Source organism: Prosopis cineraria, unplaced genomic scaffold, assembly GCF_029017545.1.
Source record: "Prosopis cineraria cultivar Desert tree isolate PC_DT_omini unplaced genomic scaffold, ASM2901754v1 PC11, whole genome shotgun sequence".
Lineage (NCBI taxonomy): Eukaryota > Viridiplantae > Streptophyta > Magnoliopsida > Fabales > Fabaceae > Prosopis > Prosopis cineraria.
In genome coordinates this window covers 42,742,094-42,814,182 of record NW_026555342.1, presented here as the reverse complement: position 1 = coordinate 42,814,182, position 72,089 = coordinate 42,742,094, and the positions used below count along the sequence as shown (strand labels likewise).

Here is a 72,089-nt window from a genome sequence, read left to right as displayed (position 1 = left end):
GAACAATTAATACCCAAACTAAGTATATACCCATAAGAGTTAATGAAATTTCAAAAAAAATCATATCCAATCACAATTCAGCATTCCACTAAAATGCAATCTCCTAATAAACTTTTTGTCAAAATTCTAAAACTACATTACCTCCAATATTCCACAATAAGACTTCTTTTCCTTCTCATTATATATATATATATATATATATTAACATTCACATCCCTCATCACATAGTTCATCAACACCCATTTATTTCCATGATTTCAAATTGCCCGTACAAACATCATGCCTAAATTTCCTTTGCAATCTTCATTATAAGTTTATAGAGTAATAACACTCAAATTGAACATACTAATTGCAATGACAATGAGATTTAAAAAATATAACCCAAATAAAGTTTTCTCATCATTATGTCAAACACCTTCCAGACACTAATTTTTAAGCCCAAACCATACTTCTTACTCTTTGATTTCATTTCCAAAAGATTTCCAATATAAACATTTAAATCAATCAACCTCCTAAATCCCATATCCTCCAACATTAAAATTTTATCTTGAATCAACTTCTCACCCTTATTCAAAATTCACAATAGCAGAACAATTAAAGCTTCATTACTTCAGTCCTAAGATACGCGCACGCACACACAGAGAAATGATAAGAGAAAAGTAGGCTCAAAACCTCTTTACCTCTGTTCACACTGGCAGGCACAGGGAGGAAGGAACGAAGGTAGATATAGGGAGAAAAATGACAGCCATCAAAACAGACCTCCATGAGAACTAGAGAAAGAAAGGCTCACTGTGGGACTTCACATCAGCAGCAGATGGAGCTATCACACCTATCGACAGTGATGATCTGGCAGGTTGATTGATTCGTGATGCGAAATAGGGGAGATAATAAAGAACTCTAGTGTTCCCAAGTAGCAGAACAATAGAGGAAGGAAAGGAAGGCTTTTTGTTCATAGTAGCTGACGTCAACCAGTGGGGGAATGGAGGAGGTAAATCAGAGGAACTGAGGGTGTACTAGCTGGTTTTGGAGCTTTCAAAGAAAACAAAAAAAAGGGAATGGAAGAAACTGATCGTGCTTTTATCTTTGTCTCTCTATTTTGGTTTTTTAATTATTAAGGGGTAATCTTGTAATTTCACCCAAACACTGGAACACAATTAAATAAAACTTCTCTCTTGCACAAGACAGATTCGAACTGGAGAACTGAAGAGTTAATTGATAGCACAACTACCATTAGATCAATAATTCTTCTTGTCTAAATATTTCCAACATTAATACAAATACAATTAAAATTCATTATTATATATTTTAAATTTTACTTAAAATTCCTGGGTATTACAATAGTAGTGAATCATGTAAAGGGAAAGACATTGGACCGATGTAGTAGTGCTACAGCTGTGTGCTCTTGGAGTTTGTATAATGAAGCTGTTTATCTATATATTTTAAATGAAAAGTTGTCATAGAAAACATATGCATGTGTTTTGTTGTGAAAAGTGATGATTTTGAGAATCTTAGCCCTATGTGTGTAAAAATATGATGTGTGGTAAAATATTTGATAACCGGCTAAGATTTGATTGTGAACGTGTTAGAAACTACCACACGCCTAAAGTTTGTATTAGAAACTGTCTTATGACAACAATTTTAGGTGTGTGCGCTGTGGCATATGTACTTGTATGCCGTAACGCGCGTCACAAAGCAAGCGACTGTAGTCTCTATACCATATGCTGCAGTGCATGTGGCACAAATCATGGCACATTGTGCCAAATATCACATTGTTTTCCTAATTCACACATGTTTTCTTGGTCTTTAATGCACATAAACTTATAGCTTCTACTGTGCATAATGTTTTATGATTCTAGTGATTTATAAAATGATTTATGGAAATTTTATAAGGATCCCAAGGCTTTCAATATTTTAAAAGTAAACGCTTTTGATTTGATTATAATTGATTATAGTAGAGCATATGGTAATGTTGATAAATGGCATTACAATATGGGCAAACAAGCTATGGACCAGCTCATAGGCTAGCTCACATGAGCTAGCATTTTCTGGGTTAGGCCAGCTCGCTTGTTAAAATGAGCTGAAAAATCTAACCTAACCCATTTTTTAGTAGGTTGACCAGCTTATGGGCTAGACCACATAAATGTACTAGAATCCTTTTTTTTTCTTAGGACAATTTAAAATTTATAGAATATAAATATATTCATTTAGTCTACACCCTATGGCAAATTAGCAACTAATGAATTTATACATAAATAAAATAAACATAGAATTCAATCAATTAAATTTTAGTCCACACTCCATAACAAATTAGCAATTAACAAGTATCCAAAATTTCAAGTATTGTCATCCCAATTTAAATTGTTCAACAATCAACACTACTTGAGTCCAAAGTCAACTTAAATAAAACAACAAATTTACAATCCAACTTTCAAATGAACACAATGCTAAAAATAACTCATGTTAACTTAATGATGACATTAGAAGCTTAGTTTGCTGTATGATTATCTTCATCCAATATAATTAATTGAACTTCATCATCATCTTCATCAGCAACAGCTTTACCTACCATAAACATAAATCAACACCATATATTTTAAATTGAGCATGTTAATAGAAATTAAAGTTAATAAAAATATATCATTTTGGAATAAATTAGCATCATAATTCTATCCAAGCAGCCAATTTTTTCTACAAATAAGAGCTCAAAAATTCTTTAAAAGGAGGGATGACTAATACTTTGTAAGAATGCATGAGTCAACGTTGAAGGTTGATTCATTAGCTATTATAATGATTGGAATGATCAAGCATTATATGCAATTTTTGAAAGGATTGAAAATCTATGTTACTTATTCTTCTAATAATTTAAAACATTTATTTCTATGAATACATTAAGATCAAGAGTTGGTTCTTCCAAAAAATAATCTAATTCATACTTCCTAATAGAAGAAGCACCATGAATCTTTACTTTAAGAAAATCTTGTATCAAATTACAATGAGTGCTAATAAATTTCCAATCAAAATAATGTACCAAGAATAGATATTGTTGAACAAAATGTTTTGATGATAACAAACCAAAAGAAAGGTATGTGTTACATTGCGTAGGTTGAATGTCAAGAATCAAGCAACAAAATAACAAAAAGGAAGAGTGAGCACAAATGAGCCTTAAGTAAAATCATCATAAATATGCCACACTCAAGGATAAGCAAGCATGAAAAAAAAAAAGAATAATGAAGAATTAAGGGTGAACATGAAGATTATAGGTTGTAATCTTTTTGTTTTTCTAGATAAATTTTGTGAAAAAATAAATTGAGAGCATAAACTTAAATTGAAGTAAGAATGCATCATGTAGAAAGTCATTGGCTTATAAGTCCTTAAGATTAAAATATTTCATTCACACTTGGACAATAAATGCCCACGCTTGATTGACACACATATGCATGCATTAATGTTTCACATTGCTTCATTCACTCTTGGATAATAAATGTCCATACTTGACTGCCATACATATGTTTGCACCTATGCTTCATAATACATCATTCACGCTTCGATTATGAGTGTCCTATGTGTGATTGATTATATCTTTATGGATATAGAACATAGAGAATTTCAACCTTGCTTATTTAAGTGAAGACATAGCACTATGTGCTGATTCATGCTTAGACATCTTTGTGTCCAGGCTTCAGTAGCAAGGTAGTATAGGAAAATGTCTTGGTTGAGCTTTTATGATATGATTCAAGCTTGGATGTTATTTTTACCATGCTTGATTGATCCTAAGTGTTAGCTTGAGATATCTTTAAGAAGCAATCCATGCTTGAATGGATGAACCACTTATAATCTTCAAGCCTAACTTAGAATGAGCCTTGGCATTGAAGAAGCTATTCAAGCTTGGTTTAGAGATTACCCAAGTGTGATTCTCATCATAGAGAGGTAAGGTGTCTCTATACATGCATCCATGCTTGGTACTTAAATTACCCAAACTTGATCGGATTCACAGAGCAACTTGGTGCTTTAAAATACATCATGCATGTTTAGTACCCTTTATAATCCGCGCTTGAATAATTAAAGTGATAGGTAAGCCAAAGTAAAGAATAGCTCACCATGCATGGATCGTGCTTGTCTACACTTGAATGAGTGTTCTGGCAGCATTTAATGCATATTATAGGAAAAGTGCTTTCTCTATCTTAGATCCCTTTATCATGTTTCCAATGGCTATAATCTACTTCTAAAGGGTTCCAATGATTTGAAAAACATTACTTTATATATAAGACCTCATTTAAGTGAGTTGGTAACAATATTAAATGAACACTTAGTGTCTTGCATTGATTTCTGACTATTATTCTATGAAAGAACTCTCAATCTATTTATAGATATTCATTGTTCTTTATCTACTCTTTTCAGAGAGTTGGAGTTATGAAAAATTGCTTTATTTTATTATTGAAAATCTTAGAAAGTATTTTCTAAATGTGAATTGTAATAGCTTGCTTATATAAGTATGCTATTGAAATTAAAGATAGTTGTGTCTTGGGGTTGTGCTTTAGTGGCAAGTACGCATTAAAGCTTGTGTTTATAGTGAAAAATTTCAAGTATGACCTTGAAGTCTGGAGGTAGGCTTAACTAGGATAAAACCATTTGTGTCTACTTCTCTTCCCATTTAAAAAAAAAACTCATTTCTTACTTCCAAGTTTGTGCTTAAATTCTTCTATCCTTTGCTTTATCTTTTAGTTAGGAAAAAATTTTTAAAAATTTTTAAGAACATCTAATTCACCCCCTTTTTGGGTGCTAGCTTGATTCTACATATATATAAATTGAAAAAACTTACATCACAAGCTTGAGATAATGCCCTTTTCTCATCCTTCCTTTTCTCTATAGTGTTATGTAACCAATAGATGATTGATGAGTTAATGTTGATGTCCCCAAACCTAGAGATGATTAAGGAGTTAGAGAAGATGATACACCACTCATTTCTTTACATTGAAAAAAATATAAATCAACTTGTGCTTGATAATTTCAATCTTTGCATGACCATATAGAGGATCGATTAAAGGATAATAATGTTCAATCACTTCAAACTTCATTCATGGATCAAGAACAATCCTAAGTGCAAGAATCATACTATGATCACTCTAATACTTATGAATCATTTTGTTGCCATTTCTAGAAGTATAGGGTCATTACATATCATGTGTTTATAAATAAGATTTCAATTCTTGCTATTTGAATGAATAGATATTTGAGATTGGATAAGATGTCCCTGAGATTAAGTTGGTAATCACATCAAAGGGCTCTAATAAAAATAATCATCCTCATCTCTGATTGTTTAACATATTTAATGCTCTCATAGATCTTCTGTGTTGTATGAGTTGCCACCTTCAAACTCTCCTAAACTATTAAATTTACAATATGGATAAAACATCTCACATGAAAAATTCTCCATTGTAGACCAACCTACTTTGCCTACTTAATCTCTCTCAATATTTCTAGCATGTTGTCATTTGTTGAAGCATTTTTCAATGTAATAGAAAACACTTATTTAATCAATTTTTTACTCTATTAAGCATTCATATACTTTTCTTACCAATTCCACCTTAGAGTATGGTGGCTCTATCTTACGAAAAGAGAGTATTTTGTTATTAAGCCTCCACTTGTCAGTAACAAATTGAGTAGTTAAACATATGTATCCTTGTGAAGTTTAATAGTCTAACAATAAGATGTTAAATATATTCTACCAAGACTCTTTAACATTGTTTGCTTTAAAATTCTTTTTTGATTAACATATAATTTTCTAACATCTAACACATCAATTTTTCTAGAAAAAAGGGTGGCATTAAGATTTTAATATTGTTGTATTTTCCTTACTCATTTGTATTAACATAGGAATAAGGAAGGTCATGCTCAATCATAGTCATAGAAAGCATCTCCCTTAAAACTCCAAGATCAATTTTTCTAGAAATAAGCTTTCCTCCATAATTTAACATCATTACACTAACATCATGATATTTTTTGAGGGGTTGAAAAGTTTGAATATAATGCCCTCATCAACATTATCATATGCTTCACTACTTATATTACTAATCAATTCAAAATCATTTACTTTGAAAACTTTAAGATCCCAAAAAAATATTTTCAAAAATCATTTCACAAATTACTCAAATTATAAAACATTACACACAGCGGAAGCAATAGGTGTAAGTGTATCAAAGACTAAGAAAACATGTGCACTATAATCAAATTAAGTCAAAATTAAGGGCAGTGCGTCGTAGCTTTAATAAGTTCATTATACCAAATCCTTACAAAGGCTTTAATAAGAGATCTCAACCCAGCCAATATCTTTTTCCTTTGAACTACTAGTGCTAGAACTTGAAAAATATAATTAATCACTAGTGAGATAAAAATCTCAGTAATCAATATAGTTCATTTAATATCTATTACCACACAAATAACCACGTCAAAGTAACAAAAACCATAGTATAGCATATATATGTATTATATTATAGCTTAAATCATCACTTTCACATATAAATTGTTTTTCACACATTTTTACACGTTTGCATGATCATCTATCCATTGATATTTTAAAGCTCCCTGACATAAAACTATAAGCTCTATTGGATTTTTTGACCCAAGCATACTTTTAGTGGTAGAAACACTCGGTCAAAGGTAATCTAACCCACTTATGGACTATAGTTTCCCTCTTCACATACTACAAAAATTTACAGTAAAATGCACATGTTTTCTATGGCAACTTATATACATATTTACCATTACTTATATGCAAATTCATTACACCAATTCTTACAAGGCTTTATTGAGAAAATCACAATTCTCAACTTGAATCTTTCCCTTGAGCACTACAACTGCCAGAACCTAAAAAATATAAATAACCACGAGTGAGATCAAAATCTCAGTAACCAATATAGCTATAAATGTTCACTAACACAGATAACCACATGAAAGTAACCAAAAATCATTTCAATAGTTTATATAGTCTGAATAACATATTTTTTTCTTTCTATCACAAATCATTTCATGCAATTAGGATAATATTATCTATCTATCGATCCTCTAAAGCTCCTTAACATGAAACTATAGGCTCTATTAGATCAATCACTCTGAGCATACTTTTAGTGGTAGAAACACCTGAAAAAAGGTAATTTATCCCACCTACGGACTATGATTTTCCTCAAGTCACACACTTGTAAAGAGGCATCGTTGACTCTTAATCGTACCCTAATAAGAACTAAGGAGTTGCCAAATTACCCAGATGTCCTATAATAACAGTCCCAACATAATGTTGTATCGAATTGCCTATAGTACTAGCCTATAATATGTTGCACTAGATGTTCCATGGTGCTAGCTTGACCATATAGATTTATTCACTCATATCTCCATACACACATATCCACACATGCCCTTAGATGAACTCTCATCCTTATGATTATGCTTTTTCATATAAGTTTCACTGCTCTTTCACATTTTCATACCATACACTTTTATACATAACAATAACATACATATATATATAATCATTCAAAGCTAGAAATATTTAAACTTTCTTGTTATAAATCAATTTCATGCTAAACTTATTTTTATAGTAAACTCATTTATAAAACCTCTTAAAATAATAATACATTTATTTGTGCACAGTTATATGAGCTAACAAACATAACAAACTATATAATTACCTCAACTCTTATATTCAATAGAAAGGGTTACCCATGTTCCATACCTTACTCAAGTTTCTTTCACTATTTGACTCATAGTATGCAAGAATATACATCATTTAGGCACCCAAACTTAGTTACTCTTTTGACTGAAAATGCCAATTACAGTAATTTAACACCTATCATTTCCCTTATTAGCATTCACTCACACACATTATGACTAATTATTACTCATGACAAATATCAACTTCCTCATAATCAAATTTTCTCTCACTTTTCTCTCTCTAGATTAGGTCAAATTGTGCCTATAGCTTCAAAGCTTTATCATTCAGACTTGAACTGGTCATAAAGTACTAGTTTAGTTCTAGGGAACCTTTCTATTACTATAGAATAAGAAATCATCTCCTTAAAACTTTTAAATTTAATTTTTCAATAGTTAAAACTAAGAAAAAATAAGGTAGAATTAGAGGTTAAGGCAGTATAAGGCTTACCTGATAAGTAATAGATCAGAAACATCATCCTTTCTTTGAAACTTATTGCCTTAGTAGACTTGCCCTTCTTCTCTATACTCAGATCTCTCTTTTCTTTGTCTCTCCTTCTATTTCACAAGTTGGCACATGAACTTATTAACCAAAATTTTGCACCATGCACTGTGACACACCCATCCTCAACCACAGCGTGTGGCATATTGAGGGAATTCCTTACCTGCTTATACACTCTGCTTCGGGATGCTATTCTTCCACTCACATATGTTCATATGACACCCCAATAAGTTAATATAACACTTTACTATCCAAATTCCTTATCCCATATTAAATTACTAATTCACTTCCTTAATTAGTATTAATGTAGGAGTTAGAAATTTAGGATGTTACATTTCTTATCCTAGCCTTGACACCTAATAAAATGCCTCTAAGATGCAAGAATATACACGAGGTTGAGATAGAAGAGATGAGATGTTGGATACAAGAGTTGGAAGCTACAGTGAAAATGCAGCAAACTCTATTAGACAATAACAGAGAAAACCCTAAAGGAGATTCGAGAAGCAGTAGTTCATCATCTATTGACAATCGCCGTCGTCCTCGACGATAACAATTCCATCCTAGTAACGTCAAGGTAAACATTCATGAATTTAAGGGAAGACTCTAGCCAAATGAGTTCATAGATTTGAATATAAGGCGATTCCATATGCACAAAAAGTCAAGACTGTTGCCCTTAAACTCAAGAAACATGCCTCTATTTAGTGGAAAAATCTCAAAAGAAAGCAAGAATGTAAGGAAAAGTGCAAGATTAAGACCTAGAAGAAAATCATATGCTAGCCCACAAGGAAATTTCTACCAATCCATTACCACCGAGTAACTTTCTCCAGTTATAAAATCTTTAATAGAGGTCCTTGTTTGTACAAGAATATACCCAAAGAATTTGAACAACTCATGATAAAGTGAAATATTCAAGAGAAGGAGGAGCAAACAATAGCCTAATACCTTGTAAGCTTATACAGTAACATCAGCCATCTAGTCTAGCTTCAACAGTTTAGACCTTGGAGGATGTAATCCATTTAGTAATGCATGTTGAGAAGCAGACGCTTAAAAGATCTTCTTTCCAGCCCTCTTCCTCTAGGGGTTATTCATATGCTCGCAAGGTAGAATTTTAATAGACCAACCCTTTAAGCAATCCGCAATGTAATGTTATGTGCAAACTACTACTCAATACAGTCAAGGAATTTATCTCTAAAGCAATCAAATGCTTTAAATGCCAAGGATTCTACCACATTATTGTGGATTATCCTACCCAGAGGGTTATCACCATTAAGGAAGGGCAAGTGTATAAAGCTCCTGAAGAAGATGAGGAGGAGACTGAGTCATATAGAACTGATCCAATATATGATAAAGAGGTCACGCCTACAAATCAAGAAGAAGCATTAGTGATTAGATGAAGTCTACATATAATTATAATTAAGGAAGAACCTTGGCTATGACACAACATTTTTTACACTCGTTGCACGGCCTAAGGAAAAGTTTGTAATGTCAACATTGATAGTGGGAGTTACGAAAGCATAATGTTTGACTACATGGTGGAGAGATTGAAGTTGCCAACACAATACCATTCGTATCCTTACAAGCTTTACTAGCTTAATAAGGGAAATAAGGTAAAAGTTTCTAAATAATTCCTTATGACTTTTGCTATTGGAAACATGTATTGTGATGAAGTTTTGTGTGATATTATTCTCTTGGATGCATGCCACATTTTTTTGAGGAGACCATGGCAATATGATCAACATGATATGCATAACGAGCATGAAAAAACCTATTCTTTCATGAAGGATAATGTCAAGTTCACATTAGTGCCTCTATCGCCTAATGAGATTAGCCAATCTTTGAAGGAATCTAAGCCATTAGTGTCTTTGATGACTAAGGAGGAATCTAAGGTGAAGAAGTTTAAAGCCTAAATGATGAGTTTTATTTTAGTGCTTGAGGTGAATAATGAGTTTTCCAATCCACAAGGAGTTATTCCTTTACTGTCTAAATTTCCAGATGTGATATCTAGTGAGATACTACTAGGATTGCTACCCATGTGAGACATATAACATGCCATTGACTTTGTTCTAAGAGAAATCATTCCTAACAAGCCTATTGAAGAAAAGTGATTAAAGTCCAATGACAAGTTGAAGAGCTATTGAAGAAAGGGTTGGTTAGAGAAAGTATCAGCCCTTTGTGCTGTATCTGTTCTTCTAGTACCTAAGAAGGATAGGGGTTAGAGAATGTGCACTGATTGCCAAGCTGTCAATAAGGTTACTATCAAGTATCAATTTTGGATACCCCAGCTCAATGATATATTAGATGAGTTACTTAGTGCCACTACCTTTTTAAAAATTGACCTTTATAGTAGATACCACCAAATTAGAATTCAGCCAGAAGATGAGTGAAAGATTGTTTTCAAGACTAGAGATGGCTTATATGAGTGGAATATGATGCCTTTTAGGTTAACAAATGCCCCTAGCACATTTATGTGCCTAATGAATTAGGTATTGAGATCCTTCATTGACAAATTTATTATTGTGTACTATGACAACATTCTTATTTATAGCAAGAGTCCAGAAGAATACTTAGATCACTTACGACAAGTTTTGTAAACCTTGCAAGAACAAAAGCTTGATGCCAACCTCAAGAAATGCACCTTCCTTACCAGTAAAGTTGTGTTTTGGATTACATCATTATTGCAGAGGGTGTTCAAGTTGATCCAAGCAAAGTCAAAGCCACTAATAGCTGGCCAATTCCCAGATCTATTCAATAGGTTTGAAGCTTTCATGGATTAGCTTCTTTCTATAGGAGGTTTATCCGTAATTTTAGCTCTATTGTTGCACCATTTATAAATTGCACTAAAGAGATAATTTTCAATAGATAGAGTAAGCTCAAAAAAGTTGTAAGGAGTTAAGAAGAAGTTGATTGAAGCTTCAGTCTTAGCTCTTCTCAATTTTGACCAAGTATTAGAAGTTAGCTATAATACTTCTAATACCAGCATTGGTACTGTCTTAAGCCAGAAGGGACAATCCATTGCTTTTTTCAGTGAGAAGCTCAACAATGCTAAGCTCAGGTATTATAACCTCCTTTCATATTCACGCAACATAAAAGAAGACTATAGTGTTATGACTGCCCCGCATCAATCACAATAATTAAAATTATTTTCAAAAGCTTCAATCGAAGACTTAGTTTGTAAAATCAATCAATTTACAATACAATCAGAGAAAAATACAGTGAAAATAAATCACACACTGCTCAAATACATAATGGACATAACCTACTAGCATTTCTATCCCAATTGCATGCATTTCAACACAAAATAAAAACTAAAAGTTGAGTTGTGCACTATGGTGTACAGTCCGTGAGCCGCGGCATATGGCACAGAGCCACACGCCCGCCCTTTTTGTGCCGTGCGCCGTAACATGTGTCACCATGCGTCGCAGTGCTCCTTTTCGAATTTTTGCTGTTATTTTGACAGCAAAATGATGAACTTCTAGCGTGCACTATTTTTACATACGACATCCGATCAAAGTAATTCAAGCGCCTACATGAAACTTAGCTTGTATACTAACTATAAGATAGGTTTGGACACAATCTAATGGTCCAATCAAAATTTAGACACCCAGATGCAAAAAGTCACTTTTTTTGAAAACTTTGCGCACCCAAGCACTCAAATCAATCCCTTTCTCTCATTAGACTATACTAGGCCTTGAACCAAGTCCAAAAACACCTGATTGACCACAATTAATCATAATCATACTTATATATCAAAATTTGACCTTTTTATAGTCAATTTTCACAATTCACTAACTTCACATATTTTGTCATTTCTTGGCATAACTTAGCCTACTTGGCTATTTCTCAACCCATACATATACAATCATACTCACAATACAATCTTAGCCCCTAAATTACTCATTTCATTATAATTTGTCCATTGGCTTAAGATTCGCCAATACAACTAACTATATCAACACAAACATACTTAAATCATAGCCCTTTTGTCTCAAACAACACATATACACATAATTGGGCTTGATTTCACAAAATCTCAATTCAATACATGCATGCAACCCTATGGCAACTCATATATACTTATATATACAATCTTTCAGTTTAGTTCATTACATAAACTTAGAGTTCACGACTTCACAACTCAAGCCAGTCCAGACTCTCTTCCCTTACTCTGATCACTTCCTAATCTTGTAAACATGTAACCATAGGGGTGAGATAAAAATCTTTGTAACAGAATAACTCACTCCTATTAGCTATCACATGCAACAATATATAAGTAAACATAGTATACCATTAAAAACCTCATAAAATAGTATTTATATCACATATCTCATTTCATTTTTAACTTTTCATCAATCACAAAGGATTCCATATTATATCAAGATATTTCATCATATTGCATAATATACTAGTATGATCTCTACCAATTGATCCTTCAAATCACTCCAACACAAAATCATAGGCTTATCTTAGACTAATATATACTCTCATTAGTCTTAAGCTCAACTGTAGTGGTAGAATCACTTTGCCAAAGATGTTCTAATGCACAATACAGATTATGGTTTTCCCCAATACACACAATTGGGCGACGTTGACTCTAAAACCGTATCACAAGGACACTAAGGAGTCTCTCATCTCCAACTCCATACATCAATAGGCACTAAGGAGATCTTCTCTAACACCACACCTTTCAAGGCACTAAAGAGAATTATTTCTAATACTGCACCTTACCGGGTACTAAGGAAACCTTATCACATGGTCTTTATCATCTCCTACACTTGGGTAAACTCCCACCCCTATGATCATGCTTTCCCAAACTATTTAAGGATCCCATTTACCATTTTACACTTTCTTACGTAATATATACAAATAATATTTTACATTACAAAATGCACATTTTCATGCTTATTTCAATCAAAAGTCATTTCACACATAACAATCGTTCAATGCTATAAAACATACTTAGTTCAAAACCATTTCATGCATTACATAGTATACTACGTAAATCACATAATACAATAAATAGTCAAATAAAGAAAGTTATTCGATTACCTCAACCCTTCTGTTACTAGAAAGGTTACCTATTGATAGAACACATTTGTTACCCACTTTGATTTGTCAATTAGGACCCTTTTATTAATTATTTATCACCTTCAAGCGCACACATTGCATTAGATTTGAAATTTTGTCTAAGTTTTTAGGTTCAATGCACTAAGGGTATTTTGGTCCAAAAATTAAAATTTTAAGAAAATGTACAAGAAAAATTGACAAAGTTCATTTTATGTCCGTTGATGAGTGGTGAAATTATATTTCTAAAATTTATTTTAGTTTTTGAGTAATTAAATTAAAAGTCAATACTTTCTAAACGTCTTAGTTTGACCTAGTTTTACGTTCGCTTTTGTGTAGAAATTTTTATACAATTTTGTGTAGCCTGAAAGTTGGTTATTTTAATTAATTCTCCCTCCTAGTTATGAATTTAATTCTGGATATTAATTATATTTTATCATATCACATGCTATTTAATTAAATTATGTGATTTATGTGACATAGGTTGCATGTGACTTGTGCATCAATTGGGCAATTGAGGTCAACACTTCTTAAGGTCAATGGCTGATCATTTGCACGTAAATTATGATTATTTTGAGGGATTAAATTAGTTTAAATGATGTGGATAATACATGAAAAATTAGGCACACATTGAAATCATCTACAAACCAATAGGAGGGTGCCACCTTGCAAGTGTGACAAGGCTCCCATTTTTTTATTTTCTTTTCCCATTTTTTAATTGAATATTTAGCTGATTGGAAACTCTTAGGAGCACATCCATTCAGCCCCAATTTAAATTCAACACTCATCTCATTCATCTTCCACATTTTCTCTCTCTTGTTCATAGTGTTCTTCATTTTCTCTCTTTTATTCTTCATTTTCCAGCACCCTAACCTCCATTTTTAGCCACCAAACCTCCATAAAAATCATACCATTCTTCTTCTCTCTTCATTTTTGTTCTATCCCTTCCTATTTTACAAGATTCTAAGCTCATTTTCTTCATCCCAAGTTCCATGAATTTTGATCAACAAGCTTCCAACTTAGGGTTCTTAAAGATGATGAAGATTGGCTAATTTCTTTAGTGGAATCATAGAGAGATGAAGATGGAGGATGAATCTTGAGCTTCAAATTGGCTAAGTTCTTTTGTTTCCTATCTTCTTCTCTTTTTACTAGATGGTTAAATTCCTTAATCTAGGGTTTAATCATCTTAGCTTGTAAATTCTAATTTGAATTTAATGTTGATGTAAAGAGAGAGGATTGTTTAATTTAATTTCTTCTCTGGGCAACCATGACTGAATTTTTCCACTCTTTGTTTGGCACATAATCTTGTGTTTTTCAATTAGAAAATTACTTGTGTTAATATTGCATAATCTTGTGGTGTTAATTCTTGTGTTGTTGAGTAGCTTGAGATAATCTTGTGGTTTCTCAATTTATATGTTTGACCATGGCTGTTGAGGGAGGATTTTGAGTGAATCACTTGGCTAATTTCTTCACCAATTGGTTAATTGAAATGGAGACTTTAATCTAATACCTAGGGAGGTTAGCTAATTAGGTTAATTGGCTTGGAATAATTTTCTTAAGTCATGACAGCTTTAGTCAAGAGCAAAGGGAAGATAAACTTAGCTTAATCATAAGAAAATAATGAGTCCACAATCAACTAATCTCTAGGGTTCTACTCTTGTAAAAAGGGAAGTGCATTTCACTCACTTTATTTAGCATTTTAATCATTAGGTAATTAGTTTAGATAATTAGATAACTAAATTTCTACAACTTTGGGTGATTTATTCTACTAGATAACTTTTAATTAGACTAAGATCATTCCTTGGGAGATGACCTAGGGTTGACTCTATATTGTATTACGGTTAGCTTTAGTTTAATTTTAAGGATAAGTGACTAATTCCCTATCACCCGTGAATTTCAACTATCACACAAGCTTATCTCAAGCTTCCTTCCTCTACTTACGCATCCAATATGCCAATCTGAACACATTTGGCACATTTAAGTCATTTGATCCATTTTGACTAAAAAATCATTTTTACTACTTAAGGCTATAATCATCCATAAACTTTTTTTCATTTATCCATTATAAGTCCAGGACTACCCAATTACTACTTTACATCACCTCAACTGGTCTTATTTCACTTAAATCAGATTTTTACCCTAACTTTCTCTCTCTAACAACTAAAATTAAGCCTACTCAGCTTTAAATTAGTCACAAAACTCTAATTTAACTTCTAAGAACCTTTTTATTACTATTAGACAAGAATCAAATCTCTCAAATTCTACCAATTCAATTTTCCTATAACTCATTTTTAGATAAATTTATGTAGCATGGAAGGTAAGAGTTATATATGGCTTACCTAGCAAGTTATCGATCCGAATCACCTTCCATTGCTCCAAAATAACTTGTCTTAGCTCTTTAGCCCTTCTCCTTTCTCTATCTCATGTGTTTCTCAATTTTACTCCTCTAAAATTTCTGAATTTTCATAACTTATGAAGGCAATTTCTGGTCCATGCACCGTGACGCATGCAGCATAAGCCGCGGCATATTGCATAATGAGATTTATTCTCACCACGCACACATGCTTCGACCTAAAATACACTCCTATCACCTATGTCTATTCATACAAAACACAAACAAGTCAAAAAACCAATTAATCATCCGAATCTCTAATCCCACACTAACTTTCACTTCAGCCTCGATTAACCTCTAAACTTAGGATTAAGAAATTTAGGATATTACAAGTATTCTACCTATAACAAAGAATTTTATGCTCTTCTTTTAGCTCTCCAACATTGGAGTCACTATCTCTTGAATGAAGAGTTCATGCTCTTTTCTAATCATAAGGCCCTTAAGTATTTGAATTCTCAGTAGAAGACTAGCTATAAGCATGCTCGTTGGAGTGAATTTTTATAGTCTTATCTATTCCTTATTAAGCATAAGGCTAGATCTTTAAACTTTATAGCTGATGCACTTAGCTATCAACATGTGTTGCTCACAATAATACAGGCTAAAGTTATTGGATTTGAACTTGTCAAAAAGCTGTATCAAGATGATCCTAATTTTTGAGGACTGTAGGAAGCAACTATAGATCAATCTTTCCACCAATTTTACAGACATGATGGCTTTCTATTATGAGATAAAACCCTATGCATTCTATAAGGATCCTTGAGAGAAGCCATAATTTAGTAAGCTCATGACGGAGGATTGGCTGGTCATTTTGATAGAGACATAATAGTTAATCTAGTTAAAAAGAATTTCTATTAGCCAAGGCTTGAATGAGATGTTAATCAGCATATATAGAGATGTAAAATATGTCATTTGGCTAAGACTAAAAGCCAAAACATGAGATTACACATGCCACTGCTAGTTTCAAAAGCACCGTGGGAAGATGTGAGCATGGTAGTCGTGGATTGATTCTCAAAGATAGCCCATTTCATTCTATGCCAAAAGACTAATGATGTTGTTCAAGTAGCAGATTTGTATTTTAAAGAGATTGTTCATCTTCATGGAATTCCCTAGACTATTACTTTTGATTGTGATGTGAAGTTTCTCAGCCAATTTTAGAAGATATTATGGAAGAAGATGGAAACTAAGTTTCAATTTAGCAGTCCTAGTCATCCCTAGATGGATGGTCAAACTAAAGCTATAAATAAGGTTCTTTGCAATCTTCTTTACAGTTTCGTGGGGAAGAATTTAAAGCAATGGGACTTCATTCTTGCTTAATTTGAATTTGCCTACAATAACTCTATCAACTAAGCAACTTGTTTATAGCACTTATCCCTTTAGTCCACTAAACTTGACCGTTTCATTGATAAGCATCAATATAGTTCTGATACTGACCAAAGGACTAAGGAAATCAAGAAGTTGCATGAATAAGTTTGTACACAAATATAGAAGCGGACTTGAGATACAAGACTCAACGTGACAAGTATTAAAAATATCAAAATTTTAATATGGGAGACTTAGTTTAGATATATCTGTGAAAGGAACGATTTCCTAAATAACCAAACGCTAAGTTATCCCTAAGAGCTGATAGTCCATACAAGATTATGGAAAAGATCAATAATAATGTTTATAAGGTGGAATTACCTTATACTTACGGAGTGTCTACTACCTTCAATGTTGCCGATCTATCCCTTTATATTGACGATGATACTGAATTTGACTCGAGGGTGAGTTTCATTTAACTTGGGGAAGATGAAATGAAATAACACCGACATGATAATGCTAGCCACATTATGCCACTAACATTCATCCATTTTACAAGCATTAATCCCTTTTATTCATTTCAATTGTAACCCCTTCCTATTTCAATAGTATAAATAAGGTGCTTTACACTATGTAAAGAGCAGCAATTCTTTAAAGAATAAATGAGAGTTTCTTTCATTCGATTATGAACCATACATTAACCATCAACAACCCCATTTTAAACTTCTATTAGCTCATATAATTCCCTTTTAGTCTAAATAATACTATTAAACTCTCCTATTAGCTTAGGCTAGGTTACTTAGTATGAGTGTTAAGCTTAAACCTATCACTCTCATTAGCTTAAACTAATTATTAAAAATATTATTAACCATCCTTAAACCCCATTAAGATCACAAGAAGGAGTAAACTATCGTTAAATATTTGAATTCCCCTTCCCAAACCTAAAGACAATAAAGAAAATGCACAAGGGTGGAAGAAAAGAAGAAGAAGCTTACTTAAGGGTTTAGCAACCCTAAATAGTCTCCAAACATCCCCAAGGATATAAAACCTAACAAAGGCCTTGGCATTCTCTCTTGAAAACCTTATTTCCTCTTCTATTTTTCTATAACCCAAGTGCCTCTATAAAGTTTAAATTCACACAACGTTTGCCATGACGCATGGCAGATGATGCAAAATGGGAACTCTAACTTAAACCTATTAATTTAGGCTCAAAGTAACCTAATGGCTCCCTTAGCTCCATTTTAAATTCCCTAAAGGGTACAATGAACCCAATGGTCTTCCCATTACTATTATTAACTCCCAATAATCTTAGTTAATTAATTAGTCCCCTAAGTTATTATTAATTAATCCTTATATTAAATATTGGGATGTTACAAATATTTTTCATGCTTAATTATGGAACAAGAGAAAAGAAGAATTGGAAAGGTGTTTATGCAGATGATTCTATGCTTCTTTTAATACACCAATTCAAATTTCTTATTAGTAAGTGAAGTTTTAGGTACATATTGCTGCCTCTTTGGATAAGAAATCAACCTACAAAAATTCTCCCTTATGGTAAGTCCAAACTGCCTTTAAATTTAATTGATAACTAGAGCTTTTTCCTTAGGATACCCATGGTAAAGTCCTTAGGAAAATATCTTGGTACATATGTTGACTCTTTGAAGGATAAATATATGATTTACAAAAGCTTATTAGATACTATCTACAAGAGACTTGTCAACTGAAAAATCTCTTTGCTTTCACAAACCTTTAGACTTGAATTGATAAAGTCAATACTATATGCCTTTAATATTTTCTAACTCTTCTATGTTAAGATTCCCAAACCAATATGTTTAAAGCTTGATGTAAAATGTACTAATTTTTTTTTGGGAGAATTTTTGATAGGAAAAAAGGATGCACCTTGCTAATTAGACTAAGCTTTTCTATGCTATTAAAGAAAGTGGCTTTCGCTATAGGTAGAGTTAGGAAATGAGTGGGCTCACACCCATAAGCTTGACTTCCCATTTTTTTGCCCATTTCTTTAGGCTAGCCCTTATTCAAAGGATTCAAGGCCCAACCCATAAGCCTTGTTTTGAAAAAAAATAAAAATTCAAAATAAAATTAAACATTTTAAATTAATTAAAATATTCTAAAATTCAAAATAAAACAAATCAAGATCACCATAATCTTCTAGAAAATAAACACCACACATTTAGAACACAAAAGTCTAAATTAACTAGAATATTCATTAATCTAAATCTAAATCCTCCTCATCCTTATTGTCATCTATAAATAAAATATTAGAACCATCAAAAGTAGGTCTACTTGTTGAAGGTGAAGGAGGTACAATGTCAATATTCTCCTCAACTACTTCTACCTCACCTATGATAAATATTAATTAAATTATGTCATGATCATATATGTATATATATATATATATATTGATGTGTGTGTGTGTATCACAAGATGAAATATAAAAATTATCATCTAATAGTGGCATAAAACCATGCAACCAATTATAAGTACAAATCAAAGATTGTACATAGGTAGAACAATACTTTGCTAGATTATGAAAGCCTATGCTAAAAGCTAATTTATTAGCTACTATAGTGATTTAAATACTTAAAATATCACATGCTATCTTTAAAAGATTGGAAAATAGCTGTTGATTAGTGTTCCATCGGTGCAACATATCTAACTCTAGAAACTGATAACCATCAAGGGAAGCTTTTTCTAAATAATGATTTAATTTAGATTTTCCAACAAAAGAAACGTCCCTACTCTTAAAATTAAGAAATTCCTACATTTAAAAAAGAAAACTCAAAGTATCAAACAAGGGGTTATAAACCAACAAGAATGAGATCATGTTCATTGAAAAAATAAGAACTTATACTATAAAGTTGAGTCCAAGACATAGTTGGTTACTTCATCTTCTTTGCCATCCTTCCATTTGTGCTTGAGCTTGGTTGACTTTGTGTGGGAGTTAAACTTGATGTAATATTAATGGAAGATCCATTAAGATCTTTGTATTGATCAAAGATATAATAAAACTTTTACTTGGAATTATCAACTTTCATGTAGTGATTTATAGGATCAATCAATAAGTAAAAATAGTTGATTGCTTCAAGTTTTTCTTGTGGATCAAAAACACTTCTAATTGAAAGGATCACATTATAGTTACCCCAATACTCGTCAAATTTCTCCTTCATTCTAGTCACCATGCTAGAAATCACAGGATCAAGATTGGCAATGGCATCTGTAACACTTGCCCCGAGTGTTATCCAAAAATCACACAATTCAAATAAAATAAGTGTGGTTAAGGAGTTAATTCTAAAATCAACTTAAGAAACAAACCATTTAAATCACTAAGCAAATACATGATTGCAAAGTAAACATTTAAAACCTTTTTTAAATAAAAAAAATTTATAAGTTTTACCTATAGCGCACGGAAGCAAGCTAGGCGAAAGCGAGGTAAAAAGATGCTGTCATGACAGCCCTCACGGGCCAACTTTCGGGAGGCACCGTTTTGTCATCCGATGGCCGATCGAAGAAATTTTAAAGCTCACAAGTCACATTCAAAGGGTACTATAAGTGTACTAAATTTTAAAAAGATCCAACGGTCGAATTAAAAATTAGATATTTTAAAAATTTGATCATTTTTGCTGTCATGACAACTAAAAGCTGTCATGACAACACCTCCGGACTAACTTTTAGGGTGCACCATTTCATCATCTAACCTCCGATCAAAGAAAATTGAATAGTACTACTTAGCATACCAAATTTTGGAAAGATCCAATGGATGGATTGAATTTCGTGCATGTTGCAACATCATCAATGTTGCTGTCATGACAGCTCCTCCGGACTAAATTCCGGAGTATGCCGTTTCTTCGTCCGGTATCCAATCGATGTGATCCTAAAGCCCCCACGAAGCTTATAAAAGGTTTTACTTGTGACCCAAATTTTAGAGAAATCCAATGGTTGAATTAAGATTTGGACACCCAAATGCAAAAGTACAGTTTTTTTTGGTAAAAACCATTTTCAAAATTGTCCAAATCTCATCCTAATGACCACAAACTTGTGGGAACACTTTGTACATGTCAAATAAGACTAAAAACATCTAATAGAATATTTAAATGATAGAATAATCCTTTATACCAGAATTTGACCAGCCGGGTGCCATTTTTCAAAATGGACCTTAAACCCCCAAAATGCACAAATTACACAAAAGTGGCCAAAAACTATTCCAAATATCATATACATATATGAATATACACACTAAACATTTTCACTTGGCTCATAGATCTCTGTGGGGCCCACGCACCTACTCTTTCTATCCAAGGTGTATGTTTGTCCATAGCACACCATTTGCAAGACAACCACTTTGCATTTACTTATGGAATCACATATATACTAAAATAAATATTTGCTTGCAGTGAAAACTTAGTCTACTAAATAAATCCATCAAAATCACATACCATAGCCAAGTTTCCTAGCCACAAGTCTACAAGTAAACAAAATTCATACACAAGCCATACAATCCATACATTCTCACACACATATATATCACATCCTATTAGCACCTTAATCCTAAATACATTACAATAAATTTTCTCAAAAGAAAGAGGTTGTAGTTCTTTACAATTCACAAACAACCCTTAGCTCTGCTCCTTTCCTCGTCCTCCATTGGTTTCTTCGCTTGGACCTGAAAATATTAAAAAGAAAGGGGTGAGACAACCACAGTTTCAGTAATAGAGAAATATACATTAATTATTACAAAGTAAGCCATAATCAAATAAACAAATAATAAATTCAACATAGTATATAATTTAGCCATTTAAAATGCATGAATGCATGACATAGGCCGGTATGGCCTTTCATGACCAATAGAATGCCCCCTAACACTCTTTAACTCGCAGGTAAACCTTATACCCACTTGTACCTCCACAGGCATAAAACATAATCTAAGGCATGATTTAATTCACCAAACCACCTATGCCCCTTCGATGTGAATCCTGAGCAATCAAAGCTAACTCCCTCCCAGAGCCAGCCCAACTTACTCTCCATATGAGGGCTATCTTGGCCTAGGCACTCAATCTCACACTTCATATGTCGGATTCCCTCCCCCACTAAGAGGTGTCAAACACTTAATACACTAACCACTTTAATGCACTGAGCCCACAATACATAAGGCAACACTGAGTACTAACAATATACCATAGAATATCAAAAGTCCGCACCTTCTCATTGGTAAACTCCCACCAAGATTATGCCTTTTATTCGTGTCTACTTTTCCCAAGTATTGACTACTTCAACACTCTAAGGTAGTATAACATTTATAAATCTCCCTTAAATGGTTCCTTAGCCTATCTAAGGTACCTTACTTAGTTACACTTCTTTAAGTGCAACTTCTATTCCTTATGATTATAATACATTCAAACAAATCTCTATAAAAACATTATTGTTAAACAATTAGAAAATATATTTGCACTATAATCAAAGTAGTACCCCATAACCCCTTATAAAGCACATTTAATCTTTTAAAACATGTAATGTATGATAGCTAGTAATATTTATTCAAAAATAGCTAAAATAAAATAATAAGAAATATAAATTTCCCTGTTACCTCAACCCTTTGGTAACAAAAGGGTTTCCTCTTATACAAAATAGGACTTAGCTTGTTCCTTAACTTCTCAATAAGTTTCACCAACAATTCCTACAACATATAAGTGATCCATATCACTTATCATGACAAATAGCATTAATGAAGACTATAACTCATACCACACAACTTGGGCCAATGAGTCATAATCCATCTTAATGATCCATATATTAAACCAACCATTCACATAGTATCACTTAACCACCAAAACCATTTATTAGCCATCACTAGGCTAATTTCTAATTTATATAATTTTTTATCAATTAAAAACCTTCACTTAGTATCACCAACTTTCACTATTAGCCCTTATAATGAAAACCAAACCTTAATTTAAATCTTATTAGGCTCAAATAACAATAATAACTAAATCAATAAGCTTAAACTATTAAGGAGCAAAACCTAATCTCTCAGGGTTTAATTTGTGCCCAAAACACCTCTTTTCATCCAATTATTCATTCAAAATATTATATCACTATATAGAAACTCAAAACATCCTCCCTAGGATCTAAAGAACAAAAGCTTACAAGAATAAAGCCTTTGAGATCAAAATCTAAAAATTTTCTCTTCCAAAAATTTAAGAAAATCAACGGTCGCAAAGCCTTAGGGAGTTTACCTATTGTGTAGCCGAGCTCGCAACGGTCGCAAAGCCTCTTAGATCCAAGCCTAACTCTCTCTCTTTCTCTTCTCTTCTTCCTCTCTCCCTCTTGTGCGTTTCCTTTCCTTGTTTCAATTCAGTTTTTGCGTTCTTTTGCTCTTTAAAATGCTGATATAAGACTTTGAAAAAATTACAAGAAATGGCCCAACATTTTTTATTATAGTACAAAAGCCCAGGTCAACTTTGGTAATTTTTTTCATACTTAAAAATCAAATAAAACTAAACTTTTGCTGAGAAAAATTCAAACTCTAGACCTCTATCAAATTATTCTAAATTTTAATTTAATTATAGATATTTTATTTTATTTTTGTTAAAATAAATCCGAGTCTTAAAATTTTTGGAATGTTACAGCATCATTTTACAAAATCTTAATTCTTCTTATTTGCCTAAGATACATATTTGAGGTTAGATATGATGTGTCAGAAATCAAAATTGTATTCATTGCAAATGGTTAGAAGAAAGTTCACATTTCCTTTGCTCTCCTCCACTCTTCATTTGATAAGTAATGCTTAAAACTGATATCATGATAAGATATGCAAATAAGACCTCTTTTATATCTAATTCCACTTTCAAGCATATCATAGGTGAAATTTCATCCAATAAACACATCTAATCACAATCTTATTGAGGTATCAATACCACTAACTTCCTCAACATATTGCCTAAAAATCTTCATCCTAGACTCAAACATCTTAACATACTTAATACTGTCTTGAATTTTATTTATTGCAACATTTTTCACCTTCAAACTTTCTTAAACTATCAAGTGCAAGATATGTGAAAGAATTCCCTATCAAAGAGCAAGTTATTTTACAAAATCAACCTCTCTTTCAAGATCTCAACCATAAAATCATTTGCAAATGCATTGTCTAAAGTAACTATAAAAATTCTATTTTCAATCCCTTAATCACACAAGCTCTCAAAAACTTTCCTAGCTAATTCATGTCCATAATGTGAATGCTTCACCTTACCAAAAAAAAGTATTTTACTATTAAGTTTCCAATTCTCATCTATAAAATGTGCTATCAAGCATGTGTAACCTTTAAATGTTACAACAATCTAGTAATTAAAGTTTAAACATACTCTACTAGAATTCTTTAATAAAATCACCTTCAACTTGTCTTTTTGTAGCTTATAAAACCTCCAAATACCTAACACAACAATTTTTCTACTTATAATCTTAAGATGGGGATTACATTCCTTAAGAAATGGCCTAAAAATAGAAAATTCAATAAAGGAATATGGTAAATCATGTTCAATAATCAACATCCCTAATAACTCCTATATACATGGATTATTGATTTATCTAGATCTAACATTGCCTTCATTATCCAACATCATCAACCCTATATTATGAAACTTTAGAAGAGCTACACACTATTTACATGAAGTGCCATGATTTCCACCTCATGCTAATAAAGTGTCACAACCATTATGCTTTGGCTTTGTTACCTCCTCTTCATTAACCACTTTAGAAAAAGACTTCCAAACATCTGGAGGTACAACTTTTAGCTTTCTTAGGTGGTTTTAGGCTAGATGTAGTAAACTAGGAAGAAGTTGATTCTCTTTTACTATCCTTATCAACTGTCTTCTTATTAGTTTCATTGGTCTTGGCATTAGATGATGACATACTATAAACAAAGGATGAATTACAAAATCAAAATCTAGAATAAAATAAATAGCAATAACCAAGAAAATAATGCCTTCAAATAGAAGTAAAACATAAATAAGTCTTACAACAAATTGCATATATTATATAGATCAAATTCAAAGACAATATATTTTCAGATGTAAATTCAAGGACATCAATTCAAGAGGGGTTTTCTATTTTAATATGACTAGTAAAATATAATATAGATCAAATTTAAATCAAAACAAAGGATAGAGAACTAGAGGTACCTAAAGGCTGAAGTAGAGAATTGAATTGTGAGCTGATAGAATCAGGTAGTGAGCACCTAAAGCAACTTGCCATTATTACTTGCTGGCACCTAAAGGAGTCCATTATTGACAAATAGAAGAGTTCATTGATAAACGATCATTGAGATCAAGCTGGCTGAGAAGTGAGCACCATAAGGGAGGAGAGCCTAAGAATCTAAAATCATGTGAGGGGTGAGAGCATTGAGTCCCTTGTAGAGATTAGAGATCAAGATTTAAGATTATGAGGTCATGAGGGAGGAGAGACTGAGTCACTGAGATTGTGAGGCTGAGAGCAAGAGGATGGAGAGGCAGACATCTTATTGAGAGAGAGGGGAGGTCAAGATAAAGAGGAAAAATGAGAAGAGCAAGTTTTCAGAGTTGTACCTTAAGGTTTCTTTTCCTCATAGCCCACACAATGCATTTCGAAATCAAGGAGGGAAAAAAAGAGGAAACTAAGGTTGGAGGGCCACCTGGGCCTGAGCCCTTCTCTTAAGGCCAAACTTCGAATCTCGATTTTCCATAAAAAAAAAGAAAATTTTTCAGGCTTGAACCCTTCTAAAAATGGGTTTAAACGGGCAGCTCTTTAGGCTAGCCCTTATTCATGTCTCTAGTCTTAGGTACATATCCTTAGTTTAGGCTCTTTTAGCTTGTGCCTAATTAATGCCCAAGAAGGACCAATCTTAGCTTCTGCCTTGAGAATCAATTACATTAAGCTAGACTCACCTCTTACTATCAAAATCCCCCACAATTCCTCCTAGCCTTGGAAAAATATTCTCGGCTATGTAGAAATAGTTTCTAGTCAACTCAAATGGAGAATTGGTACAAGCTTCAGTATCCCTATCAATAGCCTTTTTGGATTTTGCCTAAACATCATCAAAATCCCAACCTGAACAATTTGAAGGTCCGTGACATTATATCACCATATAGAAATCCTTACCCCATTGTTGTTTGGAATACCAACCTCTCTAAATCCCTTTTAAGAACCAACATCTCACGCTCCTTTTAAGCCATACCTATCTCCTTCACAGGTACTAGTGATAAATTCGTTTGGTCTGGTCATCCCTCTGGCTGTTACAATGTCAAAATAGGGTTTCTTAACCTTCATCACGTTAACCTATTGATTTTTGTTGGAAAGCTCTATGGAAACTTAAAATCCCCTAAAAACCATTTTGCTCACTTGGAAAATCCTAAGTAGAGCAATCCCCCCCAATATATCTTATCTTCCCATCACTTACTCACCGATCAACTTTCTGTATATGGTTGTGATTAGTTGGAAACCCTGGATCACTTATTTCTCTCATGTCATTATACCAGAGCTATTTGGTTTGACTTCCTACCCATTCATCCCGCCGCTTTTGACATGCACAATCCCTGCCCACTAAATGGTCTCAAACACCTAATAAATCATCTCCTTCAAGATCAACACAAAGAACTCCTAATCAACATCATTTTCTTGCTACATAAAATTTTGGACCTCAGAAAATCAACCATCCAGAATGGGAAAGTTATAGACCTTGTCTCAGTCATCAAAGACCTCAATCATAAGATCTATTTCTCTATGGTAATTTGTAAACAAGGAACTGGTTTCAAAAACTTGCTTGGAGACTCAATATGTCATCAAGAAGTCCATCCGTACCACTTCCCTGAGTAGTACTCCATGGGTGATTAGCTCCTCATCTACATATGTAATCTCCATTCAGCTCACAGCCCATCCTAGTCTCTATATGCTTTCATGGCCAAATCCTTCATTGCCTATCTTGGAAGAAATCAAAATATTACACGCAAGGCACTTCAATATTCAGAATGGATTGCCTCAAAAGAATCCTTACCTGGATCTGTCAATTTGCCAATTCACGTGCTCTTCCGGAATCATCCCTTTGTATCGCATGTAGTTAGAAGAAGCTATTCAACTTTGACTAGGAAGCAGCTAATATTCTTGTTGTTGATTGAGGAAGCTACTTTCCTATTTTCAATAGGTTTATTTTCATATTTCTAATTTACCGCCTACAAAATCCCTCACCTAGCAATTTTTGGTCTGGTTTTGCTGGAGTCATTTTTCTTGTTTCGGTAGTGTGAGTTATCAAGTGAGTCATGTCAAAATTGATCTTACTCTAAATGAGTTAGCACTTCAACTCGCCTTTTTTGGTAGATTAAGTTAGCACTCAACTCATCACTATCACTTCCAAAACACCAATTTAGCTGGCTTGTTTGAATGCTCTTCTAAATTTTTTTTAGCTCAGGTAAAATCTACAAGTTACGATGCTATGAAATTCATGATTTTTAATTTATGTTTGAGTACTTTTTTCTGCACAATATAATAATGTGAAATAAAATATGAAAAAAATATAAAAATGTATCATTTTATGTACTACTTGTTTTATTAAATTTTTTTAAATGTCACTAGTAATATGAATAATTCAATTGACGTTTTTAACGTTATAACAAAAAGTTATAAGGAGACCGGAAAGGATACCCAACGAAATTATCAAACAAAATCAATATATTTTTCCTTGTTGATAGAGTATAATAGTACTGTTAGGCGATTATTATTGTAATTGACCTTACTTAATGGATAATGCTTCTTGTTTTTGTTGATAATTTGGATAATTATGATAGTGACGTAAAAATGAATGATAGCTATATTAAAGACATTATTTATTTGAAAGAATGACTTGAAATAATTATATAAAAGTAAATGGAGATTGAATTAAAAAGAAAATTTTGGCCCATTAAATGTGTTAAATATACTTGTGCCAATGAAATAATGCCATATACGATGCTTGAGTTCTAATTAAAGGTAATTTGATGATTAACTTTATCAGCAACTTCATGAGAAATTTGAAACCATTTTGGGTCCACACGTCTTTGAAGACCGTTTTGAACCATCAACAGATAAGCATAGATCTCTTTTTTGCAGTGTTATTTCATATTCTTGTATTGTAAGACACCTTTATGATTGCATGGAGTCTGAAAAAGATAAGTTTCGTTTTTTATGATACTTTACATAAATTTATATATTGTGATAGTGACATTATTTATAATTTATCATTATATATTGAAGATATATAATGATGGTGACATTATTTATTTTGTGAGACGTGTTTATGATATTTATTTTTTATATTATTTATGAAGATGCTTATTGTAGAAAAGTTATGTAACAATATGTATGATCAACTAAAATTGATGATCAAAAAATTGTTAGGAACGAGCAAATATTTGAAAATTCAAATCAACTCAACTTTTTTGACGAGTGAAATCCTCGCAAAAGCAGTTTGAGTTAGACTGAGTAACAAAACTACCTATATAACTGCTGAATCGATGTAAACTGATAAATATATATTTAAAACTCAACATGTTTAGTAAAAGATGGCGTGTAATATAGAGTATTCAATTTTCTGTCGTCCAAATTCTCTCTTGTAAATTTTGAGTATTTCCATGCATCAATTTACTTCAACTGTTACTATATATAATAAATCAGTTCTAATTATCTCACTAAAATTAAGGAGAGTAGTTAAATTATTAATATTATCTAAAAAAATAAATATTTTAGTTTACCTTTATTAAATTATGCATCATCTTTAAAATCTCACATATTTCTTGTATACAACCTTTTATTTTATTTTTAGAAAATTAGAAAAGATGAAATTGAAGTAAAAATCATTAATATTTATCTTTTTATACATAGTGATGATTTATAAATGACATTTGCGTAATTAAACAATATGAAGGCCCTAGCTAACATGACATCCACTTTCATCCATTATTTTTAAATAGGCACTTTTTTTATCATGAGATATTGATTCAAAAGATAAACGTTTATAGGAAATAAATGGATTGAAGAGGACCTACATATATTATTGTTTATAATAATGCATATATACTAGATTATACTTAATTATAAAAAAGATGCTGTAACTTACCTCAAGACCATGTGCTATTTCTTTAACAATTTATTTTACTTATCATCATGAGCATCTTTAATTTGAAATTAAAATGCATTTTCGTGAAAAACACAAAATCAAGTCAAAAGAGTTTCTCTCATTTAGGGCCCAGTTCGATTCAAATTTATCATGTCATAATGATTTGTTAAGAGGAAAAAAAAAATCAAGAAGCACTTGGTTACATGGTCATTATCATTCAATGTCATTTGATTAATTATATTTTGACAAGTATTTCAAACATATAGCAGTTTCATTCATTGCTAGCTGGAAAAGGTTTAGCCAGCCAGAACTACTTTGTTCTTATTTTAATTTTGTTCAAATCCAAATAAATTTTAGCATGTAAATATTTTTACTCTTTTTTTTTCAAAATAAACTAAATTCAACTGATTTGTAGAGTGTGTTTGGATATCAGTTGGAGAATTTTGTGACAATTGATTTATAAAATTGATTTTGAATATAATTAAAAAGTAGAATTGAAAAGAGCATTAAAGGCCCTTAGGTGATGTATATTAAGGTTATGAGTTCTAATATGTCTTTTTCTAATGTTCTTTTTGATATCTCAATTTCCAAAATTTTTGGATCATGGATTTTTACATAAACTAAAAGACATTTCAATATTTTGAAGTTCAAAAATGGTAAAGTTTTGTACATTTTTATAATTTTTTTAAAGAAAAATATCATACCCACATCCTTTTACTTTTGAAAAATTATAAAAAAATATAAAATTTCACGGTTCAGACTTCAAGATATCAAATGTCTATTATTTTATGTAAAAGTTAATAAAAAAAATAAAAAAATAAAATTAAAAAGTTAAAACATTATAAAGAGTATTAAAAAAAAGGCACATTAGAGATCCATGACCCTATAAACTTTATTTTATAAATCATAATTTTGGGTTCATAATTGTTTTGGATATAGCAATTAAGTATTTGATATTTTTAACAACTAAAATTATGATTGAGTTTATAATTAATTTTAACATAAAAGTGTCTGGATATATTTTTTATAAAACCATAATTTTAACTTGTGGAGTATATCCATGATTTTTTAAAAAAGAAAATTTGAGGCTCACTTTCTCTCATTGTGGTCCCTAATATGAGATGAAATCTCTTGATTGAGACACTGATTCGTTGTATCATACTAGAAACATAAAAACTAAAAGTTAATGAACTCTTCAATCCCCACAAATTTAGTTTGATCCTGTCAATAAAATCTACAACAACAATAATGACGACGATGATGGCTTTTTGTAGTGGCCAACGTATCAAAGTACTTAAGTCAGTCATGTTTATAATTTTTTTTGTTTTGAGAAATTATTTCAGATGAAAAAAATGTTTGTTAACAAATTTACTCTCTCAGCACTTTCATTGGCTAAATTTACACTTGAGAAAATTAATTTTTTAATCGCATGGCTTAAAGTCTAAATTTAGCAAATAGGTAAGCCATGGATTGACAAATAAGAATGAGCTAAACTATGAATGCCTAGAAGTACAAAACTAAAAAAAATTATTTATACAAAAGGAAGGTTATGATGGACATATTTGGCTGTAGCTTTTGAGAAACAAAAAATTCTTTTAAAAATATTTCAAAAGCCTAAAATATTTGGAATTTTTTTTATTTCAGGAATTTAATTTGCATTTTTTATGAAAGTGTATTTACCAAAAGCTGGTTTGTGTTTATTTTTAAAAGTTACTTTTGGTTTTTGAATAAAATTTATCAAACTGTCTTTTGTTTTTGCCACATTAAACTGTCATTTTACAAAATGTATCCAAACAAAAAACTTGTTACAATTATTTTTCAAAAAAATCATTACAATAACTAATTTTTGTCTTTAATAAATTGAAAATCAAACACACAGTTCAAGAATCTAGATGAATCCATTGTCACCCGCCACATGCACAATATGGTACCATCCTCTCTATTAACATTTTAAACAAAGCTGTCTTAATACGTCTTAGGCCTTGCTTGATAATATGGAATTGTGATTAGAGAAGTGGCAGTGGAACTAAAAATAAGTTGTTTGGTACAATTGATCTTACTTCTCCAAAAATCTGGTTCCATCAAAATTTGTGGAACTCACTTCCATCTTCATAACCATTAAACCCACTTCCTTCTCCTCACTTTTTTCATAAAAAACAACTCACTTCTATGTACATGCCAAACATGTATTAAAACTTCTTTTCCACTTCACTTCCTCTTTCAATTCCACCTCCATCAAAAAGATTTCCATATTACCAAACTGGTCATTAATTCTTGTTAATTGGCATCCATTGTTCATCTTTTCGGCCTCAGTATCAAAATTACTGATGCAGAATATAGTTCTTTGAAAGACAAACGAATTACATATACCAGAAACAAAGCTCACAAAGGCAAAGCTATATGAACCAAACCGAGAATTGTTTCTATGACTTATAAGAAATACAAGTCATTATGGAAGCTTATAATAATTACAATTCTCAGTTTAGACTTCGAAGTAAATTAAATCTCCACATGACAAACTTTTTTACCCTCTTATTATATATGTTTACAAAACCAAACTGCTCACTATATATATATATATGTATATATATATTTCTTTTTTCCCCCTGTATGATCCTCTATACTCAATTTACGCTCACAAGAAAATGAAATTAAACATATAGATGAGGGTATGAATTAACTGCTCTGATGATTCATGCCTTTAATCTCTGGAATTTTCAGCTCGCGAGTGTTTTGTAACGTCTGAAAACGATGATGAAGATCACGGAGGAGGGCCATGGCCTGGTAGGTCAGGCCATTGATTTGCACTCAGAGAAGACGATCCAGCATGAGCGTTATTATGATTACTATTATCATCATCATCATTATGATTATTGCGAGCAATCGCAGAATTGTCTCCAATGGAAGTTGTGCTCACAGTACTCCACAAAGAGTTCTGAGACCACTCATGAAGAGAAGCATAACTGCTATTGTTACCTATCACACTCTTTTGAACCAGTCCTTGATGATGATAATGATCATGATCAGATGCATACAGAGATTCTACCTCCGTGCTTCTGTTTGCCGATTGGAATACCGGCGAGGCCAGAGACGACGAAGCATTGAACCCGGGAGGAAGAAAACCCAGATTAGCAGGAGCAAGATTCAGAGACGACGGACTGAATAATGGTTGAGGTAATGGGTTTTGAGAATGAATCGCGGCCAGAGATGATAGATACCCACCGCCTTGATAGTAGGGATTCATTGAAGGAACCGCCACCGCTGCCGAAGAAGAACGACCGAGGAGAACGCGCGAAGACAACGTTGTCGGATTGGGTTGCATAGAGACCATCTCTTGCAGCCGAGGTTGCAGCTGTGACCGGCCCAGCTGTAAGGTGGCTGACGACGACGACGATGACGACGAAGAACCTTTGTTCCGCTTTCCCTTCCTGCAACCACCTCCGATGGGTATGTTTCGCAAGGATCCACCATGAGTCCAGTACCTTTTACACGTTTTGCAGAAGTAACGAGGCTGCGAGAGGCTATAATTGTTGTAGTAACAGAACTTGGTGTTCACAGAGTCACAGCGAGGGCATCTCTGTGGCGGCGGAGGCTGCGGCTGCGGCTGCGGCTGCGGTGGCTGCTGAAGCTGAGGCTGGTCATTCACGTCTCCACCACGACCTTCTTGACCATTCATCTCTCGATCTCTAACTGTATACCTTATGGGGTTTGTTTATGAACTGTGAATATATGAGTCTTCTTGTGATTGGATTTGGATATATATACACAGAAACGTAAGGTCGGTGATATATGGATATGGAAATGAAGGTGTTAAGAGAAGTGTGAGACTTGTGAGCGTTTCAGATTTCAAAGGGTAATCTATAAGCTCTCTCAGCAACGTGGCTGAAATATGTACTAGAGAGAATCTAATAAACTGACAAAAACAAAAACCACGGCGAGATCATGCATGTTTTAGCAAAAACCACCAAAATATGGTAATCATGACTGATGATGATGACTTTTATGAATATATGTATCTGCAGAGAAATCTGAATCTGAATGAATTCAATAATATCTGTGTAATTAAATATCAATGGATTCTTACAATATCTCACTCCATAATATAAAGTTCAAAGATTATATGATCAAATGAGGAAGGTGTATATGTGGGTTCTGCAACGTGGACGGGTCTGAAAGGGGATGAACTAAATCTGGGTGGAGCAAGAAATGACTGAGAATGGATTCAAAAAGTTCGCAGTTTTCTAATTTTGATTGAAGAGGGAGAATTAATAATCATCCGCACACAACCTGGGAATGAAACTTGTTCTGATGATTCTGTGTGTCGATCCAGAAATGCAATAAGATCCAACGAAACAGAAAGAAGGGAAGTAAACTGAAAAGAGTGTCGAGGAAGGGCCAGTTGCAACAGCGGAAGACGGTGGCGCCAGAGGAGGCAGAAAAGGCCGGTGGTTGGGTGGGTGGCCGGAGTCAATGAAACCGTGGCTATGTCAGAACTGAGAAGTTCTATTCACTTTCTTTCTTTTTCTTCTCTTTTTGATCCTTTTGCTCTCTCTCTCTCTCATCGTTCATTCCACTCCACTTACATTAATTTTTTCTGAAAAATGAAATCAGCAGAAAATTATTATCATTATTATTATTACTATTATTATTATTATTGTTAATTTTTTTATCATCCTGACATCATTGCGTGTTTCTTTTTCCCTCGCGGAATTGAATCCTAGTTCCCACGTAGACCATGATGACCGCACTTGTTTCCCCCTGATTTTCCTTTTTTTCACATTTGACCAGCATTTTCTTCATGAGACCCGAAATTTTCACCTTGAATCAAGGGAGAATGACAATAAATTCCATGGAAATGGATATTGATAAATAAGTACCCCAAGATGCTATAACTAATTAAAGTTCTTGAAGACTTATATTACATTTCTTTTTATGAAATTATGATCCTAAGTAAAATAATAAAATGTATAATTGTTAATATCTAAATTAAAGTTATTAATAAAGAGATAAAGTTATTCATATAAGACAGTACTTGTTTGTTTAAATATACAGTAACAATTATGTTTTTTATATTAACAATTTTAATTTAAATAACAGTTAGCCATAACTTTAGTTTAGTCATACAATAACAAATACACTTTTTATATCAATAACTTTACCTTTGTTATTAACAATTTTAGTTTATTTTAAATTATCAACAATTTTGGTTTTAACAACTATGCTTTATAGTATTTTAACAATTATGCTTTACATTATTTTGTAAAGGGTTATAAATGTAAATTTTTCAAAACAATTTACGACATATAAGTTCATAGATACTTTGGAGTAATTACTCCATTTCATTTTATTATTTTGTCGGTTGCCTATTTCAAGAGGACTTATTTATCATTTTTTCTTAATCAATGACGGTTAGGACTTAAATGTCAGATGAAATTTTTTTAAAAAATGGTTTAAAATATTAATTCAATAATTATAAATTTAAGAGTTTTAACTGTAGATAATGTATTTAAATTTTAAATGAAACTCTCATATTGTAAATGAGATTTCTGATTGTAATAATTAAAATCAATATTTGCAATTATTTTATTAAAAAAATTTGTCATAAACACAGCTATCATTAATTTAAATTTTTGAAACTTAACTATCATTGATCCCTTTCTTTTCTGGACATTCCTTTACTATCATTAGTATATTGTATTCATCGATAAAAATTTTGTTTGATACATAAAAAAAGAATTTTTTAATAAAAAATGAGAAAAACAATTAAAAGAAAATGAGATAAACGTATTATTTTCACTTTTTTTTCAAAATACTTTTCTACCTACTAAAATTTTATAATAAAATTTATGTTGCTATGGCAAGAATTTTACCACGTGCCTCGTTCAGCGTTTAAGTTATCTTTCCAGAAAGAAGATAGCTCTTAGTATATTTTAAATTGTAGGATAATGTACTTTTGGCTATACAATTTTATATAAAATTTTAGTTTAATTTTTTAATTTTATAAAGTATCTTCAGTCATTAATCTTAACACCATTAGTTTTAAATAATTTTTTCCCAATCCTATTGAATAAGGGTAGGAGGATTACTAGCTCTGCTGGCTTAATTATTATTAGTTCATAAAAGCTTGATAGAGACTAATTTTACTGGAATCCCTTTAGCTCAAGTAGAAGTTGGGTAGAAGTGCCCAGCTCATGGTTGGCGATGAAGCTCAATGTAGATGGCTTTGTATAAGGCCATCTTAGACATGCCGAGTGTGGAGGGTTATTTCATAATGAAGAAGGGATAGGGGTGGATGGCTACAGGTTATATGTGCAATTTGGGACACCGTTCTCCATTAGAGGCTGAATTGTGAAGCATTTATCATGGGTTCAAAGTTACAAAAGCTAAGATATGAATTTCAAGAATCTTATCGTGGAGAGTGACTCGACAACTATTTGTCAACTTCTTCAATCCTTTTTTGACTCAGGACAAACAAATTATACTAGCAACTTTGGCATGGTGTCAAGTTTAATTTCTTAATTCTAATGTTGATGTTGTGGTTAGGCATACCCTCAGAGAAGGTAATAGATGTGTAGATTGGCCTGTGAAGAAGATTGTGGATTACCTTGACAATTGCCTTACTCTTGAAATACCTTTGAAGGAGCTTGTTCCTTTGTTGCATCGAGATTCCATGAAGGTATTAGTTTGTCGTTTTTTGTCTTAGTGTTCCAGTTGTGTGAGCTTTACCCATTTTCCTATCAAAATGTCAATCATTATTATTTAAAAAAAAACTTAGTATAACAACATTTGACAATGTATATTTCAATATTTGAAAGTTCAATAATTTTTTTTATTCATGAAACTAAAGGTGTTATGGTTATAAGATTAAAAAGACACTTTATAAAATTAAATTATTAAAAAAATATCATGTAAAGTTAACTAAAGAATTAAATTTGGGGTATTCACGAGATAGAATAAGAATAGAATAGTGCTATTCTGTGTCCCACATGTCGAAAAATGAATGAGGCTAACTAGGATATCCCAATAAAGCAGATAAAAATAAAAGAGAGACATGAATAATAACATTTAGTAAATCACATAAATTTCTAAATCCAACAAAAAAATAACATGAGTACATAAATTCGATCCTCAAGTTACAGCAACTATAACTTAAAGTGAAAAAAACACAAATACGATAACTAAAATTTAAAGTTGAGCTCACTACAATCACAAATAACCTTTAGATTGCAAGAAATTATTATAAGAACAACTGAATCACAGAGTTATATAATTTAAGTGAACATGTGGTTACGTAAATAGAAAATAAAATAAATAAGAAAAATGTATACTTTGATCCTAACTAAACAAATAAAGTATTAAATATGAAGAAAAAAACAAAAAATAGAATAATATATTTGAGATGGAACTAGATATCTTAATGGTGATCCTATATCCTGTCCAGAACATGTTTTTATCTCGTTGTGAAAACTTTTTTTTTTTTTGTAGGCCTGTCAAGATAGACCCATCCCAATCATCGGATGACCAAGATTGGAATAACTATGAACACCCTTAGATTACATATGCACTTTAACTTAAATTCTATAATTTTTTATTTTAAATTTATTTAAATCAAATTTAAAATATATTTATTAAAATTATGTATGTATGTATGTATGTATGTATGTGTATGTATGTATGTATATGTATATGTATATGTATATGTATATGTATACAACCGGCATTATTCATGGTTTATAAATAATTGAACTTTTCTATCTAATTTATTATTTACTGGCTCAACACAGAGCGGGTCAACTGCATTGGATATATGCTTTTCTTTATTATATTATTATTTTTCCTTCTAATTCATTTATAAATTTTATCCAATTTACAATTACATTTTGAACGTTTCTTATAATTTTATTAAAATTCATGAATAGAACTTTCTTAACAAACAATTAATTGTCTGTCATAATGCATGAAAAAAAATATTTTTTATTTAAAATTTATGATTAATTATTAAAGTCCAAATAAATTTTATTTTAGTCTATGTTATTGTTTTATCTTTAATTTATTTTAATTTATAAGTTAATTTTATTTTTTATTTATACTTTTATCATTTTTATTGAAATATATAATAAATCTTCAAATTATGGTAATTTATAATAAATTAATATGAACAAAATTCGACAAATAATCATGAAATTTTAACAACGAATGAAAAATTTATACACTTTAAGCATCTAGTTCAAAAGAGCTAGCTAAACCATAATGGTCAAATAAAAATTGAACATATGTAATTAAAGAAATAAAAAATATGGTATTTTCTTTGTTAATATCTTGGGGTAAATACATTTTCATCAACACCATCAACTTTTAACTATAACCACATCACCTGGTATATTGACACTGACAATTGGAAGTAGAGGATATTGAGGAGAGGACAGGAAAGGAGAGAAATGATTTGAAAAAATGTACTACATCTTAGAAAAAAAATGATAGTAATATAGAAAATTTATATGCTTGTTAATAGACCAAAGAAGATGGATTCCGTATTTAGTTTTCAGTTTACAGTTAATAAATGTTCATTTGGAGGATTTAACTATTTCTTGAATTTGGCAAAAATATATTCTAAATATGGTTTAAATGTACTTTTAAAGGTTACCCAAACAAACTTAAAGTCATTGTTTTTTTTTTGTTATTAAGAATATATTATATGCTAATAGTTAAGGTTAATTCTTTTCTAAGCATAGACATCACATAAGCAAGCTATTGCCCCTCTTTATCACTAATTTCTAAGCATTGCCCCTCTTTATAAGATTTTTTTTTAATATGTGTGTGTAGTTATGAATCGAATTCTTAACACATACTAATGACGCTCAAACCGCTACCTTGTTACAAAAGCAGCTTGATTTAACTTATTAACTTGTTTTGGATCATTTTGAACCAAATGGTTTTGACAAAACTAGAATTAAATCGGAACTCTGAATTATTGGACCATTTTGAACCATTTTTACTGTTATTTTAGTAATAAAATTTGTTATTTATTTTAAAAATATTAATGTCCACTTTCTTCTGAGTAGTTACAACAAAATTTTTGGTGCATGATTTGTTTGTTGATATTATATAAATTGAACTGTAGAGAAAATTGAAAACTCATTTGCTTTAAGGGGACAAATAAGGTAATTAAATAGAAAATATAATTGTGAAAAAATTGAAGAAATTAAAACTTAATATGAGATGGCTTTCATGCCCAAAAAATATGTTATGGTTAAAACTTTAAACTAGGAATAATATTGTCAGTATTTTTAAAGTTTTATTTATATATACACTTACAAATATATATTATTTTTTATTTAACCATTATGTCATGAGAAGATTTAACTAATTAAACAATTGATGACTTTTATGATTTATCATGTGGTTCAGTTTTTAAAACATTACTTAAATCACTACTAAAAAAAAAATTGACTTTCAGTGGCAACTGTCAATATGTCATAGTGAGAGTTTGTATCATTGATTAATTTGCAATGACAATAAAAATTACTATTAAAAATATACAATTGGTGGTGATAAATGTTATACTTTATGTGGTGACTTTAGATAGTCATTGTTAATTATCAAACTTTTAGCAGAAATTTTTTTATCAGAATTGTTGCTGAGATTTTTTTAAATTATTGAATTATTGAAAGATCTGACTATTTGCCATGTGCCAAACCTTGTTGATAGATGGGATCATTGGTTTTGACAAGCAAGTAAGCGAAAAGAGAAGCACCGAGATATAACACGACAAAATAATATCCATATTCTATCAAAACAAAAATATCCATATTAATTCCACGATCATCATAAAATGAGCTACAACTCATGATAGATTCAAATAGTAGTAATCCAAACATCACAAGAAACAAAATAGGGAAGTACACAAAAGAACTAGCTGGCGCCAAGCAATCAAATGGAAAGGGAAAAGCGCACAATAAAGGAATAGGGATACAAATAGAAGAGGAAAAGTGCAATGAGAAATATTTTTGGAAAAAGAAAAGTAGGAAAATGCTCAACATACAATTAAGGAAATAAACTCATAAAGGAAAATTACAACACAATCACAATGATTAAGAAAACATAAAACAGGAAAGTTTTTTTATTGCTCAAAAATTTGTTTTTCTGTTTCTTTCTACTTTATTTTTCTTGCTTGCCCTTTTTCCTTCTTCTTGTTTTTTAATTCATCTTCATTTTTTTAAAAAAATTGATTATTAAAAGTTAAGAAATCACATAAAAATCAAATATGGAAAATATGAATATTTTGACAGCAAAAATATGATTCATGTCGTAGCTGGAAAAATCAATTTTTTTAATTGAAAGACAAATAATATTTTTTATTATTTATGAGTATTCTCTCATTAAAAACAATCTTATTTAAAGTATGATTGAATTCTAGATGTGGGCATTTTCCAAGCGAATGAGAACCTTGCTTCACTCCCATAAGAATAGCCTATTGAGAGCTTATTGAGAGAGAACTAAAATGGCAAAAAATCCAAGAAAAAACTAAAATGGCAACGCAATGATTAAGAAAAACTTAAATAGGAAAGCTGATAATTGCTCAACAATTTTTCTGATCCCTTTTGTTTCTTTCTACTTTCTTTTTCCAGCTACTTTTTTCTTACACTCAATTTTTTTAAAAAAAGGTTGCTCCCTTTGTTTTTCCTTGTTATTTTTTTAACTTGACCATCAAAAGGTCACCAAATCACACGAAAACGCAAAAACATTTTCACCAAAAAATAAAAGAAAACAATAACATGATAAAACCAAACATGGAGAATATAAATATTTTACCACATCTAAAATATAATGCATGTCACTCTAGATGGAAAACTTGGAATTAGAGTCATTCTAAAATGAGGCTATAGTTAAAATTTTGAACCACAAGAATAACCATTACCTATCCGAAAACTCAAACGAAAAAGCAAAAAAAGAAAAAAAAAATTATATTTAACTCTAATTGACACACAATAAAATGAGACCAAATTAATTAACAAGATAAAATGAGACCAAATTAATTAACAAGCCTTTGCCCATAGTTAATTAAACAACAATATAATTCTATAGATCGTGTATGCAAGCCCCGTCAACGTGAAATGTATCTAAATAACACTTTTTGTACTAGTGATTGTAACAAGTGAGCTTGGCTATTTGTAAAATCATGAATAGTTATATTTTGCTTTGGTGAACAAATGGCATCGAGCAAGAATGTAAAGAATATTACATTCTTTTAGTGCAATGTTTAGGTGTAATTCAAAAGAACAAATGACAAGTCCATGATGTAATGATATATTGAAGTATATGTGCGCTAGCTACCATATAATTAATTAAAGCCTTGGACCAGATCAACATCTTTCAAATATGTGCACTACTACCTCCAAGGCTATTTAAGTATATAATTTATTTAATTTGTTAAAAATAGATTTGGAGATAGTTTTTTTTTTTTAATACAACACGACCAATTCAACTTAGTCTTGGATTAAAGCTGATTGGTTCTTAGGCAAGTCGATTTATATATAAGATATTCCGAAGCTTGTACATGGTCTCCTTTACAAACCTAATCAAAGCAAAACCTTGTACCTAATTAGTAAATGGTGTTTGAAACACCTTAGATAATCGTTACCACTAAGAACTCCAAATATTCTAGGTGAAAATAGTTATGTGATGAATATGTAATTAAATACTCCCTCTAATCCTAAATGTAGCAGTTATTAGTTGAAGTGCTTGTTTTGATATTAAATATAAGACCCCAGTATACTTTATTTCACAAATTTATTCATTTCTTCAAACTATCATCATCAATTACACATATTAAAGTTGGTGGTCTTTATCAATAGAATAGTTTTTGATGTAAATAATTAAAGATGGTATTTTAGGAAAATTAACATACATTTTGTTTTACAAAAAATTAACTAACTTAATTAATTTTTTTTAATCTCTGTGAATTAGTTGCTTTGCTGGAAACTATGGTTCAATCATAGCCTGAATGTATAGTTTCTTAAAATCTTAAAGTGACTATCCATGTTGAGTTGATAATTAGGTATTTAGTATTTTTTTCCATAATTTGATATTTAGTATGGTACTTTAATCTGTCGCTTTTTATCATCGTTAAAATATTAATATCAACAATATCAATATATGTTTAGAATAATATGTATGGCATGTTGCTCTATTTATTAAGTCACCAATAGATAAAACTCAAATTTACAATTTCATGGATTGCTAAAAAAATAATTTTTTTTAATTACTTGTAAGCATGGGTCCGACAAAAAGAGACACATTTCCAACAACCAACGAGCAATTGGGTTTGGGCTAATTTGATTGGGATTGCTTTGGAAAATGATCCTTTGTTGAGGATATTTTGGACATTTAATTGAAGATGGTGGCCATATCAGTATTCATTTACCTAATGATGACGGGGTCGAATCCGAACCACAAAACAAAAACTGAGTACTAAGTCTGATATTGGCAATTTGGCATTGAAGGAAGGAGGGAAAGAGCACGTGCCCAAGTCACGTGATGACGTTGCAGGGCCAGAGTCGTTAGAGGTTGCAACTGCTCCCACAAGCTCATCGCTTTCGCGGACGCGTGGGACCCAGCAAAGGTGTGCCTGGCACGTATCATGCTTCATACGTTATTATTATTATTATTATTATTTTGGCATTTTTTGGTTTAACCACATTCAAACTTAACAGGATGTACGCCCAAGTAACTGGGCTAGGCCCATTTGAATATATCCAATGTCAATGGGATCGCCTTCGCAATTGAACTCGTTCGACGTCAATAAATCAATTTTTTGTGTGTCTGTGTTAAAGTACATATTTAATGTTACATAAAATTTTATTTTAATTTTTTAACTTTATCAAATGTTTTTTTAATTTTATAATCCTAATATCGTTAGTTATCTTAACAAATTTTTATATTAAATTTTTAAATATTAATAATATATTTTTAAATGTTGATATATTAAGTTTAATATTTTTAAAATAATAATGATTGGCACACAAAAAAAATTATTTGAAACTAACAGTGTTAGGATTAAAAAAATTAAAATAATATTTTATAAAAATTAAATGATTAAATTAAAATAAAAATCTTATATAAAATTAAAAGATTAAAAATATATATATATATATATATATATATAAAAGTAAGAATCAATTTCAATAGCATGACTCAAATACCATACAATCGTATGGCTAAATGCTGCAAGATGCTGTGACTCCATCCGTAATGATAAAGACAATTGAATAATTTTTTTTTTGGTCAAATATCATGATTATCATTCCAGTATACTGCTGCGTTATGTTTGACAACATTTGCTGAAACAGACAAGTTTACTCTAACTCCCTAGAAATTGTCACACTTATTTAACATGAGTTTACTGGCAATCATCCACTTGCTTAAATCTCTAAAAAGAAAAAATTAGAAAATTAGATCATGTGTTTAAACTTTAAAGAAGCCGCTGATTGACTAATGCGCTAGACTTTCAAATGTTAATTTAATGTTAAGATTTTTGACGTTTCACCACTTAGGTACAAAAACTTTTTGTATTCTAACATGATTTAGTTTATAATTCTCTTGCACGGTTTTCTCCATAGTCTTTTATTAAAAAGTTATTAAAATTATAAGTAATTTAACTAATAAAGATTAGTTCAATTAATAAAAATTAAATTATAACATATAAATTGTCAATCTTGTTATCTAAAATATTATCCAGATATCTTTTATTATTATTGTATATATATTTCAATTATTATTAGGAGATATTATTTGATATTATTATATAGTTATTAGTTATTATTGTATTTTCTATTCTTTGTGTGTATAATGTAACCTTCATCTCAATAATGAATACTACATTTTTCAATCATTCTCTAGTTTCTCTTCTTGTCTCTAATAGCTTTCATGGTACTAGAGCCATATAATATTTTTTTCCCACAATAAGTCAGGTTTTGAAGAGCGTTTAGCTTTCTTTTGCAGCAGTGTTATCATCTTTCATCACAAGTTCATATCTATCTTAAATTTATTTTCGCATATCCACAGGCAGCTTTAGTAAATCAACATTTTCAAATGCGTTAACTGTTGGATCATGCTGAAATTTGGTCAGCAAGTAAAGAACATCCAACACATCATTGTGAATGGTTAGATCGTTGACTAGTTTTCTAGTGTGAGCACTATGCCATTCGCACTACAATCTTTGGTTTAGATATTTTTAATCCTTCATTCTCTTTCATGAACCTTTTTTTTCCTTTAAAAAAATAAAAAATTCAAATATTACTCAATTTGTATTAGTTACTTTGAATGGTTGCAATTACCGTCTTTGGTTGGAAATATGTGATCTTGCTCAGCCTACTTCAGGATCCTCTCCGATTGAACTTGAAACTTTGTTGGGCACATTCATCTCCGGTTCCTCTAGCCCATCTGCTGCCCTTATCTACTATCACCAATAAATTCACTTAGTATTTTGACTCTGCTTGCTACAATCATATGACAGGTCAAGAAAATTTCTCCTCCTCTATGACACCTAACTCTACTGGCTATCCTATACACACTGCTGGTAATTCTCAAATGCCTATTACTCATATTGGTAGTGTCTCCTTGCCTTCCCTATCCATTCATGATACATATTTTGTTCCTACCATTAACTTTAACCTTCTTTCTATTGAACAACTTGTTGATATGAGTTATAACATGTTATTTAATAAACGTGGTTGTGCTGCGATGTATTTTCAAACAGGACAGGTTGTCAGGACCGAGCGCAAAGTTGGTCGCATGTTTGAGCTCACTTCAATGCACCTACCTGAGATCATTGTTCTCACATTGTGTGCTGCTTGTAGCTCTCAAATCTAAATTGCATTGTCCATGCAGAGACTTTGTTATTAAACAATTCATAAGTATTTGTGTAATTTGGACCGATGAGTGTCAAGACCCCATCTTACCAAAAACTGAGCCATTTAGCCAAAAAAGTAGAAAAAGAAAACTGTTGAGTCAGATGCACCGTCGCCGACATGGAAAATGTGAAATATTGATTTCTTGCATTCAATTCCTAAACCCAAATTTATTAATGGAAAATGAATTCGAAAACCCTTTATTGATAGCAATAGTAATTATGATGGCAGTTAGAAAATCAAAATTCTTGATTGGAATTATTTTTTTAACTGCGTTTTTCAATATTCATATTGAATTTTGATTCTTTTAATAGACATATTTAATGTTTTTCATACTGAACTTTGACCTGATTTAAGTTCGAGTAATATAAAATAAAATATGAAAACTGAAAAGAATTAACTGACAAAATTTTAATTCCTATTTAAAATTTTAAAATTTACTGCCCTCAACTTTAACTCTAGTTAATGTTTAAGAGAGTTCAAATAACTTTTTTTTAAGTTCGAATATCATGTTCCCTTAGTTGATGTGTACAAGTGTGCCTATGGGCTATGGGCTTGAAAAAAAAAAAACACAAAAGACATAAAACGAACAAGGCATGCATAACTAGAAATCCATTTTTTTTTTAAAAAAAGAGTTGGGCACTTGTATGGGGATTTAAAAAAAAACCCAAACAAGATGGACTCTCATGTATACAGTCGTAATCCTTTTCTTTTTTAATGATTCATATTGAATATCATTAATAAAAAACAAACAAAAAATTGTAAATTTGATTTTTTTTTTGAAAATCAAGAGAATGAAAATATTATAAAGGGAACATATTTGACTTGTATAAAAATTAAAATTATGAAAGTTTAAGAAAAACAAAATAAAATATGAAATAAATATAATTTATTGTGAAAAAATATAGAATAAAAAAGACTAGATAAATAAAAATATTTTTTAAAATCAACCATAAAATGATAAAATGTCCCCTCCACAGTTCAACTTCGATGTTAAAAGATGATTAAAAACAAAGGAAAAAGAAAACAAAAGTATTTTCGCTCAGAAAACTGAAAAGAAGAGTAAAGAATAGCATGTTGCTATAGATGCGTTTAGTCTTGCTGCTCAAGTGATGAGCAATCCGAATCATTCAGGCAAAAATAAAAAAAACATTTATATTTTTAATATTTTTAATTTAAACAGTCTAAATTTACCAGTTTTATTTTTATATTTTATTTGATATTTATTAAAATAAAAAATAAAATTTTAATAAAGATGACAATATAAATTTAATTTAAATGACCCAATTTGATATTAATTTTTTAAAATTTTTTATAAATTAAAATACTATAAATCCCGTCTATCAAAAGTAAATTTAAATAATCTAAATAATCAATTTATAAAATATTTTAAAAAAATTAATATTAAATTAAATCATTCAGATCAAATAAAATAGTTTGTTAAAATTTTATAATTTTTTATAATAAATATAAAAAAAAAATCTATAAATCTAGACCATCACTACCAAAATCGAACCCGCTATAGATGGGCCACCCTGAATCTGAGAATCGGATGTTAAGCATTTTTCTCCCCAAACTTCTGATCCTAAATTTATTTACTTCTGTCTTCTGCTACACCAAATTCTATTGGTTAAATTTATTTTTAATTACTTTAAAAACATATACTTGCAGGAGTGCAGGATTTGCATAATGCTCCTGACAGACAGGATTTTGTGGGCCCAAAATACCCATTACAGTGGAGACAAATTGATGACACCATTACCAAACTTGTTATTTGCAGAAATTAAGAAACATGAGGACGAAGTATCCTTCTTCCCCTAATAACCCTTCCTCTCATCATTTCCCTTCCGAGCCTGTCTCCTCAGTTCCACAACATCCTCATCTATGGCCTTCCCGTTCTTCAACCCACTGCCTTTATCGTCCTCGTCGTCGCTGCTAGTCTCATCCTTTCCGACCACCGTCTCCTTAATCTTCTGCGTCGTGTCCTTCGCCGCCCCCCATGCTCCCTGCACTGTCTCTTTCGCCTTCTCTCCGACGTACTTCATAGCGTCCGCCGTCTTCTCCGTCGCCGACTGCGCCATGTCCGCAGTTTTCTCCGCCGCCCCGGAGGCGTTCTCCTTTGCTCTTTCTTTCATGTACCCGGCGGTGTCCGCCGCCTTGTGAGCCCCTTCCTTCGTCTTTTCGGCTACAGTATCAGCCGCGTCCTTTGCTGTGTCCTTTGCGTCATAAGCGTACTCTTTTGTTTTCTCTGAAGCTTTGCTCGTTCCTTCTCTGGCTCTATCGGCCATGGATTTTGCAGCATCCTTGGCATCTTCTTTAGTTTCATGAGCGTATTGCTTGGTTTTCTCTGCCATGTCCTTCGTCTTCTCCTTCGCGTCGTGTGCGTACTCTTTACCTTTCTCTTTCGCTTCTTCTGCTCCATCTCTTACCCTATCGACCGCGTCTCTGTCGTCTTCTTCACGTCTTGCATTCGCTGGATTGTAAGACCAAACTCTTGCATCTGATCCTTCTGCTGTATTTCTGTACTGAAAATCAAAACCAAAACCAGTATACAGAAAAAAAAAATCAATACATTGAACTGTTTTCGATCGACATGAATGATGAAATGAAGAATGTTTACGTTTGAGTAGTTATTCGAAGAAGAAGAGGCAAAGACGATTCTTGAGGGTTTGTGGGATCTGAGAGAGATTGCGAGAGGGAAGGACTTTGAGAAACGAAAGAGGACGGTTCTTGTGATAAACATGGCTGCCATATTTTCTGGAGTTGTCTGATTTCTGTGTTTTTCTGATCTTCTTTCACCGATCAATCTAGAGAATATGTGAAGACTTTGTAGATTGAATCGTTTTATCACCACCACTCTTCCATACAGCATGTTAGAGGGAAGGTGGCACACTGTGTTGCTGACACGATGTGCACTGTTCGCCACGTGTACTGAAAAGGTGCCACGTTTTTCGCCTGTTTTTCTGGAACATTTATGGTTAGCGAGGTGAGGGCGCTTGTTTAGGTTTAAAAAAAGTAATTTTTTAAATGCTTTAAAGATTTTGTAAAAGTGATTTATCGAGCGGAAAATTTTTATCCAGTTTTCAAAATTATTTTACGAGACTAATCTTCTATAAAATAAGTTTCTTTTCATTAAATTCTTTTACAATTTTTTTCAATATACTTATTTCTTTATAGTGTTTTAATTTAAATTTAGTTCTTCGCTAGTGAATTACTATAAATAATAATAACAATTTTTTTTTTTTGAGTGGGCAAGCCAAATGCTTACGGGCTTGGATTGAACCTGCCTGTGCCACACATGGCAGCCTAACTGCAACTAAGACACATGGGCTTTGAAATATTTTCTCTATATCTGCTCAAAAAATTATACTAATATAAAAGTGTCATTTATAGTTTCGATGAGCCCCTTTTCAAGCTTGTTACATATGTCCTCTTAAAGCCCAATTTCGTTGCCTTCTTTTTGAAGTCCTATTATGAAGGCCATTCAAGCCCAATTGTTCTGTTGGTGCTTTTTTCGAAATCAATGGCTCCTCAAAGCCTGGTTCTATTCGCTTCTTTTGAAACGCTTCTTAGGCGAGTCCCTTTAGAGGCCAGTCCCACAGGTCAATTTTCAAAATCATGTTCTTCACGCCTCTTAAAAGCTAATTTTGCCAGATAATTTTTTACACAGGTCCTTTAAAGCTCAATTTTGCTAGCTTTTTTCAAAGCCATTTTTTTTTCCTTCTAAATTATTTTCTCAAAAAAAAAATCACTGTTATAAATTTTAAAAAAATACATACTCAATACAAAAAGCCATTTCATTTGAAAATAATAAAAATATTTTCTTTTAAAAATGCCAACCAAATTACATGCATTTTTATTCTCCAGCTACGTGGATTTTAATATTCCTATCAAGGATACATATGCTTCAAGTTTTCTCATCTCAGGTCTCTATCTTGTGAATAAATAAAATTTTTCTTTTAATTTTCTCTTTGAACATTATTTTATATTTTAACGCTAAAACCTATCATCTTAAAAATTTTATAAATTTTTAACTAAAAATATAATGTAATAATGAACATAAAAAGTATAGCTTGAATTAGAAAAGTAAAGCATGTGTCAACTAATATCTAATGTTCCTTGTGGTCCTGTTTATAAAGTAAAGAGAGAATTTTTTTTTTGACCTTATTTAAAAGACATGCCATTGAGTTTTTATCATAAGTTTCTCTTTTTACCCTTCATTGAATGTTTGTGAAAAAAAATATATTATTCAATGGGGCAAAATTAGAAATTTATTAAATTTTAACATATAGTTAATTTTTTTGGCCAACAGAACACTAAGTTCCACACGTAACCAAAGCAAGAAGAATACAAATCTGACAAAACAAAGCAAACAGAATAGCCAAGACTACAACAAACAATGATTTTTTTGACATTTTCTTTCGGGGAAAAATTTGGAGAGAATATCTCTTGAAAGAAATTCTCACGTGAACTTTCTCTTGAACAATATTATAATGAGAAATTTCTAGAGAAAACCAAGAGAACTTATAGAGAATTTGACCACGTTATGGTGGGAAATGTTTTCCTCAAATAATTTCGTGAGAAAATATTGACAAAAATAAACAATTAGAAAACAAAAAAAATTAAATAATTTTATACAATATTTCTCTTGAAATTTATTGAGAGAAATTAAGAAAAATATTTTTTTAAATATTTATGAGAGGCACGTCATGTGTTTTTCTTTAACAAATTTTTGAGAGAAAGTTCTCTCGACGAATCATGAGAGACTATCTCCAAAAATTTTGAGAAAATGATGTATTTTTCTCAACTTTTTTGTAAACTTAGTTAAAAAAATAAAAAATAAAAATATTGTTAAGCATGAAATTGAACCATGATTTCTTATTATTTTATGGTATTAATAATAAATGATATTTTATAAAAAGGAGAATGATATATAGGTCTTAAGAGGATTAATTAATTTAAATTATATTTTAAATGCTCGACTTTAGGAATTTGCAAGTTCATTTCTCAATTTTTCGACTTTGTTATGATAAATTTATAACTTATTTTTTTAATTTTGATATGGTTGAAGAAGAAATAAATTTACTTTCTCAATTAAAATTTGCAATAAAGTTACAAATTCATATAATGAAATTGTATAATTGAGAGTCGAACTTGTAAATTTTTAAATTTTGGTGCTTAGGACTAATTTGAATTAAAAGGGACCTCTCTGTTATTCTCCCTTTAAAAAGTTTATGAGAAATTAGTATATTAATTATAATTATTTTTATATATGTAATTTTTTGAGCAAAATTTTTTGTATATGTAATTAATTTATATAAATATATGGTTAAATGAGCAAATTGTCCCTTAAACAACAGGTTCGGAAATGTCTAGACCTTTAAAACCATCTTTTGTGTAAACGGTGTAATTTGACCTTTTTGTTAATTCAAAGTTAATTTTACCTATTAATTGACTAGAAAATGATAAAAAAAATTTTAAGAATTATAAAAAATAGACACAAAAATTATAGTAAACAACCCACAAATTACTAAAAAGGACCAATAAAATTTTTTAGGTTATTTTTTTATAATTTTTACAATCATTTTTTGTAAAAGTTTTTGGTTAATTAACAATTAAAGTTAACTTTTATTAATGGCAGGGGTCAGATTATATTGTTTTCAAAAGTTAAAAGGAAATATTATATAAAAGATGAGTTTAGGGTCTTAGACCAAGATGGATTGAAGCCATTACTTGCCCCATATGTCACAAAATTTTTAAAAAATTTCTTTATTTTTACTTGTAAAAAATGCTAAAAATAATTTTGCCTCCTACTATTATGTAATTTTGTATTTAGACCCCACATAGAGTTGTTTTTGGATCTATCCTTGTCCTAGACAGCTTTGAACTTGTAGTTTATGGGAAAATTTGCTCATATACTCTAAAAATAATGTCATACTTTTGTATTAATCTTTACAAATATTGTTTTATGCATCTCTTACATAGTTTTTACTCTATTCTTATTATCTTTATATCAACATCAAGCAGTTTGTTAAATTCTTTTCATGGTTAAAGTTAAGCCTTGCAATATGCTTTTTTAAAAAATATTATTTAATGTATCCCTCATGTAATTTAGGCATTCAAATGATAAAAGAATAATATTGATCTTGAACATATTTTTTTATTTCTAGCGTTTATATTTGTACATGCACTAGTACAGAAAAGTTTTTTTAAAGTAGTTTAGATATAACTGGTTTAAAAAGTTTGAGACTTTCTAAACTATTTTTTCTAAACCAATTGTTTATCTGATTTAGAAAGTTGACCCAGAATAGCAAAAAAAAAAAAAAATCATCTTTTAAACTGGTTGTGTAATCATAGCTAATTGAGAAAGTAATTTTTTAAACCAGTTATGTCGTAACTAATATAGAAAGTACTCCTTTTTTTAACATTTTCATTTTTTTATTTAGAACCCCCTATTTTCTTGGGAAATTTTTCATATAACTTGCAAATAAAAACTAGCCAGTCTAATGTAATATCCTCCTCCTTTTATCTCACAATTAAAAGCCAAATCTCAAGTAATTAAGAAAATGAGACAATAGTAATAATCAAATACAGAATTCTCATTGGTTAACAAAATGGGGGCCCTAAGATTATAAATCTAGAGTCAAATCAAGTCTTGAAAAGAGGCAAATTAAAGTTCATAAATACGCGGAAGCAAGGGATTATCACATAGGTGAGTGCATTGGTGCAGAAATTTGAAAAAGAAAAATTTTGAAAACTTTTAAGGAGTGCGCTGTGGCTCGTTGAATATGCATTGCAGCTTGTTCACCTCTATGACATGCGTTGTGGCTCATGACGCCATGTGCCACGGCGCCGATGCACGAATTTGACAGTGAATTCTGTTGTCAATTTGACAACATTATGGCCAACTTCTGACGTGCCCCAAATCTTCATCCGACGCCCGAATGACGTGAACTAGGAGTCTACGGAAAGCTCTTTCTAGACTATAACTAATGGCATTGGTCTCAGGCTCAAATTCTTTTTAAAACAAAACCCTTTTCAAAACTTATACTATTACAATAAATTTCACAAATTTCAAGTGTCCTAACCAAAACCAAAGACTAAAAGCCACCAGCAATAATATGACCACATACAACTCATCAAAACTAACTCATACAATGCGCCATAACACAAGAAATGATTCAAGATTAAATTATCAGTACTCAATCCCTTAACCCAAAAACATAGGTAGGGATACTTGCCATAAATTTTCATCAAGATTTCCCAAATTATCACATAATATTCACTACTCTCACTTGCATTAGTATTTTGGTCCTATCAACATAATACATAATAATCAACTCTCTCCTTAGGGCCTAAAATATCATTACAATTTATATTTCACTTAATGTGAGTAAGTAATAAAAAGGAAAATCCTAGTTGGCAATCGAAATTATCATATACATAAATTATCCAAAATAAAAAGGGCTATTGCAATTGGATCGTGATCTTAAGCCTCATAGTATTTTCCTCCGTCCATACTTCTTGAGCTATTCCCTGAAATATTATTACTTTAACCCATAAGAAACATTTGAAATAAGAATTCACAACTTAGCTCACATAATGGCATTCACTTGGAAAAACAATGCTTTTAGCATGTTTCATATAAATAAAATTGTACAAACAATTTATTGACAAGCCTAATGGCAAAAATTATTACTCAATTCAACATATCCCTATTATAGACACAATATAGACAACAAGGGCCTTTTCTCACTATATGCATGATCACACCTCTTTTATATCCTCCTATTCCTCTAACACGAAACCATGGGCTATAACTCAATGGGATAGTCTATGTTTGTTGACTTCCTTAGCCTAAATACTTGTAAGAGGATTACCCAGTTAAGGTGTACCCATCTCACTTATGGATCACAGTTTCCCCCATTTCTCACACCATAGAGTATCATATACCCTAGACTAGCTTCCTCATTGAATCGGTAGATAGCTAGCTAGGTTCGAGTACCTCATTGAACCAGTAGGATGGTCCTTCATTGAACAAGTGGAACGATATGGATAGAATTAATCTAGGCAACCCATCACATGGATAGGGCCTTATCACATAGATTTATCATCTACTCTGCTTCCTGGGCGAACTCCCACCTCTCTAAATCATGCAATGGACATTCATGTGATAACTCACACATATATAATTTATAGAACTTTACATTATCACCTTTCATTGAACTTTATCATTACACATTTCATGGAACTTTAAAATCAAACAAGTCATTAAACTCTCAATTCACAATCATTGTACCTCACACCTTTAAAATCATTGAACTTTCCTATTTTTATTGTACCTCACACTTAAAATCATTGAACTTTCCTATTTTCAAACATCATTGAACTCCTTCTAAATAAAGATTCATTTTGCTTCTCAATTTGTAGAAATCATTGCACTCCCAGTGAACATTAATATGAAAATCTACCACTATTGTTCTCAAGGAAAATTTTGCATCATAAGGCGTAAAACTCACAAATTTGATCTAGTGGATTTCTTCACAAATTAAGCCATACTTGCATTTCTTTTATTTTATACATTTCAAATGATAATTCATAAATCAATAAACTAATAGTCACACATAAGCATAAGATAGAATTTTTCGGTTACCTCAAACCTTTAAGAGGTCAAAGGTTTCACCCCTCAACTATTCGCTCCTGACTTCCAAGAAACTTGAATGGTGCCAATGGTAGTTATACTACAAGCATTTACCATGCAAAACATCAATATTCATTTTGAGCTATTTTTTCACTAGCATTCTCATCATTTCTTAATGCTCAAGTTTTACTCTAAACTCATATAGAAGTACCCATAAGGTTTCTTAACTTCCTATAACTCTCATTTATAACATTGAGCTCTTAAATGGGCATTAATGTAGCCACATTATTTGCAACCACTAAATTTATGAAAATTTTGGACACTTAATGTCCTCCAATCACTAATCATCATAAAATCATAAATATCAAGTTTACTTAGCTCAATCTATCCCCATTAACTCTATTTAAGTCAATAGGTTTGGGCCTATAACTTTTAGGGACCATAAATCACCATTGGCAATCAAACCTTAACTTCTATCATCAAGAAAATGGAAGAAGAGAGGAAAATTTAAGCAAGGAAGCTTATCTTAGGTGTTTATGAGCTCCTAATTTCTCCTAATAATCAGTTGCTTCAAGCCCTGGATTAGCATTTTCGTCACTCTCTCATTCTCTTTTGTTTCCTCTTCTTTTTCACTTCAAATTCATGACGTAATATTATAAAATTCTAGCCATGTGTCGCGACGGACGCACAATGCGCCACGACGCATGGCACAAAAAGCTTCTTTTAGACATGTTGTCATGTATGCGCCACGGCGGACTAAACCCCACACCGCGATGCGTGGCATAGAATTACTCCCTTCAGAAATTCTTCCTCTTTTATTCTGAAGTGACTCGATTCTCCTTTGGACCCATGTTTAAAATTAAAATCAAGATCAAACATACCCTCTAGGCCTCTCTGACCATACACGTCAAAGATACACTTTACTAATCTATTTAAGCTTAATTAATCTTAATTTAAAATTGAGGATGTTACAACTAATATAGTACAATCAATATAAATGAATAACTAATATAAATAAATTAATTGAAATAATATCCATTTCAAATATCTAACTCATATAAAACCTCAACTATGTACATCCTAATCAAACTATTTACAATTGCAACAAACTAATCAAACTATAACAATTGCTTTATAAAAACTTTATAAAAAGCTATGTGCTGCCCTATATGAAGTTGTATAAAAAACTCAATCCGCTATTGCTTGACCTCATCAATATCCTTAGGGAATGGTTTAGTAAGCTTGAACATTTGAAAGGAAAACCCAAGTATTAGTAAATTTTGAAGGAAGAAAAAAAACCAAAGTAAAAAGGCAAAGTAATGCATTTTCCTACTAGGTGAATGAAGTCATGCCATGCTTGATGATGTTGAAAATGCATTTCTTGACATACAAGCTACATAATTGAGATTTCTTTAGATGTGTACAACTCTATAAAAGAACAATAAAAATGAGTATTTTTTAACAAGCAAGTAGGTTTATCTCTAAAAAAATATACTCTTACCTTTGGTGTGATCCACATAAGGTCTTTAATGTTATGAGTGTGCTTCCACATCTCGACATACTAGTATGTCCTCATAACCCTATCAGCAAAATTAAAAAGTCAATGACTACTAGTTAAACATGATAAATAACACTTTATAGCAAATAGATACTTACTGGTCCATCATTTTCTTCAAATCCTTCCCTACTTTATAGTGAAGGGAGTATAAGAAGAGAGTGGTATTGCTTTTCATGGTAAGTGTTGAACTAAGTATTTTTTTGATAAAAAAACTAACATAAAAGTATTTTCTACTTGTGCATATCGAATATAATAAATCAAGTGACAAAACCATAAGAACATAGAGTGTTCATGAAGAACTCTTAATAAAATTATCTCAAGCATGCTGCACACGAAGAAATGGAAGTGAGCATGAAGAAACAAAGAATGAAATCAACATGAGCATGCTACAATCAAGAGAAAGAAGAATCAAGAAAAGAAAAAGGGTTTTCATAGGTTGCATTTATTTTATTCTTCTCTTAGATAAATTTGTGAAAACTAATTGAGAGCAAAAATATGATTTGAAGTAGGAATGCTTCATATAAAAATTCATAGGCTCATAAGTCTTTTAGGCTAAAAATCTCATCGATGTAAAGACAAGATATATCATGTGTGTTTGACACATGTTTACTTGTACTTATAATTCACATTGTTCCATCTACGTTTAGATTACAAGTGTCCTATGCATGCTTGATCATTCTATGTGCATATAGGACTTAAAGGATCTCATTCCAGCTTAAACTATAATTGGACCTGGCTTGAATTAGAGCATTAGAAGTGAAGACATAGCACTATATGCTAGTTTGTGTTTGGACATAATTGTGTCCATGCATGATTGGTAGGTTAGTATGGAGAAATATCTTAGATAAGCTTTTGTAATTTGATTTATATTTGGATGATGTTTTTATCCATGCTTGATTAATCCTAAGTGTTATCTTGAAGTATGCCTAAGTAGTAGTCCACATTTGGATTCTATTGAGTCCACACTTGAATGAATAAAACACTCATTAGCCTTTCAATTTGACTTAAAGTGAGCCTTGGCACTAAACAAGCTATTCAAGCTTAATTTAGAAGTTTCCCAAGTATGTTTCACATAATAGTGAGGCAAAGTGCCTATGTACACTCATTTTCAAGTGTGATCTTGAGGACTAGAGTAGGTTGAGTGATTGGCTGAACTAGAATAGATCATTTGTGTCTATTCTTCTTTTCATTCAAAAACTCATTTCTTACTTACCAATTTGTACATAATTTATTTTAAACTTCGCATCATCTTTTTAGTTAGGAAAAGTTTTTAAAAAAATTTTAAGAACACCCAATTTATCCCCTATTGTGTCCTAGCCTAATTCTTTAATAAGGAGTGCCAATTGCTAGTGGCCTGTAACATATTAGGTTTTTCAATTAGGAATTGTCAATATTTCTAAGGGTAATTTGGTCATTTTAGATAAATTATTAATTAATGAGGTTTATGAGAGACTAATATAGTTTTTAAATTCTTAGATAGCTTTAGGAGAAGGCTAGGTCGATGTTTAAATAGGCCATGGCACGAAAGGGAGTTTAAATTGTTGTGTGATATTCTGTGCCATGTGCTGCGGCGGACGTGTCAATGTGCCAGAGTGCACGTGCAAAATCAGTACTTATCAAACGCAAAAATAGACTGAAAATTAGAGAAAGAAATAGAGATATTGTGAGAAGGCGACGGAAATCAACTAGGGTCTATTAGGGCACGATCCTTAGGCCACATTAGGAGTATTTTAAGCTTGAATCATTATTGGGTAAGTTCCACATTTTTTCTTCTCCCTCTTTATGCAAAAATCTAGACTGGTGGGACAATGAGGGCTTTGATTTTAGTTCCTTTGAGTTTTGACCAAACCCATTAGTTTATTTAAGATCTTAGGGAGTTAAATCAATCCTCTAACCTTAAGTTTATGATTTTTATGGTGAATTGAAATTTTTGTTGAGGGTTTAGACAAATCCTAGGTATAATATGAAGGTTTTAAGACAATGTGAAGAATTAGATGATGAATTTAGTGTGTTGAAATGTTTAATAGGATGGTTAGAGTGTTTTAAAATGGTCGGTGTGGTTAGATAAGAAATTTGGGTGTTATGGACACTTAGAACCTAGAAAATTTAGGGTTTATCTTGAGTGATAATTGATGATTGTCACTTGATTATGTAGATTGAGTATTGCTCAAGCTTATCATGAATATAAATTGTGTAGAGCTAACGTTAAATCACAGTAACCCTTTTGTGTGATAAAGGGTTGAGGTAACAAAATAATTAACTCTATTTGATTATATTGTTTAACCATCTGTGAGTAGATATGTTAAATTTATTACTCGAGATTAGATAACCTTATATATTATGAAATATGGTTTTATGCATAAAAAACTATTTACAAACGATAAGAATGGTGAAAATTTATATGGACTGGTTGAGAAATTTGAAATGTATATGTGATATATATGATGAATGTGAGCATGATCATGTTAGGGGATAGAAGTTTGCTTGTAGGAAGGAGTAGTGAAAGTCTATATGTCATGTATCTCCTTAGTGTCTAATAAGGCACGTTGTTGGAGATTTTCTCCTTAGTATTCATGTGGGATACGATGTTGGAGAGTTATGCTTCTTAGCATCAGTGATGCAATATTAGAGTAACGACACCTCGATTCATGTACAATAGGGGGAAACCATAGTTCAGAAGTGGGATAGGATGCTTTTGGCCAGGTGATCCTACCACCAAAGGTAAGCTTGGACCATTGTGAAGGTGTACTTGGTTCAAAAGCCTATGGTTTCAGTCAGAGTAATATGGAGGCTTGGATGGAAGAATGATCATACTAGTGATAAATGATTTGTGTTCATGGAAAAGAGTATGTTATAATATACTAAAATTATATTTTAGAGTTTAATAGCTTTACTCTCTTATTGTTGTGCATGTTAGTTAAGAGTAGTAAATTATTCTGTTACTGAGATGTTTATCTCACCCCGTGGTTACATTTTATAGGTGAGAGCTCCGGTAGGGGTAAGGGAAAGGAAGGGATGATTAAACAGTGAAGAGCATTGTTGTATAGCTCTTCTCTTTGCTCTTCTAGGTTTGTAATGAATATTATTATAATATTATGCCAACCTAGGATCATGACATTATTTTGGCTAAATTTTATTTGAAATGATTTATGTGCCAAAAGGGTAGATAAAATTTATCACACATATCAATTTAGTCATTTTGGCACATTAAGTGATATATTTGAAATGATTTATGTGCCAAAATGACTAAATTGATATGTGTGATAAATTTTATCTACCCTTTGAGTTGTTGCTAAATGGGGGTTTAATGGTCATTTTGAGTGTGAATGCTTAATTGTGTGATATGATTGTTTTGTTATGTTGTGGGTGGTCTATTTGAGGTGATCAAAGTGTCTTTAGGGCTAATGGCATTTGGCATTGTGAGTTGGACACCTTTATGTATGTTTTGAGGTAGAAATAAATCATTTTGAATTTAGACGTTCATCTTTTTAATGGATAATTATTTGATTGTAAGATTAGTGCCATTAGCTAGAGAGCTCAAAGAGGTTTGTGTGGATACTTAAACCACTCAAATAGGACGTCAGATGGCGAAATGTCACACCTTGAAAGTTCGAAGTGCTGTCTACTGTCATGATAGTAGGCGTGTGCTGCAGCGCATGGTAGTTGTGCCGCGGTGCAAGTGCCTCCTGAGGGACTCTTCCCTTTATGACATCTGCTGCACTAGGCGTGGCTTGTGCTGCGGCAGACAGGCCAAATTTTTTTGAGAAATGGCTTGTTTCAACTTGTTTCAGAGGCTATTTGATTTTCATGCTTTTGTATTTATATTTAACTAATGTTCAACTATAGTTTGACTCAAACAATATTTTAAAAAGGGTTTTCTAGGGATCTCATTATTTTAGCTTATTTTATTTTAAACTCTTGGTTGTGATAACTTTTACTTAAACTTGAAATTTTATTTAATCCTAGTTATCATAACAGCATGTAAGAGTGTTATTCTGGTAATGTCAAGGCAAACATTACATGGCCACTGCAGAAAAAAATTAATGGGAGTTAAAGAAAGCAAATTTAAATTTGAATTATAATGAAATGTAAAGTTTTTCTTACTTGGGGATATATGGTGTAACATAGCATTCCTTCCCTTTTGAGAACCTTTGATATATATATATATATATATATATTCATGTCTCAGCTCAGGAGTGTTTCTAAACTCTTAAGTGTGAATTTAGAAAAGCAATCCAAACTTGTTATCTTTGCCTGGTGACACCTAATTATGATGGATATACCTATAATATTAGATGCAAATTAGCTGAATTGTTTTATTATATTAATTTTAGACAAGATACTTACATTAACCACAATTACCTTTGCAATAAGGTGAGTTGATAATCATTCAGCATTCACATAAAATCCCCTCTCTTAACCTTGACATCTACATACTTTTTCCTAACAACCACTGCATCCATTGAAAAAATTATTACCTTAAAGGTTTTATCATATGCTATCAGAATATATTATTGCATCCAAGTCAACTATAGCTGGGGCTAAGGTTAGGGAACCACTTGATTGGAGGGAGCTATCTGCAAAATAATTTTAAATCAATAAAAAATATTTAAAGGTAAAAAATCCAAGTAAAAAAAATATAATTACACTTACCTTGACTTCAAACATGTGAACAAGTCTCCTTGGATAAAGGATAAATGTCTTCTTAATCTTGACCTCTTTAGTGAGAAGTGGCATAATGGCATAAGTAACTACAAACTCCTCAACCACCATCTTCATTTAGTTATTTTATATTAGCATGTGGTGGATAGTTAGCCCCAAGTTATGAATGCTGCCACATGCTACTAAACGTCTATCAAGATCCTTCAAATATAGCTCACAGGTATCACCTAAGGTAGGACCTATAGTGCCCTCCAATAGACACTCAACAACATAATAGCTCCCTTTTATACTATGTTGAGGGGCAGGAGAATGGGTTTGTAAGTTGATGCTTTTGCCTTCACCCTCATAGTAGCCAGCATTGCCTCCAAATCCTCCTTAATGATCATTCTTTAGTCATGTCAGGTGTTGCACCAAAGATGGCCTTTATGCCTATCATACCCCTAACTTCTCTAATACAGCCAGGATGCTCTTATTTTCTTGTAGGATCAATCAAGATGTCACTCTTTCTGTTTGAAATAAAGGATCTGTCACATCCTAAAATTTTTACATTGAATAACATAAGATATATATATATATATATATACAAATTCACATCCCTAAAGTTTAATTAAGAAAAGTTCTGAATTAAAGTATCCAGATTTTTTTTTTACCTAAAGTCAAAATATCATTTTTTTTTTCAAAATTTCTGCAAACCCTCCCCTAAGGGCAGGATCCTCCAAAATCTCTTCAACAGAAAATCTACAACATATATCCAATAATATAAAGCTTTGCTACTCAACAGCAAACAATTAACATAACAAAAAGAGGCAGGACCCTAACTATAGTTAATGTGGAGCACTCTAAATCGAACTTTCAAAAGATACTATATGGGCTTTCGAATTTTACTTGAATGAGATGATATCTCAAAAGTAATCTTCTAGTCAATTCAACAATGAGCCCATCAGAGATCAGCAGGGAGTACGAAATCAGCTTGGATATCTGAGACCAAATAAAATATTTTTCCAGTGAATAACGTCCCAACAATAAATAATTGAACATAAATAAAATGAAAAGTTTGAAATAGTTATGTAACTTAAATAGACAAAATTTGCGTAAAAATTTTATAATTTCATAATAAAATGGCTTTATAAATTTCAAATAAAATCTCAAATCATTAAACTATCATATAAAATGGTAGTATTACTTAATTTTTAGAAAGCACATAAATGAAATAAATATTTATAAACAAATTGCTAAATAAAAACCAATAGAATATGAAATCTTCAAACGATTAGATTCATAAATATAGGGACTTATCAGAACAATTAACAAACGTGGACACACAGTCCACGAAGGTAAATAACCGAACGCGGCTTATGCCATGAATACAAACGTGGACACACAATCCACGAGGGTAAATAACCAAACGCAGCCGAAGCCACGAAACAAACGTGGACACATAGTCCATGAGGGTATTGCTAACCAAACGCGGCTTGAAGCCACAAAACAAACGTGAGTACTATGCTCACGAATTACCATCCCTCCGTTCCACGTGCGTTGGCTATCGCACGGGGCTAGCACCTCCTATAAACACCCTGCTAGCTGGGTGTACCATGGCGCGCCAAGGACTAACGGAACTGTCGTTAGCGACCAGTGTTCTATATAAAGTCCCTTTTGAAAACCATTTTTCAATCATGCGAGAAAATCATCACTTTCAAGATACAGTTCTCATTCTCAAAATCAAACTCGCATGAATACTTTTAAGCATTAAAACTTACCAGAATCAAATTTCATATCCAATGCTCATGCTTGCATTTATAAAAAAAAAACTTTCAACTTCGAACTCGCATGAACCATTTTTCCGTATCAATTCAATAATTTTCAAATTGAAATCCTACAATTAAAATTCAAACTTGTATTTACTGATTAACTAAAATGATCAATTTTGGTAAAATAATTTCACAAAATAAAATAATTTAATCAAAAAAATGTCTCATAATCACATTGTTGTCGTAAAAATAACTTGCATAAAAATGTAATATTCAAATAAAAGAGATTTCGATAAAATATCAGTTGGGACGCTATCCACTTACTTGGTGTGCTCCCACGTAATGCTACTTATTTCAAATGGCCTCTTTCGTGAAACTTTCATTCTAAGATTCCCTAATACCCAAAGCAACACTATTAACATTTTTACTCCACCTCTTCTGTAAAAATGTACAAATATTATATAATACATATATTTTATTTTATTACAAAACTCTACAATCACCATCATTTATGAAGTAGAAAGGGATTCCTTAACATTAATCTGTTTGCATATTCGCAAAAGTTACCAAGAAAGGAGAATCTTAGTTCACTTCCTTCACCTAGTACAATTACAACGAAGACAAATTCTACTATTATTATTATTATTATTATTAATCAATCTTGCTTAGAAAGAACACATGAGTTTCAATGCAAGAACATAGATCATATTATCAAGCAAACCAAACATGAAAGATTTCGTCCTCTCCCTGTATGCATACTTCTAGACTTCATTATTTATTCCATTGGACTTGCCACACTATCTCTACATATATCTCCAAACAACATTTATGTTTGTATATCAATATAAAACTCAAACAATCATAATCACATCAATTCCCTCTTTGGCACATTTTATCAAACACTTTAGTGGCACCCATACCTAACTAAAATACTAAGATTCTTTCCTTTCAATTTTTCCTTTCCAAAATTTTTATCATCAATATTTAAACTTTCCATCCTCATTCTTTCTACACAAGCCATTTAAACTAAAGAAAATTAACTTTAATCCCTTCTATTTACAGAAATCCAACACAAATATAAGTGAAATTATCTATCAACAATTTAATTCTATATACAAGTTACAGCTTAACTAAATCCCAGCTGCCGCCTCAGTCACGCACAACAATAACCAAAATAAACATTTAGATCCGCAACTGTTAATCACAAATAAAGAGAATCAAACGAGGAAAAACAAGAGGTGAAATTTATTCATCAGCAGAGCAACGAAAAAGAGAGAAAATTTAATGCTTCCCAGACACACAAAAACTCGACGGCAGCACTTAAACCGGAAAGAAACAAAAGAGAAGCATGACAGGGGAAAATGGAAGTACCAGTGGGTCGAACAGTCTGCAATCATGAACCAGATCTGCCACGTCCAGTAGAGCAATGAAGAAGAAAAAATCTATGCTTCTCCCAGCTACACACGTTCGGCGATGGAATTTAAACTAGGACGAAGAAGAAGAAAAGCAGCGACGTTACAGGGGAAAGTGGAGAGACCAACAGATCGAACATTTTGCACCCATAAACCAGCTTCCACAACATAAAATGACAGAACTTGCTACATGACTCCAACAGGGGAGAAGAAAGAATATTCGGTGATGGACAGCAGAGGGAAGAGCGATATGAACAGAGGAGGAAAACTAAAGAATCCAGTAACCCAGTTCGTTGTAGCCGACGAACGAGGACGGAAAGAAGAGCGGCGGACGAGCTGACGGCGATGGGAGAGAAATGTGCGACGGGGAATAGGAGAAAGGCGGTGAAGAACAATCGCGATCCTCTTCCCCTGTGAAGTCGGCCAAATGACAGAGAACAAGAAGAGAAAATATAATCTAAAGCTTGTGGGAAAAATTACCGAAAAGGACCCCATCAGATTTTATTACTATTATAATATTTTATTTTACTTTATTTTATTATTATTATATATATATATATATATATTTTTTGCAAGAGACACATGCACATTCAATAATTTCCCATAAAGATGAAACTAACATTTAATTTAAGCAAAATTTAAACTCTAGACTTTCATATAAATAACTAATATAAATTCAATCAGGCCACTACTTCTTATTTGTCATAAAACTAAAATATTAATTTGAAGGAAATTTATCTAATTTAAAATTTAAGATCATTGTACTTTTATTAGATCAATATTTCTTGTTTCGTTCTTTGTTTGTATATATATATATATATATATTTACAATTACAATTAAAACTTATCATTATATATATTTAAAATTTTACTTAAATTCATGGGTTATTACATTCTTCCCCCCTTTAAAAATTCGGTCCTCCGAGTTTAATCATAAGCCAATCTCTATCTTGGAATAAATGCAAATATTTACCATGCATATCACTTTCAACTTTTCTAGTAGCCACCCCTTGAAAATGGTTGCACTATAACACCCTCACCAAAACAACTTCTTTCCATTGTAACTTCTTTACTTATATAGAATATTAACAAAATTTTCTTCATATGTTAAATCTAGATCTATCTAAATCCCTTGAGTCCCAATCACATGAGAAGAGTCATATAAATATTTTCTAAAATTATAAATACTAGCTTGATCTCCTATTACACATCCTTTTCACTAAATTCAAGACATTACTCTAACTTCCACTAAGAGCAAAAATATAAGGTCTTAGCATAACATTTAAAACTCAAATTGTTCTTTCATATTGGTCCATAATTTGTAATAGTACCTAAAGTTCCGTGAAAGGTTTATCAAAAGCATAAGGTAACTTATAGTTCTTAATTCATTGTTAAGATGATGAAACTCCATGCAATTCTGCAAACTCCTCTGATCACCGTTACAATTATACCGATTCCTAATAATTTGGCTTAACTTCTACACAACCCAAAGAACATGGGAATAAACTCATTATTATGCCCTTCCTCATATCATTCTTTCAATATGATATTTGATCAATCAATTTTTTTTTATATCAAAATCCCATCAACCTATACCATCATAAACTTATCAAAGAATAATCTAAATATCATATCCATTTAATGAAAAGCATTACAACTCTTGCTCTTATTCACATATCCTGTGTTATTTTACCCACTTGCTCTGTCTCCACCACTCACCGTCAAAAATCATTTCAAGTCACTTGGAATTTTCAAAACATCATATAAGTGACCAATGTAATTGGTTAAGAATAATAAACCTTAATTCGTCTTCATCTAGTTTAGCATGTTATGAACATATAATTGATCCTAAACTTTAGATAACCATAACTTGAGCTAGGAACCATAACTTGAGCTAGGAAGGTCCAACAAGAACAAATTAGGATTCCTTAGAAAAATATATTCGGTCACTATCTATTATAAATTTCAAAATCATTGGATTCCATTTATTCTAGAAAAATCATAAAATACTAGATCTAACATAAAAGTTGCAAAGCTGTTACATGACAGCTTTTCAAACCAAGTTCAAGGATTTATAAAATATTCTACATTCAAAACACATACAATCTTTTATCCTACACTCACCATTCTCATAACAACTTTAATTCCAAGGTAATCAAGCTCATTAAGCATAATGAGTTCTTTCTTCCATTTTCTATTCCCTTTTTTTTTATGCACTTCAAGATTCAAGTTAAATCAACAATCTTTACGATTTTTTTTTCCTTAATACTTGCCAATATATATCTATGAGTTTTTAAGAAAATTCTTTAATTTTTGTAGCTTCATCATAGAAAATAGTTAACTCTTATTTCTTAAGATATTTAGTAATACCTTTATCACACTTAATTGTCTTAATAGATAAAATATTCTTCTCTTACTTATTTCCTCAAACATTTGGCATGCAGCTCAAAAACCAAACTATAAATTAACTTATAATTCTCAGTATATAAGTCAAGAAATAACCTCCAACCATTAACATAAAATCACAAGAGTTCCTAAACTCCAATTCTTAGCATATATAAGTATATAATCATAGAGGAGGACTCAAGTAATACATATTATTTTGGATAATAATACTTTTTAAAAGCTCCTTCCTTCCTTCTTTTTCCTCACTTAGTTGTCCACCTCATTCCTTACCTTATCCAGATGAAGCTATACGAGCAAATAGAAAGAACAGAGACCAATTCACACATCCAAACACCACCCACAACAATGACATTCAAGGCAGAAAGGATAAAATAACAATTTAGATAAATAACACCCACATTAACGCAACAAAGGAAGATAAAACTTTGACATAACCACCACCCATTTGGCCAACCATAAGACAAGGGAAAAGCTAGAGTCGAGATGTAACACACCCCCTTTTTTTTTCTCTTTTTTTTCTTTTCTTTTTCTTTCTTCTTTTTTTTTGAGTAAATGTTGTATTTTTATATTTAGTTTGAGAAGGGATCCTTTTGCACTTTCAAAATAAACCTCTATTAAGAGTCTTAGAGCTTTACCACTTTGATTATGCCTCTATGGCACTTGGATCTTAAATGTACCTTGATCTCTAAAATAAAATCACAAAATCAATAAGCTCAATAGAATTTATAACATACAGAAGAATATGAGCTTCAAAATTAATAGCATGTTCTATATTAATGACAAACTCTATTAGAAACTATCTTGCTACATGTCCTTCTACTTGATACTCAGCATTTAAGATACAATATCACTACACAAGGAAAACATAAGATATAGTCAATCTAGTAGATAGAACTCATATGGAATAGACATGACTACTAAAAAAAAAAAGACACAACAAGACTCCTAAAAGGCCTTCAATGATGCCTCAATTATGATTATGCCCGGGTTCATAATTATAATTGAGACCCCACCGAAGATCACTCGCTCTACATAACTATAGGAAACCTAAGCTCTGATACCAATCTGTCACATCCTAAAATTTTTACATTGAATAACATAAGATATATATATATATATATACAAATTCACATCCCTAAAGTTTAATTAAGAAAAGTTCTGAATTAAAGTATCCAGATTTTTTTTTACCTAAAGTCAAAATATCATTTTTTTTTTCAAAATTTCTGCAAACCCTCCCCTAAGGGCAGGATCCTCCAAAATCTCTTCAACAGAAAATATACAACATATATCCAATAATATAAAGCTTTGCTACTCAACAGCAAACAATTAACATAACAAAAAGAGGCAGGACCCTAACTATAGTTAATGTGGAGCACTCTAAATCGAACTTTCAAAAGATACTATATGGGCTTTTGAATTTTACTTGAATGAGATGATATCTCAAAAGTAATCTTCTAGTCAATTCAACAATGAGCCCATCAGAGATCAGCAGGGAGTACGAAATCAGCTTGGATATCTGAGACCAAATAAAATATTTTTCCAGTGAATAACGTCCCAACAATAAATAATTGAACATAAATAAAATGAAAAGTTTGAAATAGTTATGTAACTTAAATAGACAAAATTTGCGTAAAAATTTTATAACTTCATAATAAAATGGCTTTATAAATTTCAAATAAAATCTCAAATCATTAAACTATCATATAAAATGGTAGTATCACTTAATTTTTAGAAAGAACATAAATGAAATAAATATTTATAAACAAATTGCTAAATAAAAACCAATAGAATATGAAATCTTCAAACGATTAGATTCATAAATATAGGGACTTATCAGAACAATTAACAAACGTGGACACACAGTCCACGAAGGTAAATAACCGAACGCGGCTTATGCCACGAATACAAACGTGGACACACAATCCACGAGGGTAACTAACCAAACGCAGCCGAAGCCACGAAACAAACGTGGACACACAGTCCACGAGGGTATTGCTAACCAAACGCGGCTTGAAGCCACAAAACAAACGTGAGTACTATGCTCACGAATTACCATCCCTCCGTTCCACGTGCGTTGGCCATCGCACGGGGCTAGCACCTCCTATAAACACCCTGCTAGTTGGGTGTACCATGGCGCGCCAAGGACTAACGGAACTGCCGTTAGCGACCAGTGTTCTATATAAAGTCCCTTTTGAAAACCATTTTTCAATCATGCGAGAAAATCATCACTTTCAAGATACAGTTCTCATTCTCAAAATCAAACTCGCATGAATACTTTTAAGCATTAAAACTTACCAGAATCAAATTTCATATCCAATGCTCATGCTTGCATTTATAAAAAAAAAACTTTCAACTTCGAACTCGCATGAACCATTTTTCCGTATCAATTCAATAATTTTCAAATTGAAATCCCACAATTAAAATTCAAACTTGTATTTACTGATTAACTAAAATGATCAATTTTGGTAAAATAATTTCACAAAATAAAATAATTTAATCAAAAAAATGTCTCATAATCACATTGTTGTCGTAAAAATAACTTGCATAAAAATGTAATATTCAAATAAAAGAGATTTCGATAAAATATCAGTTGGGACGCTATCCACTTACCTGGTGTGCTCCCACGTAATGCTACTTATTTCAAATGGCCTCTTTCGTGAAACTTTCATTCTAAGATTCCCTAATACCCAAAGCAACACTATTAACATTTTTACTCCACCTCTTTTGTAAAAATGTACAAATATTATATAATACATATATTTTATTTTATTACAAAACTCTACAATCACCATCATTTATGAAGTAGAAAGGGATTCCTTAACATTAATCTGTTTGCATATTCGCAAAAGTTACCAAGAAAGGAGAATCTTAGTTCACTTCCTTCACCTAGTACAATTACAACGAAGACAAATTCTACTATTATTATTATTATTATTATTAATCAATCTTGCTTAGAAAGAACACATGAGTTTCAATGCAAGAACATAGATCATATTATCAAGCAAACCAAACATGAAAGATTTCATCCTCTCCCTGTATGCATACTTCTAGACTTCATTATTTATTCCGTTGGACTTGCCACACTATCTCTACATATATCTCCAAACAACATTTATGTTTGTATATCAATATAAAACTCAAACAATCATAATCACATCAATTCCCTCTTTGGCACATTTTATCAAACACTTTAGTGGCACCCATACCTAACTAAAATACTAAGATTCTTTCCTTTCAATTTTTCCTTTCCAAAATTTTTATCATCAATATTTAAACTTTCCATCCTCATTCTTTCTACACAAGCCATTTAAACTAAAGAAAATTAACTTTAATCCCTTCTACTTACAGAAATCCAACACAAATATAAGTGAAATTATCTATCAACAATTTAATTCTATATACAAGTTACAGCTTAACTAAATCCCAGCTGCCGCCTCAGTCACGCACAACAATAACCAAAATAAACATTTAGATCCGCAACTGTTAATCACAAATAAAGAGAATCAAACGAGGAAAAACAAGAGGTTAAATTTATTCATCAGCAGAGCAACGAAAAAGAGAGAAAATTTAATGCTTCCCAGACACACAAAAACTCGACGGCAGCACTTAAACCGGAAAGAAACAAAAGAGAAGCATGACAGGGGAAAATGGAAGTACCAGTGGGTCGAACAGTCTGCAATCATGAACCAGATCTGCCACGTCCAGTAGAGCAACGAAGAAGAAGAAAAATCTATGCTTTTCCCAGCTACACACGTTCGGCGATGGAATTTAAACTAGGACGAAGAAGAAGAAAAGCAGCGACGTTACAGGGGAAAGTGGAGAGACCAACAGATCGAACATTTTGCACCCATAAACCAGCTTCCACAACATAAAATGACAGAACTTGCTACACGACTCCAACAGGGGAGAAGAAAGAATATTCGGTGATGGACAGCAGAGGGAAGAGCGATGTGAACAGAGGAGGAAAACTAAAGAATCCAGTAACCCAGTTCGTTGTAGCCGACGAACGAGGACGGAAAGAAGAGCGGCGGACGAGCTGACGGCGATGGGAGAGAAATGTGCGACGGGGAATAGGAGAAAGGCGGTGAAGAACAATCGCGATCCTCTTCCCCTGTGAAGTCGGCCAAATGACAGAGAACAAGAAGAGAAAATATAATCTAAAGCTTGTGGGAAAAATTACCGAAAAGGACCCCATCAGATTTTATTACTATTATAATATTTTATTTTACTTTATTTTATTATTATTATATATATATATATATATATATTTTTTTTGCAAGAGACACATGCACATTCAATAATTTCCCATAAAGATGAAACTAACATTTAATTTAAGCAAAATTTAAACTCTAGACTTTCATATAAATAACTAATATAAATTCAATCAGGCCACTACTTCTTATTTGTCATAAAACTAAAATATTAATTTGAAGGAAATTTATCTAATTTAAAATTTAAGATCATTGTACTTTTATTAGATCAATATTTCTTCTTTCGTTCTTTGTTTGTATATATATATATATATATATTTTTACAATTACAATTAAAACTTATCATTATATATATTTAAAATTTTACTTAAATTCATGGGTTATTACAGGATCCCTTGACTTGCTTATTTTTAAGTTCCTCTTGTAACATCAGACCTTAAATATTCAAGCATGTGCTCAAACTTGAGAGAAGCATGTTTTAGCCAAACTTAGAACATTTGCCTTCACTGAAGGCTCAAACATGTATGCGTCTAGTTTAGGACACATGTGAATTGACTTAAAATGTTAGACAAAGCTTCTAAAGTCTAATTCAAAAGAGTAACAATTTTAAATCAATATTAAATTGGATCCACTATGTCCTAAGATGTATTAGGGATGGATAATTCATACATGTGCCTATACTAGGTTAAGCATGAATTAGACTCTAAAGCTCAAATGCATTCTAAATGTTTGACAATGAGGTTCTTGGACTTATAAGCTAATGAAATGTTCTAATGTGATGCATTCTTACCATTCAACTCATGCTTTTCCTCTTAATAGTTTTCACATTGATATCTAAGAAAGGAAATAAATAAATACACTTATTAAGTCTAAGTCTTCTCTTGTTCTTCATGCTTTTAGAGGTTTTGCCAATTAATAATTATAATATTGATTAATATAAGTAACAAACCACTTTCTATTGCTTTGTAATAATCATTAAAATAAATGGTTTAATACTATAAAGTAATAGTTCCTAGAGTATTCTAAGAGTCAAATCTAGAGGAAAGTAGTAACTTTGTCATTTTATATAAATGAATAGCTTAAAAAAATAAATTTAATAATTAATAAATAATGTTAATAAATAATAGTAATAATAAACTATGAACTAAATCTATCATACAAGTAATAGGGATCAGGATTCACATATTAGAATGGCTTATTCTAATAATTATTTATTTTTTCCTTTATTTTTAGTGACAATCATTCCTAAGGTATCCTAATTTCCTCTCAATATATTAGGGTGAATTTATCTATGATTGAATTAGCTCTCACTAATCCTATTGAGACTATAAACAAACCATTAAGCTATGATCAAAGTCACGACATATCCTAAATTATCTCTAATTCATTTAGTTGAATCTGTCTCTCTAAGTTTAAGTTAATTCTTCACCTCCCAGTTCATCAAATAACCTATAGACAGATTATATAGCAACCGTCCATATAATAAGGAATTCAAGTAAGAGAGATAAATGTAAATAAATAAAACTTCTCATAGGCAAGAAATAATGTTCAATGAGAAAAATGAAAAAAATAAATAAAAAGAGCAAAATTAGAAATAACTCATAAAGTTGATAATAATATTTTAAATAAAAGACATGGGCAAAATCAAAAGAAAATAGAAGAAGGAAAACTCTCAACAGAAGAATTCCTCTAGATTCTGTACTTTGCCTTATAACTTTCAGATATGAGATTAGGTTCTTTAAAAGGCTTCTAGAAGGTTTATTTATAATTATTCCATCCACCTTTAGCCTAAAATATGTTTATATCACATCTAAATCTTATCTGATATGCTAATATCTTATTTTAACTTAATTTAAATATTAAATCAGAGGTAGCCATGTGTTTGGGCTTCATCTTCGTGCTAGTTTATATTATGTCCATGTGCAAGTGAAGGTCGAATCTCCCTTCTCCATATGGTTGTTCATGTATGAGTGAAAGATGAAGGTTAAAGTTGTCCATGCATGGAGAAGAATTACAGAGTAGGTTTCCACAGATGGCTGTGTGACAAAAGGTTTCAAGTCTTCCTTATAGTTTACATCTACATACGGAGACATTTTATTTGGCACTTTCTCATGAACAAAGCTTTATAAGAGTATTAGAAGCTTACAAGGTCATCTAGAGGAAATTCTGATTCTCCAAAGCTATTGATTAACTTGTATGATTTTTTGGGAATAATTGAACAAGGTTTTGATGAGTCTTTTTATGAATATCAGACGAAGACTTACTAAGTGCACACATAATCAAATTTTTAGTGAGAACCTTGTACAATTTTTCTATGAGAGACTTGTTGAAAAGGATAAGGTCAATATAAATACAACTATTGGGGTTTTACTAATGGACTTGATGCCTATTAAGGCTTTAGAATTAATAGACAAAATGGCTACCAATGGTGCTCAATATAGTATAAGTGATAAGGAATTCAATTTGGTCTTAAGCATATTGGATGACAATCAACTAGAGCTCTTGGCCATAAAAATTGGTAAGATGTTGGCTCCACAATTGAATCAAGTTCATTACATAAGCTCACGCTCTAGTTCCTTATTCATGCACATGTTGTGATTCTCCCATGCATATCGAGTCTAATTGCCTTATTAAGTTTGAGCATATTCGAGTTAATGCTATGTTTAATAGGAGAGGGAATCAAGGGAATTTTAGATACACACAACTCTTCTTGGAGGAATCATCTCAATTTTTCCTATGCTAACTCAAGTGAGTTTTGTAAGAGACTCAATCAAGAGGTGCATTTTCAAATGCTTTTGGCTGAGACACTAATTTCCTATAAGGTGGTAATTCTAACTCTTATCAACAAAGAGGTAATGCCTTTAACTCAAACTCTAATATGCAGATTGTCCCTATTGAATCTCCTTTTAGTAATTTTAATGATATGCAACTTTTAGCTAAACAAATGATTTATATGAACTCCATATGTAAGGGAATGTTTGATAATATTAGGGAAAAATATGAGAATTTGAGTAACAAAGTTAATGCCTTTTCTTTTCAAATGAGTATTCTTACTAATCTTGTTAATTCATGTAATGCATGAGAACTTATACTTTCAAGTAACACAGTTAACTATTAATGCCATAACTCTAAGAAATCATAAGAAAGTGGGTGAAACTTGTGGGAATGCTCAAAGAAAGTGGGAAGCTAAGGCCAAACTTAATGATTCCTTGCATAATAATTTGTCTTTTCAAGCTTCTTCTAGTGCTATTAATGCTTCTTTATGTAGGGATGATGAAGAGGAGAATATTAAGGAGATTGAGATGAAAATACCACCATAAAAGTGCGAAGGAGATGCCACAGTTAAAATTTCATATTTGGTTTAGGAGGAGAAAAATGAAGTTGAGGCCAATAAAGAGCAAGAAATAGTGAGGAAATGTCCATTCCATCAAGCCTAATTGATCAACAATCAAGT

The 72,089-nt window shown here is 31.5% G+C and overlaps 2 protein-coding genes and 2 long non-coding RNA genes across 6 annotated transcripts; all 4 read right to left on the bottom strand.

Moving 5' to 3' along the window:
• Positions 1-31,601: 31,601 nt before the first annotated feature.
• On the bottom strand, positions 31,602-33,559 carry LOC129284817 (dof zinc finger protein PBF-like). Its single transcript, XM_054920294.1, has one exon. The coding sequence runs from the start codon at positions 32,762-32,764 to the stop codon at positions 31,850-31,852; it is 915 nt and encodes a 304-aa protein (XP_054776269.1). The 5' UTR covers positions 32,765-33,559; the 3' UTR covers positions 31,602-31,849.
• Positions 33,560-45,618: 12,059 nt separating this feature from the next.
• LOC129284804 (late embryogenesis abundant protein 14-like) lies at positions 45,619-46,820 on the bottom strand. The gene is made up of 2 exons (XM_054920279.1): positions 46,618-46,820; positions 45,619-46,522 (listed from the first exon to the last, which is right to left on the bottom strand). The coding sequence occupies exons 1-2, from the start codon at positions 46,747-46,749 to the stop codon at positions 45,815-45,817; spliced, it is 840 nt and encodes a 279-aa protein (XP_054776254.1). The 5' UTR covers positions 46,750-46,820; the 3' UTR covers positions 45,619-45,814.
• A 4,378-nt stretch (positions 46,821-51,198) lies between these two features.
• Positions 51,199-62,423, bottom strand: LOC129285134 (uncharacterized). 3 transcript variants are annotated; one of them, XR_008587089.1, is made up of 7 exons: positions 61,978-62,423; positions 60,931-61,000; positions 59,744-59,836; positions 58,559-58,649; positions 58,301-58,479; positions 54,140-54,218; positions 51,199-51,533 (listed from the first exon to the last, which is right to left on the bottom strand). It is a non-coding gene; the product is annotated as an uncharacterized LOC129285134 (long non-coding RNA). The 3 variants fall into 3 exon arrangements; XR_008587088.1 differs by lacking the exon at positions 60,931-61,000; XR_008587090.1 differs by lacking the exons at positions 59,744-59,836; positions 60,931-61,000.
• A 2,787-nt stretch (positions 62,424-65,210) lies between these two features.
• Positions 65,211-68,543, bottom strand: LOC129285133 (uncharacterized). Its single transcript, XR_008587087.1, has 3 exons — positions 68,082-68,543; positions 67,035-67,104; positions 65,211-65,940 (listed from the first exon to the last, which is right to left on the bottom strand). It is a non-coding gene; the product is annotated as an uncharacterized LOC129285133 (long non-coding RNA).
• Between the last annotated feature and the right edge of the window lie 3,546 nt (positions 68,544-72,089).

Coding starts and splice junctions, on each gene's coding strand:
- LOC129284817 (XM_054920294.1), bottom strand. CDS start 32,764: ATGAATGGTCAAGAAGGTCGTGGTGGAGACGTGAATGACCAGCCTCAG.
- LOC129284804 (XM_054920279.1), bottom strand. CDS start 46,749: ATGGCAGCCATGTTTATCACAAGAACCGTCCTCTTTCGTTTCTCAAAG. Junction 46,523..46,617: donor CTTCGAATAACTACTCAAAC/GTAAACATTCTT, acceptor TTTGATTTTCAG/TACAGAAATACAGCAGAAGG.